Source organism: Akebia trifoliata, chromosome 14, assembly GCF_017979445.1.
Source record: "Akebia trifoliata isolate Shusen 1 chromosome 14, ASM1797944v1, whole genome shotgun sequence".
In the NCBI taxonomy this organism is placed as follows: Eukaryota; Viridiplantae; Streptophyta; class Magnoliopsida; order Ranunculales; family Lardizabalaceae; genus Akebia; species Akebia trifoliata.
This window is the reverse complement of record NC_141388.1, coordinates 23,108,870-23,180,958: the sequence shown is the minus strand read 5'-3', so window position 1 is coordinate 23,180,958 and position 72,089 is coordinate 23,108,870. Positions and strand designations below refer to the sequence as shown.

The window sequence follows — 72,089 nt, the reverse complement described above, 5'->3', positions numbered from 1 at the left end:
GTTTTTTAGTTAGAACTCTATTAGATAGAGTTATTATTTAATTAGAACTCTATTATGATTTTGACTTTTGGTCTTATTTGATTGACTTTTAATATTTTGACTTCAGTCTTGCTTAATTGACTTTAATTTTGACTTCAATCTTACTTGATTGACTTTAATACCTTGACCTTACTCTTGCTTGATTGACTTTAAATTTTTGGAGAAGCCTCCTCCATTATTTCTTTAATTCTTTGGACCCCCATAATGGAGGGGTCCTTAAAGAAATATCTCACGAACCCTCAACAATTTTTCATGAGAGCCCGATTGATCGATTTTTTTGGTTCAAAATTTTAAATTAATTTCATTAATGTTTCACTTTAATTATTTAATGTTTTATTTATTAATTTTAAAATTTTTAATTATGAAAATTGTGAAATTACTGTTTTGCCCCCGGAGAGGACTTTTCACGTTTTAAGTCGATTTTTAATGTTCTAGGATGTTTTAGAATCGATTTTTCGTAAGGAATTTAATGGAAATATTAGCTTTTATCATTTATGAAATTTTTTGTGTGAAATGGTCATGAACTTTATGAGGGGCATTTTCGTAATTTTGTTGAATTCTGTGAACATTGGCTAAATGATTTATTTGATTTCGATTTGTTGTTTTATGTGTTTGAGAGAGTTTTCCTAAGCGTAACGTAGGCTCTAGGGTCGTTTTGATATTAGGGGTATTTTGGTAATTTGATAGTTTTTTAGAGATTTTTATCGTAAAGCTTCTTTTTGTCTGAAAGATGATGATTTCTATGTTTCTGGGATCGTATTTTCCTAGCGTAGCGTGCTTTCTAAGATTTTGTCAGTTCGAGATACCTCATCCGGATTTCTGAAACATTTCTGGTAACAAAATAAAGCAATGGAATACGCATCCCTCATTGGGAATCATTGCAATCGGGTTGACGAGTTGATTAATCAGGCGAGTGCAAAAATGGGGTGTCTACGGGGTATTTTGGTAATTTAGTTATTTTTTAATGATTTTTATCGTTAAGCTTCTTTTTGTCTGCAAGATGATGATTTCTATGTTTCTGGGGTCATATTTTCCTTGCGTAGCTTGGTTTCTACAGTTTTGTCAGTTTGAGATACCTCATCCAGATTTCTGAAACATATCTGGTAATAAAATAAAGCATTGGAATAATCATCCATCATTGGGAATCGTTGTAATCGGGTTGACGAGTTGATTAATCAGGCGAGTGCAAAAATGGGGTGTCTACAGATGCCCCTCTTTGGCAGAGGGTTGAAGCAAACTAGATAGCAAATCTATTTCTGTAGATAGTGCGATATCCGAATGCCAAAGCTAGTGATAGTTCATTTTGCAGCCTGATTTAGCAATTCGTCTAGGCGTTCGAATCCTTGAGGGTAAAACTCTCCTCGAACTAAAAGGTTGTCAGGTCCTCGAGCTTGAACTCTCACTGACGATGTCAGATCCTCGAATTTTAGAAAATTCTCCCTGACTAATGCAAAAGTGCACGTGTGTGCAATGGTGTGATGCTTACTGAGTAAAAATGTGTCAGGTCCTAGAGATCTTCTCTAACTAACAATAATGATTCGAAATTGAAATGTGCTTATGCAACGAAAGCAACTATGGCAAGGTTGAGCAATAAGGTAATTGGAGTTATAACATTATAGGAACTCCGTTAAATCCTATTTGAAATTTTTTTTTTTTTTAGAGTTCAAAAAAGTATGAGTCCCGTTTATCGGACTCGAACTTATTGTAGCCACGCTTATCGGGCTAAAGAACTTAAACAATCTTGTTAATTCAATATGATTCAAACAAAGCTGGAGTCTCGTTTCTCGTACTCTGGCTAAGGTTTACAGGAACTTAAGCAATCCTATTAAAATTTGAGTCTCGTTTCTTGGACTCGAACTAAGGTTCATAGGCATTTCAAAAAACCTATTCATTCTACGATTCAAAAAGCTGGAGTCTCACTTCTCGGAGTCGAACCTAGGTTTGTAGACACTTCAAAAATCTTATTCATTCTATGATTTAAAAAGTTGGAGTCTCGTTTCTCGGACTCAAACTTAGGTTTGTAGGCACTTCAAAAAGCCTATTCATTCTATGATTCAAAAAGTTGGAGTCTCGTTTCTCGGACTCGAACTTAGGTTTGTAGGCACTTCAAAAAGCCTATTAATTCTATGATTCAAAAAGTTGGAGTCTCGTTTCTCGGACTCGAACTTACGAAGCCACGTTTCTCGGGCTTAGATTTATAGGAACTTAAACAATCCTATTAATCGAGCTCAAATTTTGAAAGATCGGGTCTTTATTGGTTTATCATGCATTTGGATTCATAATTGTCATTGGACTTCATCGGACTTTTAAATAAGATTTTCCTTTTTATCATGTGATTAAGAACAAAACTTTGGAATTAAATGACTTTAAAAAAATACCCCTAGTTTCAAGGTTGGCTTTAACTGGAACTTGACTACGAGAATGATGAAATGGGTTACGCTTGAAAAATATGGACTCTGATATATGACAGATAGAAGAATTGACATTCCCTTAAATTTAAGACTATTAAGATTATCATATGTGCAATAAGGGATTTATCATTTTCTTTCGATTTTCTTTTGAAAAATGCTTGAACTGGACTTAAAAAATCTTGATAAATATTAGAATAGAAGATCTTTCTCTTCAAAGTGGTTGATGATTCTACATCTTCCATTAGCGAACACTTGAATAAGTAAACATACTCTTGAACATCTTACAATGTTCAAGATGACTTCTGATTTTTTCGATTTCAACATTGTCTTCGTCGGATGTGAGTTCTTGGTTGAAAAATGAATGTTGTGGCTTGAATGGTTCTGCATTTCCTAGTTTCTGCACAAGCTTCCTTCTGAATTTTTCTTCTTGGTAGGACATTTCCTCCCATTTGATGATACCCTAATTTTTGCTTAGGTTGCCTTTTCAGGTTTTCAACTTAGCGGGTTTTTCTTTTCTTTTTCTAAAGAGGCCTTGATTTTTGCCTAGGTCGTCTTTTCAGGTTTTTATCCTAGCAGGCTTTCTTTTTTATGGTTGTGCCCTAACTTTTGCCTAAGTCGCTTTTTCAGGTTTTCGACTTAGCAGACTTCTCTTTTTTCTCGATGATCTTGAATATTCAACTCGACAGCTTCTTAGTTCCCTACACCTTAACCAAGGTAATTAGCATTCAGGAGGACTTAATAGGTGGGCTTTGGACATGGTTTAGAAAGAAAGGGTAAAAGGCTCGACTTCCCAAAATGCCCCTAATCTAATATTATCTTTTTTTGTCATTTTTTTTATAAATTATTTTGACTCCTTTTTTTTTCTAATGCCTCTAGTTTGGCATTATTTTCTTTTCTGTCAATTTTTTCTAATGCCCCTAGTTTGGCATTCTCTTCTTTTGAACCTTGCAATAGGGGATTTTCCTTTTGGATGTCACTTTTCTTAAGAAAATACATTTTTTTTGCGTGACCGGGCCTGAAGTAACTTCTCAGGTTACCTACGTACCCCAAATATTTCCTTTTCTTTTAGGATCAGGTCAAAACGTAGTTCATACTAATATTCCTTCCCAAGGTTGGTCGGTATGATTTACAAAGAAGAGGCTATTGATTTTTTTTAAAAGACTGCGAGGGGCTAAAGAAAGTTTTTTTTTTTTGTAAGACAGGGAAATGGTTCGACCAAAGGAGACCTCCTTTGGTGAATGCTGCTCGACTTGGTCAAAGTTTCAGGAATTCGATATCTGGATTGCTCTGTCGAGTAAGGTCTTCTTTTGAGAATGAATATTCTTCAGTTTTCTTTTGTGAAATCGAGTATGATTGAGTTTTCTGACTATTCAACTCTTCTAAAACTTTGAGAAAATCTTTTATTTTCTTATGAATGAAAACTCTCCTCTTTTGAGTGAGAAACATGATATATCCACTTGTAAGTCTTAGAGTTTTTATCGATGTTTTCAGCTATATCAATTTTGACCAATAATCTTTGACTTTGAAATCACTCTTGACTTTATATCTTGATCTATATTTTTATGCGATCCATCCATATATTCTTATGAGACCATGCAAGAACATTGTTGAATTTCTCAAGTAAGTTTACTATTCTCTCATGTTCTCCTGAGGATAATGTATCACTAATTTGCACTTCTTGAGTGTAATCTTTAATTTCAATATTTATCAAATTTGATTAGTGAGCTTTAAGTCATTTCTCATGTTAGATTTTATGTTCACATCATTATTGCACACAGGATAATCAAAAGCTTCTTTATTTATTAGAATAAAAAATAACATAGACTGACATACCTGACTAAAGCCTAAAATTGACAATGACTAACTGAACTCAAAAATTGACACAACTGAAGCTAAAAAAAAATTAAGAAGACTTAAAAAAAAAAGACGACATCATTCTGAATGGAGGGACACAATTCTAGGGTCTATGCCACTTCGGTTATCTTCGATGGATGACTTGAACTTGCCTGCTTTTACTATCTCTTCATATTCTGATTCAAGCTTGTCATATGCAAGACAACCCGTTGCTTCAATAATTTCTCTGTTTTTTAGTTTTGTCACTGCCTTAAGGTAGTAGAGCTCATTCTAGCATGGAGCGAATGCACTGTTAATACCAATTGGGTGAATGAAGGAAATTAGGTCAACTGATTCGGATTTGGATATGGATATTAGGTTCAGAGTAGGAGGGGGTTGATTTTGAAAAGTAGGCAAAGGGTTAGTCTTAACATTGGGAGTAGTAGGAGTGGGTATGGTGACTTTTCCTTGCTCAATAAGGTCTTGGATAGTATGTCGGAGAGTAATACACCTGTTAAGAACATGACCAGGCATCTGATGAAATTCACAGAATTGCCCATTATCTATGTCTGGGGGAAGAGGATTACGCAAAGGCTTAGGTTGTAAAGGTGTCAGCAATCCCCTTTTCATCAATTTTTTATAAGCAACACTAAGGGACATTCCAATATTGGCAAACTGTCTCGTAGGCTTAGCTTGTAAAGGTTTAGTAGCTTGAGGAGATAATGCGAAGGAGGTGTTGGCCAGTTGTAAGGAATTGACATTAGGTTTGAAATATTTAGGTTTTGACTCAGACGAATTACCAAAAAGTCCCGAAGAGTAGCCATCCTCAACTTGATTTTCAGCCTCAATGAGGGATTGAAAAGTGGGAAGGTACTGAGGCATCAAGTACTTGGCATAATTTGGAGTGAGATTCCTGAGGATAATCTTGACTTGTTCCTTCTCTTGAGGTCAGTCCCACAATTGAGTGGCTTTACCTTTCCATCGAGTAATGAACTCAGTGAATGTTTCCCTGGATTTCTGTTTAATAGTTTCTAGGTCTCTTCTTGTGAGTTCAATATATGTGTTGAATGAATATCGACTAATAAACTCTTTCATCAATTTATGCCATGTTCTTACCCGAGATGAGTCCAATGACATTAACCAGCGTAGGGCAGGACCTTTAAGGGTTCTTTGAAAAAGTTGAGCCATCTGTTCTTCACTCAGACCCTGAGATTATATTATGCCGACATATACTTTTAAGTAAGTCATAGGGCATCCAATACCGTCAAACTTCTCTATATCTGGCATTGTGAACTTCTCTGGCAGACGGACCGTGGGAAACAAGGTCATTGCCCCTAATCCAAGAGTAAGATCGTCGGGGTCTTTAATATTCTTCAAGGTAGTTTCAACCTGAGTTATTCGATGAGCTAAGATAGAGTCGACAGGTAATTGATCATCTTCTTGGTTTTCAACAAGGTCAAACACATCCTGAGGTTCTATAACTTTATCTTTTCCATTTTCAATTTTCAGGGATTCAATTTGTGTTTGGACTGAAGCAATAATCTGTGCTTGAAAAGATTCTAAAATCTGACGGAGCGCAGCTTCATTCATGGTACTCGTTTCTTCTTATGGTAAAGACTGACTACTTGGCAATGGTACTCTAGAAAGACGACTTTTTTCACAGACCCAAAGTAATACAGATGGAGGTTTAGAACATTTGGGACCAATTATCTCCTGATTGGAAGTAAACCAAGGTTAACCATTGACTCTAAAGATTTGACTCTTAACCACATGATTAAAGTTTTGATATAGAATAGCCCAAGTCCAGTGGGAAATAACGAATCCAAATACACTATAAGTCTATGGTGACTAAGAAAGTGGGAAAGGTTAGACGCAGGTCTACCCCTGATTGGGATTGAACATTTGATCAGACAAATTAATTTGATCCTGAGATCGAATCTGTCTATATAAGGTGGTCTAGATCTTTAAAAGTGAAACTAATTAGTCCAACTGACTTGGTATTGATCAGTTTGATCCATTTGTCAATTGGACTAACTGGTTTAATTGGTTCAAATTGATCGGTACATTTCACCGATTAGGTCGGACCGATATAGTGGATTTAGTTTGAACAGTCTGGATCAGTTCACCCACTTACCTGTTGGTTAGATTAAATTGAGCAACCCGGGAACACCCATAGTCAGTTCAGCTCGTGACCTACAGGAAGGCTTCTGGACTCTAGGTTTACTGCGTGCAATGCAATTTATTTGGCCACCCTTGCCCAAGTGCACCTATATACCTCTCGAGCGTACTCAATCAGACGGTACGTGGTGACTTGGTTTGATATATTGTATAGGTGATAATCTAAAACTCCAACTCACTTCTCTGAAGTAAAAAACAGCCAGTTTGATCCCCAATTGAGAGGTGGCGTACGATGCTGAGTAAGGGCCCACTTAAATACCTCTCATCTAGAATAGACGTAGTCTATCCCCCTCGTACAGTAGAGTACAGCGGGGCAGGATCTCGCTTAGGCGTCGATTTTAACCAAGAAGTGCAATTGATGTACTTGGATTATCTTTGATATACCTACGGGTATGAGTACAGAGTTGTAGCTTTCATAAATGGTTTGGCATCCCACGAGGGGACCGACCACGTACTAGTACTACGTTGGCAAACGGGACATGTGACTTTGCGGCTTACAATAAGTCAAAAGCTTAGGTCTCTCTAGCCTAGGTGCATTGATATACCTTTCAGAGTCACCTGATCAAATGGTACTGATGTCCTAGTTTAATATACCCTAAGGTACGTGACTGGAGTTGTGTTTTCATGAATGACGTCGCATCTCCGAGGAGACCGAGTCACTCACTAGTGCCACGTTGGCTATATTGGGACATGCAAGCGTACAAAACAGTAAACATGCATGTGATGTGTACAAAACAGGGTAGGGTGTGCCTGGGGCCTTTTCCAAACAAATGGGCCCATGGGTCCAATTAAACCATCAAAATATGGATATTAGAAAATGTGATCATACAACATAAATATCTAAAGCATCACGATCAAGATTAAGGCATGCACATCAAAATATATATCAATCAAAATCATAGCATATCCAATAGGCAATCAATCAAGGTAGTACCCAAAAGAGAATGATGACAAACAAATCAGGATAGCACAAAAACAATATCAATCATTAATCAATTATTGATATTGGCACAAAAAATCGATTTTTTCTTTTTTTGTTTAGGATTTACGTAACAGGCCTATCTAAAAATTCCTTTACTTTATGGAGTTTGTCACTGAACAAACCTAGGGTGAAAGCGAAGCTTTTACGACTAGTGTAATAGGACTTCCAAATTTTGCTAACGGTCAACTCGCCAATGTGCACCTCATTGATAATCCGTATTCATAGATTTTTTAGATTTGATGAAAAAGAGTTTGGACTCAAGAATAAAGTTTAATTTTAAAAGATAATACTTAGATCCAAGGTTTAAAATAGGCGGCTATGAAATCACATTAAAAAATGAAAAGAATTTGGTGAGAAATAACTATATTGAAGGAAGAAAGAATTTGTTTCTTAAATCATGTTCAACATGAGCTCGAAGACCCTTAGTAAAAATTAACTCCTACAAAGTGAGTGAGTCAATCATATTCACTTAGGGTCCATGAATTTTATTACAAAATTTTTTTTATACCAAATTCAGAGCGCTGCCCACCTAAAAAAAAAGAATTCCATGTAAATCAATTAAAAAAAAACTGCACCCAGCTGATGTTATATCAGTAACAATTGGTATGGCAATAGGATTTTTTTTCTTCTCTCATTCTTTCTATTTATATGCCATATCAACAAGTTCCAACATAACGAGCGCTAGATACTTTTAAAACTCAAAAGGAGAGGACTATTTTGACTTCCTAAATATGGCAAGTTGTAGACACCCCATTTTTGCATCCACCTGATTAATCAACTCGTCAACCCGATCGCAATGATTCCCAATGATGGGTGTGTATTCCATTGCTTTATTTTGTTACCCGATATGTTTCAGAAATCCGGATGAGGTATCTCGAATTGATAAAACCTTAGAAATCACGCTACGCTAGGAAAATACAACCTCAGAAACATAGAAATCATCATCTTGCAGACAAAAAAAAGCTTCACGATAAAAATCACTAAAAATTGATCAAATTACCAAAATACCCCTAATCTCAAAACAACGTTAAAGCCTACGCTACGCTTAGGAAAACCCATTCGAACATATAAAATGACAAATCGGAACCAAATAAATTATTTCACCAATTTTAACAGAATTTGACAAAATTACGAAAATGCCCCTCATAAAGTTCACAATCATTTCACATAAAAATTTTCATAAATGACACAAACCAACATTCTCATTGAATTCCTGACGAAAAACCGATTCTAAAACATCCTAGAACATTAAAAACCGACTTGAAACGTGAAAAGTCCTCTCCGGGGGCAAAACGGTAATTTCACAATTTTCATAATTAAAATATTCGAAATTAATAAATAAAATATTAAATAATTAAAGTGAAACATTGATGAAATTAATTTAAAATTTTGAACCTAAAAAATCGATCAATCGGACTTTCGGGTAAAATTGTTGAGGGTTCGTGGGATATTTCTTTAAGGACCCCTCCATTTGGGGGTCCAAAGAATTAAAGAAATAATGGAAGGGGATTCTCCAAAAATTAAAAGTAAATCAAGCAAGACTGAAGTCAAGGTATTAAAGTCAATTAAGTGAGACTGAAGTCAAAATTAAAGTCAATTAAGCAAGACTGAACTCAAGATATTAAAAGTCAATCAATTAAGACTAAAGTCAAAACATTAAAAGTCAATCAAATAAGACCAAAAGTCATAATAGAATTCTAATTAAATAATAACTCTATCTAATAGAGTTCTAACTTAAAAATAATTCTACCTAAAACAATTCTAATTAAAACACAATTCTACCTAAAAAAATTTTAACTAAAACACAACTCTAATTAAAAGATCTCTAATTAAACACTAACTCTATCCAAATCAATCCTAAAAAACATCTATAAATAGAGGTGCTCACACCCTATTTTCGTATCAAATCATAAACCCTAAGAGAAGTAGGTCTAGAAGCTTCCCTAGCCCCCCATAAACCCTAGTTTTGGAGCCCCGACTCCTTACCTAACATCCCTTCTTTAAATTTTAGTCTAGAAAACACCTAAAATCCCTCTAAAAACACCCCCAAATCCAAAACAAACTTGAAGAGTTCAGATCCAAAAATAAGGAGATACCTTGATCTAGGAGATCCGAAGTCAAATCCGGAGACAGAACGAAGCAAGGGAGTACAGTACAAGGAGCTCTTTTTGTCAGATCTGAGGGAACAAAATCCTTGCTATCGGAAAGGTATGTAATTTTTTTATTTTTATATAGGTTTTTAGCAATGTGATATATTTGGGAAATTAGTAGAGACCGGCTTTGGCCGGGCGGGGTTGGTGCCTAACACCTTCCAACCCCGTAACATGATCCCCGAATTCAGATTTTTTGTGGTAGATTAGTTCTTTTCATCCATGTTAGAGTCAGTTTGGTTCCTAGACCACAATAACTAGGTGGCGACTCCCAAACCTCAAGAGTCAAAAGCGGATCCGCGCACCCCGCGGATCGAGGGCGCTTTCAGTGGCGACTCCACTGGGGACTATTGAGGATCAAACTTGAAAAACCCCAAGTATGGGAGCATTGCCAAGATGACCTAGTTTTTTTTTATTTAGTTAGATTTATTTTATTTATTTTTTCTCTTTATTTATTTTTTATCTTGATTGTAGATGATTTTGGGTATTGCATTTTTTTTTCCAATTAAGGATCACTTTTTGATGACTCCTAAATAATGAAAGACTCAAATTAACCTATGAAAATGATGGAATGATGGAGGTTTGACAGAAATATTAAAACGTTTTTAGAGAATATTCTAGTGAGAATTAAGTCTGGGAGCCTGTTAATAAAATATAGATCTCGTCGAGTAGATTAATTTAGAATCTGAGTTCACTTAATTTCATTATCGGAAGCCTTAGACATCATCGATGCAAGTTCAATCTGTAAATCTGAAATTATTTCTGAATGAAAGTTGGGACAGCAACGTTAAAACTTTTTTACAGAATATTCTAGTGAGAATTAAGTCTGGGAACCTTTAATAAAATGTAGATCTCGTCGAGTAGATTAATTTAGAATCTGAGTTCACTCAATTTCGTTATCGGAAGCCTTAGATATCATCGATGCAAGTTCAATCTGTAAATCTGGAATTATTTCTGAATGAAAGTTGGGACAGCAACGTTAAAACCTTTTTACAGAACATTCTGGTGAGAATTAAGTCTAGGCACCTATTAATAAAATGTAGATCTCATCGATTAGATTAATTTAGAACTTGAGTTCACTCGATTTCGTTATCGGGAGTCTTAGATATCATCGATGCAAGTTCAGATTTTATTTTCCTAATTTACAGAAAATCTGAATTTATCTAATGTTGGCACAATTAATGTTCTTGAGAGTGAGCTCATCTCAACCATTGTCATTCTATCATCAATGTAACACCTATTGGAATCTCGATTTATTTTGGATCACCCAAAAGTGATCATTGATTGGACCTTAAAAATTATAAAAATTATGCTTATTGCAATGTTTGTTTGATCATTATCATATGCCATATTTATTGATTAATTTACCATGATCTTGCTTGAAATACATGATTGATGTTGATCGTAATGTTAATGTGCTTATGTGATGGGAATAATGTGATCTTAATTGAATATTCATATGATTTGAATGATTTTAGTTTTGCTTAAATATATGATTGGTTTGATTGGATCCATGGGCCCATTTGTTTGAAAAAGGTCCCGGGCACATCCCACCCTGTTTTGCACACACCACATGCACGTTTACTGTTTTACTCACTTACACGTCCCATTTAGCCAACGTGGCACTAGTGCGTGGCCCGGTCTCTTCGGAGATGCGACGTCATTCATGAAATCCACAACTCTAGTCACGTACCTTAGGGTATATCAAACTGGGGGCATCAATACCATCTGATCAGGTGATTCTGAGAAGTATGTTGATGCACCCAGGCTGGAGCGACCTGAGCCTTTGACCTATTGTAAGCCACACAGTCACATGTCCCGATTGCCAACGTAGTACTAGTACGTGGTCGGTCCCCTCGTGGGATGCCAAACCATTTATGAAAGCTACAACTCTTGACTCGTACCCGTAGGTATAAAAGATAGTCTAAGTATATCAATTGTACTTCTTGGTCAAAACCAGTGCCTAAGCAAGATCTTGCCCCGCTGTACCCTACTGTACGAGGGGGATAGACTACGTCTATTCTAGACGAGAGGTATTTAAGTGGGCCCTTGCTCAGTATTGTGCGCCGCCTCTCAACTGGAGATCGAACTGGCTGTTTTTGGCTTCAGAGAAGTGAATTGAGGTTTTAGATTATCACCTATACGGTATATCAAACCAAGTCACCACGTATCGAAAGGTATATAGGTGTGCTTGGGCAAGGGTGGCTAGATAAAAATGCATTGCACGTAGTAAACCTAGAGTCTAGAAGCCTTCCTATAGGTCACGACCCGAATTGACTATGGGTGTTCCTGGGTTGCTTTATTCAATCCAACCAACAGGTAGGTGGGCAGACCGATCCAGAATAATCAAACAGAACCCGCAATATCGGTCCGACCCAATCGGTGAAATATACCGATTAATTTGAACCACTTAAACCAGTTGGCCCAATTGACAAATGGTTCAAACTGATCAATACCAAATCAGTTGGACTAATTGGTTTCACTTTTAAAAATCCAAACCACTTTGTATAGAAAGATTCGATCTTAGGATCAAATTAATTTGTCTGATCAAAGGTTCAATCCCAATCAGGGGTAGACCCGCGTCTAATATTTCTCACTTTCTTGGTCACTATAGACTTATAGTGCATTTGGATTCGATATTTCCCACCGGAGGACTTATTTATATCAAAATTTTAATCATGTGGTTAAGAGACAAACCTTCAGAATTGATGGTTAATCATAGGTGCCCCTAAACATTCTAAACCCTCATCTGTGTCATTTTGGATCCTTTAAAAGAGTCGTTTAGTCAAAGTACTAATGTCAAATCCAAGTAGTCCATCCACTCAGAAAGACATTCTCTCTTTGTAAATAATTGTCCTTAGTTTTCTTTGGGTTTCAATCCAGTTTTCGTCAGTCTTTAAATCCAGTTAGTTGTTTTAGTTACGTTAGTCTTTCTTCAATTTTCAAGTTTTAGTCGAGTTTGTCAATCTATGTTTTTCAATTCCAATAAAATATAGAAGCTTTTGATTATCATGCGTGTAATAACGATTTGAGCATAACATGAGAAATGACTCAAAACTCACTAATCAAGCTCAATAAATATTTGAATTAAAGAGTACACTCAAAAAGTGCAAATGGGTGATACATTATCCTCAAGAGAACATGAGAGAATAGTAAACTTACCTGAGAAATTCAACAATATTCTTGCATGGTCTCATGAAGATATATGGATGAATTACACAAAAACATAGATCAAGTCAAGAGTGATTTAAAAGTCAAAGATTATCCGTCAAAGATGATATAGCTGAAAGCATCAACAAAGATGCTAAGACTTACAAGTGGATCTACCATGTTTTTCACTCAAGTGAAGAAAGTTCTCATTCACAAAAGAATATGAGATTTCTTTTGAAGTTTGGAAATAGTTGAACGTGTCAATGTCAAATACAAAGAACTCAGTCTCACTCAACCATAGAAGAAGACTGAAGAATATTCATTCTCCAAAAGAAAATCTTAGTTGACAGAGTAATCCAGATATCGAATTCCTGAAACTTTGACCAAGTTAAGCAGCATTCACAAAAGGAGGCCTCCTTTGGTCGAATCATTTTCCTATCTTACCAAAAAAAAAATATAACCTTCTTTAGCCCCTTGCAGCTTTTAAAAAAAAAATCAATAACCTTTTCTTTCTATACCACGCCGACCAACCTTGGGAAGGAATCTTAGTATGAACTACGTTTTGACCTGATCCCAAAAGGAGAAAAAAAATATTTGGGGTACGTAGGCAACCTGAGAAGTTACTTCAGGCCCGATCATTAAAAGAAAAATGTATTCTCTTAAGGAAAGTGTCATCCAAAAGAAAAATCTACTATTGAAATGTTCAAAAGAAAAGAATGCCAAACTAAGGGCATTAGAAAAAAGAATCAAAAGAATTGATAAAAAGAAAAGAATGCCAAACTAGGGGCATTTAGAAAAAAAAAATCAAAATAATTGATAGAAAAGAGAGAATATCAAACTAGGGGCATTTTGGGAAGTTGAGCCTTATATCTTTTCTTTCTAAACCATATCCTAAGCCCACCTATTAAGTCCTCCTGAAGGCTAATTGACTCGGTTAAGGTGCAGGGAACTGAGAAGTTGTCGAGTTGGTTATACAAGATCATCAAGAAAAAAAAGAGAAGCCCGCTAAGTCGAAAACCTGAAAAGGCGGCTTAGGCAAAATTTAAGGCATAACCATAAAAAAGAAAGCCTACTAGGTTGAAAACCTGAAAAGGCGACCTAGGCAAAAATCAAGGCATCATCAGAAAAAGAAAAGCAAAGTCCGCTAGATTGAAAACCTAAAGAGGCGATCTAGGCAAAAATTAGGGCATCATCAAATGGGAGGAAAGGTCCCGTCAAGAAGAAAAATTCAGAAGGAAGCTTGTGCAGAAACTGCAGAACCATTCAAGCCACGATATTTGTCTTTTAGTCAAGAGCTCACATCCGACAAAGACAATATTGAAGTCGAAAAAATCAGAAGTCATCTTGAACATTGTAGGATCTTCAAAAGTATGTTTACTTGTTCAAGTGTTCGCTAAAGGAAGATGTAGAATCATCAACCACTTTGAAGAGGAAGATCTTTTATTCTAATATTTATCAAGATTTTTTAAGTCCAGCTCAAGCATTTTTTAAAAGAAATTCGAAAGAAAATGATCAATTCTTTATTGCACATATGATAATCTTAAGAGTCTTAAATTTAGGAGAATGTCAGTTCTTCTATCTATCATACATCAGAGTCCATATTTTTCAAGCGTAATCCATTCCATCAGTCTCGTAGTCAAGTCCCAATTAAAGCCAACCTTGAAACTAGGGGCATTTTTTAAGGTCATTTAATTCCAAAGTTTTTGTTCTTAATCACATGATGAAAAGAAAATCATACAAAAGTTTAAAAGTCCGGCGAAGCCCAATAATAATTACGAATCCAGATGCATGATAAGTCAATAAAGGCCCAATCTTTCAAACTTGGAGCTCGATTTTGAATCATAGAATGAATTAATAGGATTTTTTAAGTTCCTATAAATCTAAGCTCGAGAAACGAGGCTTAGTAAGTTCGAGTATGAGAAGCGAGATTCCAACTTTTTGAATCATAGAATTAATAGGCTTTTTGAAGTGCCTACAAACCTAAGTTCGAGTCCGAGAAACGAGACTCCAACTTTTTGAATCATAGAATGAATAGGCTTTTTGAAGTGCCAACAAACCTAAATTCGAGTCCGAGAAACGAGACTCCAACTTTTTGAATCATAGAATGAATAGGCTTTTTGAAGTGCCTACAAACCTAAGTTCGAGTCCGAGAAACGAGACTCCAACTTTTTGAATCATAGAATGAATAGGCTTTTTGAAGTGCCTACAAACCTAAGTTCGAGTCCGAGAAACGAGACTCCAACTTTTTGAATAATAAATAGGCTTTTTGAAGTGCCTATAAACCTAAGTTCGAGTCCGAGAAACGAGACTCCGACGTTTTGAATCATAGGCTTTTTGAAGTGCCTATTAACCTTAGTTTGAGTCCGAGAAACGAGACTCCAATTTTAATAGGATTGTTTAAGTTCCTGTAAACCTTAGCCAGAGTCTGAGAAACGAGACTCCAGCTTTGTTTGAAATCATATTGAATTAATAGGATTGTTTAAGTTCCTTAGCCTGAGAAGCTTGGCTACAATAGGATCCAGTCCGATAAATGAGACTCAAACTTTTTCAAACTCTAAAAAGAATTTCAAATCGGATTTAACGAAGTTCCTACAATGTTATAACTCCAATTACCTTTGTTAAACCTTACTATGATTGTTTTCGTTACATAAGTGCATCTCAATTTTGAATCATTATTGTCAGTGAGAGAATATCTCTAGGACCTGGCACATTTTTACTCAGTTTCACACAGCATCACACCATTGCACACACGTGCACTTTTGCATTAGTCAGGGAGAATTTTCTAAAATTCGAGGATCTGACATCGTCAGTGAGAGTTCAAGCTCGAGGACCTGACAACCTTTTAGTTCGAGGAGAGTTTTACCCTCAAGGATCCGAACGTCCCGACGAATTGCTAAATCAGGCTGCAAAATGAACTATCACTAGCTTTGGCATTCGGATATCGCACTATCTACCAAAATAGATTTGCTATCTAGTTTGCTTCAACCCTCTGCCAAAGAGGGGCATCTGTAGACACCCCATTTTTGCATCCACCTGATTAATCAACTCGTCAACCCGATCGCAATGATTCCCAATGATGGGTGTGTATTCCATTGCTTTATTTTGTTACCCGATATGTTTCAGAAATCCGGATTAGGTATCTCGAATTGATAAAACCTTAGAAATCACGCTACGCTAGGAAAATACAACCTCAGAAACATAGAAATCATCATCTTGCAGACAAAAAGAAGCTTCACGATAAAAATCACTAAAAATTGATCAAATTACCAAAATACCCCTAATCTCAAAACAACGTTAGAGCCTACGCTACGCTTAGGAAAACCCATTCGAACATATAAAATGACAAATCGGAACCAAATAAATTATTTCACCAATTTTAACAGAATTTGACAAAATTACGAAAATGCCCCTTATAAAGTTCACAATCATTTCACATAAAAATTTTCATAAATAACACAAACCAACATTATCATTGAATTCCTTACGAAAAAATGATTCTAAAACATCCTAGAACATTAAAAACCGACTTGAAACGTGAAAAGTCCTCTCTGGGGGCAAAACGGTAATTTCACAATTTTCATAATTAAAAAATTCGAAATTAATAAATAAAATATTAAATAATTAAAGTGAAACATTGATGAAATTAATTTAAAATTTTGAACCTAAAAAATCGATCAATCGGACTTTCGGGTAAAATTGTTGAGGGTTCGTGGGATATTTCTTTAAGGACCCCTCCATTTGGGGGTCCAAAGAATTAAAGAAATAATGGAAGGGGATTCTCCAAAAATTAAAAGTAAATCAAGCAAGACTGAAGTCAAGGTATTAAAGTCAATTAAGTGAGACTGAAGTCAAAATTAAAGTCAATTAAGCAAGACTGAACTCAAGATATTAAAAGTCAATCAATTAAGACTAAAGTCAAAACATTAAAAGTCAATCAAATAAGACCAAAAGTCATAATAGAATTCTAATTAAATAATAACTCTATCTAATAGAGTTCTAACTTAAAAATAATTCTACATAAAACAATTCTAATTAAAACACAATTCTACCTAAAAAATTTTAACTAAAACACAACTCTAATTAAAAGATCTCTAATTAAACACTAACTCTATCCAAATCAATCCTAAAAAACATCTATAAATAGAGGTGCTCACACCCTATTTTCGTATCAAATCATAAACCCTAAGAGAAGTAGGTCTAGAAGCTCCCCTAGCCCCCCATAAACCCTAGTTTTGGAGCCCCAACTCCTTACCTAACATCCCTTCTTTAAATTTTAGTCTAGAAAACACCTAAAATCCCTCCAAAAACACCCCCAAATCCAAACAAACTTGAAGAGTTCAGATCTAAAAATAAGGAGATACCTTGATCTAGGAGATCCGAAGTCAAATCCGGAGACAGAACGAAGCAAGGGAGTACAGTATAAGGAGCTCTTTTTGTCATATCTGAGGGAACAAAATCCTTGCTATCGGAAAGGTATGTAATTTTTTTATTTTTATCTAGGTTTTTAGCAATGTGATATATTTGGAAAATTAGTAGAGACCGGCTTTGGCCGGGCGGGGTTGGTGCCTAACACCTTCCAACCCCGTAACATGATCCCCAAATTCAGATTTTTTGTGGTAGATTAGTTCTTTTTATCCATGTTAGAGTCAGTTTGGTTCCTAGACCACAATAACTAGGTGGCGACTCCCAAACCTCAAGAGTCAAAAGCGGATCCGCGCACCCCGCGGATCGAGGGCGCTTTCACAAGTCCATGTTAACTCGTAACAAACTGGTTATCCCTACCTATCTACTGCTGGAACGAACCCAATGATCTCTTATGTACGTAACATATATCCCATTGCCACTCCATCTTCTACATTTGAGAAAATTGACAAACATTCTTAAATCACCAGCAAATTCAACCCATTGGGAGTTAAATTTCTTAAATTAGTCTATATTACAATTTATAAATGTCCATGTTCACTGTGTTGAATGAGAATTCTGGTTGATTAGCAATGATTATCCAGTCTAAGAAAAAAAAATTAGAGCAAAAGATAAGGTAAGGAGTCTAACCAGACCCCACGAGAATGGAAAAATGAAATCTTAAACCCCCACTAAAATAGGAGAAGATGATGGCAAAGATAATCAAATTGGGTTTCCTCTTCTTTTGACAGAGATTCGACTCTCGACTTTGCATCAATTTCTATTTTTTTCACAGAGAGGGAGAGAGATAAATCTTTAAAAAATTAAAGCTTGCCATTCAAATCGCCCTTCATTGCAATGCTCTAAAGCTTGTGCCAAATACAATACTACTTTCAACTTCATTGCCCATTCACCTGCGTGAGATTTTTCTTTGAAATATTTCATGTTGAAGAAAAAACCAGATTCTTGTTTTAGCCCGTGGACGTCCCTTTAAACTTCTCCTCTTCCAGAAATTGGAGTAAAAGAAACATTAATTCTTTGTTTAAAGAAGACGTTTTTACCTAAAAACAAAACTCAATTCCGAAACCACAATCCAAAAACAATGAAAAAAACCAATTTGAAATTCTCTTCGATGCTCAAACCAAGAAGATCAACCAGAAAACAGAGAATTAGAAGCAAGTACTCTGAGTTTTACACAAATTCCCGGAAAAAAAATATGGTTTTTCTTTTTCGTTGCTAAACCTGAATTCGAAACCCAAAGATGAAACAAACAATAAATCACAGAAACAGAGAGCGACCTTGGCTCGAAGTTTCTTGCTTTTTAGGGAGGAATTCGATAATCTCCTAGGGTTTCTACTTCCATCTTCGAAGAGTTGGAGGATAAAGAGGGAGAGAGAGAGAGAGAGAGAGAGAGAGAGAGAGAGAGAGAAGTGAGGAGATGTTCTCTCTGCTGTCCTCTTGGTTGTTAAAACCCATTTGGGAAGAAGATAATAAAAGAGAAAGAAAAAAAAAATATTCTAACAGCACACCACCTTAAGAGTTTGGCAATTAAAGACCAGTTTCTGTTATGGGCACACCATCCTTAAAATCGATTTGAAACACTGGGTATATGCTATTTGCTAACAGCACCCCAAAATTTCTTTTTTTTTATTTGTTTTTCTTTATTTTTTTTGTTGTTTTTTTTCCTTGCTGTCAACGGACAGCACAACAGCAACCCAAAAATCACTTTTCTTCTTCTTTATATATTTTTTTTGCTGTTTTTATTTTTTTTATTTTTTGCTTGCTGTTTTTTTTTCTTGCTATCAACGGACAGCACAACAGCAACTCAAAAATCACTTTTCTTCTTCTTTATATTTTTTTTGCTGTTTTTTTTTTTACTTGATGTCAATGGACAGCACAACTTGTCCAAAAAAACTGATAAAAAATAATTTTTTTAACAAAAATTCAAACGACAGATTAAGCACACTCCTAAAAGACGGATAATAAAAAATAAAAATAAAACAAAAGTAAAACAAAATAAATAAAAATAAATAAATAAATAATTTTCATGGTCAGATAATCATTGTTCCATCCTCAACTAGACCATTCATTCAAAATCCCATATTATTTGGGGTCATTCCAAATACCATGCAAAAGTAGAATATTCATAACCCAAACACACGATCAATCATTGAACAAAAAGGATGATAGAAAAATTAAAAAACAAACAAATAAATAAATAAACAGATAAACTAACAACTAAAAAAAAAATCTAGATCATTTTAGCAATGCTCCCATACTTGGGGTTTTTTAAGTTTGATCCTCAATGGTCCCCAGTAGAGTCGCCACTGAAAGCGCCCTCGATCCGCGGGGTGCATGGATCCACTTTTGACCTTTGAGGTTTGGGAGTCGCCACCTATTTATTACGGTCTAGGAACCGAACATTGACTCGAAACGGATAAAATAACTAATCTACAAAAGATACTAAGTCCGGGGATCACGTTACAGGGTTGAAAGGTATTAGGCACCAACCCGGCCAAAGTCGGTCTTTACTTATCCCAAATAAAACTACATTGCTAACAAAAAGACCTAGATAAAAGAATTTTACCTTCGAACGTAACGACTCTATTCCCTCATATCTGATAAAATCGCTCCTTGTACAGTACTTCTCGCTTCGTTCTGTCTCCGGATCTGATTTCTGATCTCCGAGGCAAGGTATCTCTTTCTTAGATCTGGATTCTTCGGATTTGTTTACGAATTTTTGGATGTTTTTGAAGGGCTTCTAGGTGTTTTTCAAGCTAAAATCGAAGTATGGGTGTTAGGTAAGGAGTTTGGACTTCAAAATTAGGGTTTATGGGAGGTTAGGGAAGCTTTTTGACTTACTTTTCTTAGGGTTTATTCTTGGATACGAAAATAGGGTTTCTAGGCTCCTATTTATAAATTTTTTTAAGTGCATTTTAGATAGAGTTAAGGTTTAATTATAATTCTTTTAGAGAGAATTATTGTTTAATTATAATTCTTTTAGAAAGAGTTATTATTTAGTTAGGATTTCTTTAAATAGAATTATTATTTAATTATAACTCTATTAGGGTTTTGACATTAAGATTTTGACTTTAGTCTTACTTGGTTGAATTTTAATATCTTGACTTTAGTCTTACTTGATTGACTTTAAGATCTTGACTTTAGTTTTACTTGATTGACTTTAATTTTTTGGAGAACCCCCTTTATTATATTTTTAATTCTTTGGGCCCCCAGATGGATGGGTCCTTGAATAAATATCTTGACAACCATCAACAATTTTGCCTGAGAGCCTGATTAATCAATTTTTTTTATTCAAATTTTTAAATTAATTTTATTAATGTTTCACTTTACATTATTTAATGTTTTATCTATTAATTTTAGAATTTTTAATTATTAAAATTGTAAAATTATCGTTTTGCCCTCGGAGAGGACTTTTTGCGTTTTAAGTAATTTTTCAATGTTCCAAGATGTTTTATAATCGATTTTTCATAAGAAATTCAATGGGAATATTGGTTTGTATTATTTATGAAATTTTTTGTACGAAATAGTCGTGAACTTTATGAGGGGCATTTTCGTAATTTTGTCAAATTTTGTGAAAATTGGCAAAATGGTTTATTTGGTTTCGATTTGTTATTTTATGTGTTTGAATGGATTTTCCTAAGCGTAACGTAGGCTCTAGGGATGTTTTAAGATTAGGGGTATTTTGGTAATTTAGTTATTTTTAGTGATTTTTATCGTGAAGCTTCTTTTTGTCTGCAAGATGATGATTTCTATGTTTCTGGGGTCATATTTTCCTAGCGTAGCATGATTTCTACAGTTTTGTCAGTTTGAGATACCTCATCCGGATTTCTAAAACATATCTGGTAATAAAATAAAGCATTGGAATAATCATCCATCATTGGGAACCGTTGTAATCGGGTTAACGAGTTGATTAATCAGGCGAGTGCAAAAATGGGGTGTCTACAAGTAGCAACTGCTGCAACAACAATAGTAGAAGCAAAAAAATAGAAACAGAAGTAGAGGTAGAAGTTGGGTCATCTTGTTCCTCACGCATCAGTATCAGCTGACCTATTTATCTAGTGTGGGTAGAGCCACGAGGGGCTAGATTCTTCTTCTTCTACTTTCTACCATGGTCAGAGAGAAGAGCAGCCCTTACGGCAAGGGTGAAAGAGAGAGGGAACTCTGAGAAGTCAATGTTTATGGTGTCAGAAGACCCTAAGGTAGATGGAGGAGAAGGCAAGGTAGAAAAAGAGACAAAGGGAGAAGGAAGGATTCCCGAGATCTATTCGACCTGATCAAACAAGGCCCGACGTACATGTGGTCGAGGCAAAATAGAAGGGGAAGGATATATTTGATCTCATTCGACCACCCTAACAACAGTCCTGGTTTAGAGGTCCACTGCCACTAGCCTCCAATCGTTATATGTTTTGCGCTACTCTTTCCTAGCCTCAACTGCAAAAAAGGCAGAAGAATCTGTAAAGAAAGAAAGAAAGCAAGAGCAAAGTTAAATTTAGTTGTAGACAAAATTGAAGAATGAGACACAACTAGGTATCTAAAAACCAGTCTTACCCTAGAAGGTATGAGGGACTCTAAATCCCTCACAAGGAGCGCTAGGGGCAAACTCCCAGTTCTCAAAGATAATCAAGGGGTCCTTGTACAACTCTTTGTCAGCATTGGGGAGAGACGGGGCTAATGCAACTGCTACACTCTTGGAAGATAACAGTAATACCCAGGGCATTGGGAGATAACTTTCAGATTGTACTTGGAGAAAAAGTCATTGGGGTTATACCTATCTTCTCTACTATCTCTACTAGACGATAAAAGTTACCAAATATTTGGCCTGGGGCCCGATTTATCTTACTTAACACCTCCCTTATGAAGGGAGAGAGAGAGGAAAACTAAGGCTAATCTTAATTTGGTTGGCGTAGAGCATAATTTCTCCCTGACGACACTCGTCAAGGTCTTGGGGGTCTTTGCAAACCCGAATAGATACAGATGCAAGGATATAAAATCCTCTCCAAAGTTAGGTCATATTGGCAGCTATTGAGAAATCAAGTTTGTAGAAAAGAGAAGAAAATAACAAGAAGATTACCTCAACTTGAGAGAGATAAGGATGGCAATGAAACAGAAAGAGGAAGAGGAAGAAAACGTCGTAAACATAGAAATATAATATCACAGAGAATAATGGCATTGTAAGAGGGAAAATTAGCACAAAGTTTCCAATTTATAAGAAAACGTAAAGGAGTACGTACGAATGGGAGGACAACCTAATCCAACCTAATCATCACAGTTTGGGGTGTAGTGCTGATGTTAGTGGGGCACGTGGATGGATACAAATGAAGGACAATTCGTCTTAGTCGACAAAAAAGATGTGAAATGACGTTGCATTAAATGCGTCGATTCATTAAGAGCAGAAGCACTTATAGAGGATCTTGACAGCCAATCAGGAAAGGGTTGCGTGTCTCGAGAAGATGACGAGACTTCGCTTCTCCTCAAGAAGGGGTAATTATAAAGGAAAATAACCGCGCAATTATCTAGATCGTACAAGTATTTAGGTCGTTTGAATAGTACCATGCGCAAATTAGTATATATGGTGCTACCCAGCAGAAGGGCAGGACAAGGTAGAGAGCACCTGGTTTAACTAGAAGGGAAGCATAACACTGAATAAAGACCTGGTTTGCTAAATAGGACAGACCATGTCAAAAAGTATTCGTAATCCTAATAAGCGTACGTCAAGCCTAGAGATCTCCCCAGTTTAACATATCCAATCCAGAAGATCTACATTCCGTTTAGGATCCGAAGAATCAGGGGATTTTTCGGGATCACCTCCCGAAAGAAAGGGAAACCCTGATTCAAAGGTAGGATCTATAAGTAGCACGATTTTTCACAGAGTTGGGGATCTTTTTGGGAAATTGGAAGTCTAATCAGAATATTAGATTATTCCTCTGCTTCAATAACTTAAGCGTCGAAGAGTTTTTGACAAATAACACACCGATACTAGCGATGAAGGGGAAGGGGCGACTTCGGATCCATGAGGTAGAGTCCATCAGCATCGTCCACCTAAATCTGACCCCACAATACCTATCGCCAATCATGCATAGCCTTTGATTAGAGGTTTAGGACATTTGTTTTGGAAAAAAATCCCAACGAATTGTGTGCTAACTCCTTAAAGCATTATAAGTCCAAGTTGACCCACGAAGGTCAAGTTGTAAGGTCTTGTTTCGATGATCCATGTAATAGAATAGGTATCCCACCTTTGGTAAGGGGGGATTTTCTTCTTTTCTCATTCCTTTTTAAGCTTTACAAGATACCTAATGACCTAGACTCCCCAAAGTTAGTTTCCAACTTGTAAAGAGCTAAAGCCCAATAAAACTAGTTGAAAATTGATGTTAGGAAGAAATTTTTTTATAGAAAAATAAGTTTTGGTCTGTAGGTCAAGGCAAATTTTAGTGGTCCGCAACTAACTTTCAGCCAGGACAAAAGATTTGAAAATAATTTGAATATATTCAGGCTAGTGTGTTTCAAATTACATGTCATTTCTTGATCCCCGAGGTCAAGGGAGACTTAAATGAAATCACGTTGTTTGTAGTGTTAGAACATTGTCTCCTAACATTGAGGGATAGGACTTCTGATACCTATTTTAAGTGATTGATATGTTGGAGGCATATCTAATTCATTGAAGAGTTTGTTCTTGCTTGTTTTGGATCATGTTGTCGGTACTAATATCAATTCTTGTTTGGTTTAGGTTCTTTGTATAAAAAGGTTGAAATTCAAGTTGCAAGCACATGGATTGAGATGTGGGGGTACCTTGCATGAGCGAGAACCGTTCCAGCTGAGATGCTGCCCAAGAAGTTGTTGGAGGAGAATTTTTTTTTTTTTTTGACTAGTTTACATTATGGGTTAGGGATAAATTATATTTTTTCTATATATGAAGACATGGTTGAAAAGTTCACTTTGCCCCTAAATTCCACTACTTTATCATTATACTTCGAAATTTTAAACCATCAATGATATGGCCAAATTTAGTCATAAATTTTGCCTTTTTTTGAAACATTGCTAACAAACACATAGTGCAATGTGATAAAATGATGGTTGCATTTCATTCAAGAAGTTAATTCCAAGTCTGTTTGGCAATGTTGAATTTCCAATATCAAACACCAAGTCCAGTTCAAAGTTAAATTTTTGCTGGTTTAGTTTCAAGTTTCAACATTTAACTAGTCTTACATTCATCAATAGCTTGCTTCTTTAGCATGAGTGAAATTGGCAAGTACCCTATATTGGTGGCAATAACGAGTCTTAAAGTTGCAAGCAAATAGGAAAAGAAAATAATTTCCCTTCTTCCTCTAACCTCATATGTTGTGATGTGAGAAAATAGAAATAACTTCCCACAAAAATTAATGTGGGAAAAAAATTTCGTTAGTGCTCTCGTTTAACCCACATTTTCTCTTAATGTAAGAAAAAGTGGCCCATCATTAGCAATGTCCAAATATCATTTGCATAATTAGGAGTAATAGAATAACAAGAAGATAAATAAATTTAGGCTGCAGTTAGCCGATGTACACTAAGGCTTTCAGGGAGAGGTAACCTCTCAAATTAAACAAATTTTCTTTTGTAATTCATTTTCGTTAGTTTATATCTAAAAGTCATTTCTAATCCTACTCTGTTTGCCCGCGTGTATGGTATATGAGCCATTTCTAAATCTGAAGGGAAAGTGATTCTTATAAGCTCTCTCAAACCAATTCAATATCTATAAGCATAATAATTGATTCAGATTTCAAAATATATATATATGTTCTGATATAAGTTGTTGGATTAACTTGTGACTCCTTTGTGAGTCAAATAAGTTTCCTCTCATTCCAAAGTATCAAATGAATTGGCTAATTTTAAATGGTGACTCACTTTGAATTGGACTCCATCCCGTTTTTACTTTACTTTCCATTTAAATCTTTCCTCTTAACAAATTCCAAGTATCAAATAATAAATGGATTCAACAAGAACAATTAACAGAGTACGTCAAGAGTAACCCCAAACCCCTTTTTCCTTTTTACAACTGAGTCATACTGAAACCTGTAAAGGTTAAAATAAAACACAAGTTCAAAATAACAAGTACTTTTTTTTTTTTTTTTAAAGGTCAACCGGGTTAAGGCAGACCCAGACTAACCACAACCTTAAGAAAGAAAAGCCCCTACGATCCTTATCAATGATAAAACCGAGGTTACAAGGGAGAACTCCACTATCCATTTCAGAACATTCCATAGAGTCTTGGGAGGATGCAAGATAATCCATCGCTTGGTTAGCTTCCCTGAAAACATGGTTGAAGGTATACCTGTGGAAACTAGGAAGGAGCCTTCTAATGGAAAGGACTAAATGTATAACACTCCATGGAGTACTCCATCGGTCGTTAAGAATATTGACAGCCATTAATGAGTCTGCTTGAACCCGAATGTTGAGGCAACCTTTTGCAATACATAACTTGAGCCCTTCAAGGATAGCTTGTATTTTGTGATAAATGATTGAGACTGGGTTCCGGCGTGCAATAGTAGCAATTACCATTCCTTCATGATCTCGAATGATAGCTCCAAGACCACCTCGAGTGTCCGAGAATGAGCCATCAGTGTTGAGTGTCCACCTGCCCATGTCTGGCTTTGGTTGGCCAGGAGCAATAAACTCTCCCAAAAGCTCCATACAAGGTTTAATGGAGAAATATCCACGCCAAACAAATCAGGACTAACAGTGATTCTTCTCTGTCCCAAAAGCTTCAAACATGTCATCTTTAATTAAAAGTTCACTTTGCCCCTCGCAAATTAAAAGCTCAAAAGCAGTCCACTCATTACGATAATCACTATAGTCTAAAGAAAATACTTAACATTATTCCCCGGAGGCGAAAGGATTAGGACCTAAAAATGAGAGAGAGAATCAGTTGAGAGGGAGATATTCGTCGAAGAACTCATCCTTTGAGACTGAAATCGGAGAAAAGAGTATGAGTTCGTGAAGAGAGAGGGTGAAGAAGAGTTGGGATTTGTTCGATTTGAAGAGAGAGAGAGAGAGAGAGAGATAGAGAGAGAGAGTTTCGTGGATGTTTTGATTCTTGGATGATTCTTCAATGGAGGCTTGCTGTTTTGGTAATGGAGGAGTGCTGGTTCGGTGGAAAAAGAAGAAGATAGAGAAGAGTACGAGAGAGAAAGAGAGTCCCTTTTGTTTATTTTGGAAGTAAAATTCTATTCGGGGAGTGAGGTCATTTTCGATAGACTTATTTGTAAATAAGATAAATTTTAGGCTAATTTACCAAAACATGGACCACATTTCGACTATTTACCAAAATGGTAAACTGTAGTAATTAATTCTGAAAAAGATAATTTACCGTTTTTGAAAATAATTTTTTTTACCAAATCGGTTAAAATAGTAAAAAAACAATTATTCCGAAAATACCCTTTTTTATTTCTGACTGAAATTACGAATAAGTCTTCTCCTCTTTTATATTTTTGTTTTGGTGTCATTTGTATTGGGTTTTCCATCGAATAACATTTTCGTAGAGGTTGAAGGAGTCGAATTGAAGTATGCAACCTCTCTCTCTTTCTCTTTCTCTCTGTTGTGGAGATCATGAAAACTTTGCAAGTTTCCTCTCTCTCTCTCTCTGTCTCTCTCCATTGTGGAGATCGTGAGAATAGTTTTGATGAAAGTCTCTCTCTATCTCTCTCCGTTGTGGAGATCGTGAGAAATTTGGATCAAAATTATTTGTGAATGTGTTTTGGGGTATTCGAACCCTATATTGTGAATTCGATTAGGTACAATTAGGATTTTGATTTTTGAAATGTTTAGGATCAATGTAAATTTCATCATTATAAGATTGAATGACTAATTTTCTGGATTGATTTGGATTTGTTAGGGTTTCATGTTTGGATAACTTCAACCATGGAAGGATTTCTTAGTTCTTTAAAGTTGTATTAAATTTTTAATGTTAAAAGAAATACAATGATATTTTTTTTCATTATTTAGTTTTATTAAAATTCAATTGTTGAAATTTAGTAGAATTTTTTATGATATATTTTACGATTTTTTTCTCATGAGTTAGAACAACAATTATTAGAGTCTTAGAGCGTGATTATCGTGTTGTATTTAATGTGTTTGGTGTATTGTGTCTTAAAGGTTCGATAGAATATGTACCATTTTTTCCATGTATTTTATAGATTTCCCATTTGATCACAAATAATCTCACAAATGGATAAAATGAAGATTTCGTTGATATCCTTTCACGATGGAGAGATTGTAGACCCATTGGCAGGTTTAAATACCGTGGTAAATACAAGAATAAGTATGTTAGACGTTATATTTCATTTAAAATATTAACTGACATGATGTATAAAGTCACCGCATATAGTCAAGATAAGATTATTTTGAAGTTAAACTATTTGTATAGAATTAGCCTTTCATTCGTTGAGATAGACATAGAAAACGATGCAGATGTTAAAGAAATGTTCTTTGGAGTACCGGAAAATTCTCAAACCATATACGTTTTCATCACGAAATCTCGACACTTTGTTGAAATAGGAAATGATACCAATCACATGCATGCACAGAATATGTTTGAAAATAGGTATGGGACATCATGAACTTGTATCTATCATAGTAAAATATATATTTGTTGTGTGTCATTTGTGATTGATACGAATGATTTACGATTTTACATATGTAGAAGGGAAAAATTGTTAGAGCCGAGTATGGTCCCTTTGAAGTTGTTGAAAATAGAAAGATGTGCAGCTAGGTTTGTTCTTTCTTTAATTTTATTTTAAAGTAAGAACTGATTATAGTCTAAGTTATATCGATACGATTCATCTTTAATTATTCTTTCAATCTGATTTAGAAAAGAATGGTCAAGACGATCTCATTTCAACAAATCCAACCAAGGGATGCAATGATATTGAACAAGTTCTAGATTAATTATTAGGTTTGTATATGAAACTAGGCATACGTTAGGGTGATTCAAACCTAAAAAAATTATATATATTTTTTTCTTGATTTTTTGATTTGCGTTGTCATGTCTACAGTAAAGTTGGGAGTTCAATTTATTCACCTACACATCGAAATGTTCTAGATTCAGTTCCCCTCAATCCAGACCTACACGTCGATATTTCAAGATGTTCAACCCCTATGTATGTCTACTCGTATTACTTTCTTCAATTAATTATTTTAGAAAGGTTTATAAATTTGACATTTCTATGTTCAAGTACAATTTTCCTTCTACAATGAATCGTCTATTTGATGGTAGGGATGTTAATATGGATGAGGATGTTTGTTCTTGTAGAAAAAAAAAAAAATTCTTTGAATCATGTAATTCATCTGTAAAGAAAGTCTCGGAAAATAGTTTATATAGTAGTTCCGACCAAATATTTCGATCAATTTTTTAGTTCTCTTCGGGATATTTAATCCCAGAATGTTGCCGACCCGAATATTAGTGACAACATAGATGATGATAGATAAATTGATTTACAGAGTTACATAGAAATTGCTTCTATAAAAAGGACATTATATGCTATAACTTATACAACTCATGTAACGTTCAAGTAATTAATTAGTAACCTCTATTACACACATCTTATCAGAAGAGCAAACATTCAATGAGCTGTAAATCGAGTAATGAAGCTCATATGAATTTGGCAAGGATGGCACGATATCAACCCATTCCTTATCAACCATCTCAACATGTGCATTTTGCTTTGTGATGGCATGGAACTGAAGTTTATCGATTTGTATTGTTATCTTCTTCAAGAATCCAATAAAGAATATCCTGCCAAAATTTTTCTCAAGATCGTCTTTACTGTTGAAGTAAATGAGTAAATTATATTTGAAGTAAATGAGTAAATTATATATGTGCTTCCTAGTTCTTACACAAACAGATTAAAGAATGGTTGGTTGGCTAGTTTGAAGAAGATGAATTAATTCACTTGTAAAAATAAAAATAAAAAATAAAAAAAGATGAGTGAGTTTTAACAATTTATATTTTACAACATTTTTTGTTATCAAATCATGTATTTTATTCAATGTCAAAAGGATCATTTTGACATTAGATCAAAATGTATTTTATTCAATGTTAGAATGAGACTTTTGACATTAGATCAGAAATATTTTATTCAATATCAAAGGGTTCTTCTAACATTAGATCAAAATGTGTTTTATTCAATGTCAAAAAGAAGCTTTTGACATTAGATCAGAAATATTTTATTCAATGTCAGAAGGAGCTTTTTTTGATATTAGATTAGAAGTATTTTATTCAATGTCAAAAGACTTCTTCTGACATTTGATCAGAATGTATTTTAGCACAACCATCCAATGTCAAAAAGCTTCTTCCAACATTAGATTAGAATGTATTTTAGCACAACCATCCTCTCTGTCATCTTCATAGCTATCCTATTAGCCATCCTAACAGTCATCCTAGAAAGCCATCCTCACAGCCACCATCCTAGAAAACCATCCATACAAGCATTTTTTAGGCCATCATATTATCATCATCTAGAAAGCCATCCTAGCCACCATCCACATAGTCACCTTATTAGCCATCCTGTCGGTCATCCTATCAACCATCCTCACAATCGTACTCTCTGCCATTCTTACAGCTATCTTATTAACCATTATATCGACCATCCTCACAGCCATCATGTAGGTCATCTTATCAGTCATCCTCTAGGTCATCCTATCAGCCATACTCACAGCCATCCTATAGGCCATCCTCTCGACTATCCTATCAACCATACTATCTACCATCATCACAACCATCCTCTCGACTATCCTTACAGCCATCCTGTAGGCTATCCTATTAGTCATACTATCTATCATCATCACAGTCATCCTGTAGGCCATCCTATCAGCCATCTTATTAGCCATACTATTTGTCATCATCACAAGCATCCTGTAGGCCATCCTCACAGTCATACTCTCGACCATCCTTACAGCCATCTCTGTAAAAAAATCCTTAAACAACAAGAACAAAAGAATTTAATTGAGCTATTAATCAATAAAATTAAATTAAATATGTTAAAAACATAATTAACCCTAAACTAAAATAGAATTTAGTTGAATTATTAATCAACTACAATGTAGCCCAAAATCCCATGATTTTGTGGGTTTAAATATGTAAAAAATTAAAAAAAATATACCTAAACCAACGTGAAGGAATTTAGTTAAGTCATCAAGAAGTAAAAAAATGTAAGTTAAAGTATAAAAATAAAAATAAAATATAATAAAGAATTTAATTGAGCTATTAATCAATAAAAAAAGTTTTAAATATGTAAAAAAAAAATTAACCCTAAACAAAATGAAATTTAGTTGAACTATTAATCAATCACAATGTTTATAAAAATAACCCTAAAATAAAAAAATAATGAATTTGAACTACTAGCTAAACAAATGTAGATTTATATATATGTAAAAATTTACATTTTACTGTTTTTACCATTTTGATAAAAAAAATATTAGTTCTAGAAACGGTAAATTATCGTTTTCAGAATTAATTGCTACAGTTTACCGTTTCGATAAATAATTATGAAAACTATACCATTTTAATAAATTTCTCTAAATTTTATGTAAAGCATGTGATTTATACTTTACAACTATAGAGAAAGCTTATAGCCATCCGATCTACCAGAATCCAACAGTTGGAATCCTCTATAACGATTTCTATTTTCAATTATAAATTAAATTATAACAATTATTACATTTTCTTTTGAAATAATAAATAATTATTTAAATTGTAATAATTAACACCCTTTTATGTTTTTTATTTAAAAAAAATAACTAAAAATGAAAATTTTAAAAATTAAATAGTAACAAATATTTTTAAATAATAATATTGTTAAAAATAAGAATATGGATGTGCTTTTTCTTTAAAATTTATATTAAATATTGATAATTATTATATTAACAAAAAAATTTAAATATTAATATTACTAAAAAAAAGAAAAATGAAGATATAGACGTGATTTCCTTTAAAAATTAATTAAAAATTAAATTTTAAGAATTATTATATTAATAAATATTTTTAAATATTAATGTTGCTAAAAATAAGGAAATTAAAGATATTGACCTGATTTTTCTTTAAAAAATTAATTATAAATTAAATTGTAACAATTATTATACTTTCTTTTAAAATAATAAATAATTTTGATTGAATTTTTTTTTTAAAACTTCATCACTTTGAAATCGCCTCAACCCCCCCGGATGTCCGCTAAATAACAGATTAGGAGTCCGGTTACGTTTCTCAGGAATTTTGAAAGAATTGGGAGTCGCCACCTAATTTAGGTCTAGGAACAAATTAACTTCAAATGGATAGGGGTCGATCCACAGATCAGAGAGATGGGTAAGGGGTCAGGTTATGGGTTTCGGAAGGTATTAGGCACCGAACCCGCCTGATCGAGATGATTGATCTCTACTACGATCCAAAACTAACCTATGGTCAACAGGATAAGACTATGGTCCAATCATCGTTGTCAATTTATGTCAGATTTGCCAAACGAATCTTACGGTTAAGATAATTACATAGATTCTCGAATTTCGCATAAATGAATCCCACGATTTAATAAGGTTTACGTGACGCCAAAAATTAATGGATCAATTCGATCACATTTTGAATAATATGAAATCGATTTTCAATGCCACGTATACAACATTAGTGAATTAGCTCATTAATGACATTTTATCAAAGAAATTCGATTTTTTGAATCGTCACATGCATTAAAATCAGTAAGTTGACTCATATATTTTTTTTTTAATCAAAGAAATTCAATTTTTGAAATGCCACGTGTATTAAATCGGTGAGTTAACCCACATGCCTAATTTAAAAAAAAATCAATTCAAACTTCCAATATCCCTAAAATCAGTGAGTCGACTCGTAATTTGTTAATTAAAAGGTTTTTTTTTTTAAATCGCCACGTGTATTAAATCGGTGAGTTAACTCACATGCCCAATTTATGAAAAAAAATCAATTCAAACTTCCGATGTCCCAAAATCAGTGAGTCAACTCACAATTTGTTAATCAAAAGAATCTTGATTTTTTTAAATCGCCACGTGTACTAAATCGTTGAGTTAACCCACATGCCTAATATAAAAAAAATCAAATTTTCAATGCCCCCAAAATCAGTGAGTCGACTTGCAATTTTTATTGTGAAAATTGATTTTTTTATTTTTATCTTTACTTAATTTTTATCGAGTAGATCAACATTAATGAGTTAACCCAATAACATCAAAAATCGACGAATCGACTCAATAGGTATCAACAATCAATAAACCGGTCCACTAACTTGAAAATAACGAGTTGGCCAATTGATCTATTAACAAAAATGGTCGAATCGATCCATTAATTCTTCAGAATCGTAAAGATTACCATTAGTGCCGTGTATACCCAAAAATCAAAGGATTTATTTAAGTGCATTTAAAGAATATGTGATCAAGAATCAATAAAAATAAAATGAACGACATGGAAGCATTCTAAAAAAAAAAACTCCTTCCATAATAAACTCTACCATAATTAAGACGCTAAAAATGGGAGACATCAATGCGAGGGAAAATCCTAAAAAAATAATAATAATAAAATAAATAAATAAAAATTAAATTAAATTAAATTAACAAACTAAATCGAAAATAAAGTTACCTGTAGAATCGATAATGATGAATTTATTCCTTCAAGTAGAATCCAAAGGCTCGTGAATACTCGTTGTTTGAGAGATGAAGACAGAGAGATGAGTGCATTACGAAGAAAATGATGGCTGTGAGAGAGGTGGCTGCGTTGCGAAGTGAAAAATACAATGACCGTGATGTGAACACAGTGGGGATACTATTGCAGTAATGGAGAAGGTTGTGGGAGATGATGCTATGGAACGTTAATGGAGAAGGAGAGAGTTGCAGGTTTGATGGCTAAATTTTTTTTAACAAGGCAGCCACCCAAAAAAAAAACGTTTTCTAGTTTTTTATTTTTTGTGTGTGCCTCCTAATCAAAACATGGGGAAGAAGGATAGTTTCAAAGAGAAGAAGATAGAGAGTGAAGGATTGGGATGTTAATGGCTGAAGTGTTGGCAATTAGAGGAGATTTTAATGGCTGAAACGTTGGGGCAGCCAAGAAGAAACGTCCTCCAATGGTGATTCTCCTTGCTATTTTATGGTGGTTCAAAAATAAATAAATAAATAAATAAGTGTGAAAGAAGGAGAGATAGGAGATGAGGAAGATGGGGCTGGACAGAAGAAGAAGAAGACGTTTTGAAATGACTGTATTGTAGGTTCAATGGAGAAGAGAGAAGAAATTGCTGGTTTTTTTTTTCTGATTTTCTTCCTCCTTTTTTCCTTTTTTTTTCTTTTTCAATCGGTTGCCCATTATTTATTCAAGCGAGGGAGAGATGGAAGAAGAAGTGGGGAAGAAAGAGGGAGAGAGGGGTGGAGACGTGGGAGAAGAGGACGTGGGGTAGAGGAGGTTCGTTGGAGACGTCGCTGCTATGTGGATGAATAGAGCAGTTGGAGAAGAAGAAGAGGAACACGTGGGGAAGAAGAAGAAACGTGGGTCTTTTTTTTTTTAATAGAATGAGGGAGGAATCCCACACTACTCGTACTACGGTAGCCTATTGCCGCTGAATTCTAATTGGTTGATTTGATTAAAATGTGAATTTCGAAGTTGTCGACAATTTGATTTGAATTTAATGTTTTAATTTGAATTTGCATTTGGTTTGATTTCAATTGGATTTTAAATTTTGATTATTCGATTAAAATTTAATTTGAATTTTGATTTTAATATTGGTTGTTGGTCGATTTGATTTTGTTTCGATTAGTTGATCGATTCAATTTAATTTTACTTTTTTACTTTTCTTTTTTTTTTAATTGGTTAAATGATTTTTTTTAACTTGATTTGATTTTGACTTTGAATTTTAATTGCGATTGGATTTTGTCGATATTTTAATTTGATATTTAAATTTGATGTTTAAATTTTGATTTTGATTTTGATTTTATATTTTAATTGACATTTAATTTGATTTTAAATTGTTGTTACATTTTGAATTTTAATTTGATTTTGATTAAATTTTAGTTTAATTTTCAATTTGAATCTTATTTTGATTTTTGGTTTAAATTTGATTTGAATTTTAAATTGGTTTCTTAGTTGGATTTTTGTTTGATTTTCGATTTGAATTTTATTTTCTTAGGGATTAAGGTCTCTATGTTAGAGTTGGATATTGAAGGGTATTTTGGTCTTTTTAAAAAATTTTACAGATTTTTCTCCAACTTCTCTGTTTTCATCGATTTGAGTCTCGTTAGACTCGAAATCACATTCTGAGTGCAATGGAGGTACTTTCGAGACTTTTGGAAATCCGAGGCTTATGAGGGGTATTTTCATCATTTTGATGATTTTTTTACAAATTTTTACAAATTTCTCTATTTTCATCGATTTGGGTCTCGTTAGACTCGAAATCACATTCTGAGTGTAATGGAGGTACTTTCGAGACTTTTCATAGATCCAAAATTTATGAAGAGTATTTTCGTCATTTTTGTGATTTTTTACGAATTTTTTTGAATTTTATCGTAAGATTTCTTTTAGTCACTGTTGAGTATTTCTATGTTCTAAAGTTATATTTTTCTAGCATAACGAGGTCTCTAAATTATCGAATTGTGTAACGAACCTATGCGTACGTGCTTGCTAACTCAGGTTTAAGATGTAGCAATCTTAAGCGTGCATAAACTTCTATGTCGAGTCGTGACGAGTAGGGAGATGAAAAGAAACTAGAAACATAAGGAATCAAGTAGTACTCACAAGCCTTCGAATTCTTTTATATTCATCATTAGGAATCCACCAAAACCGGGTGACGAATTGTTGAATTAGACAGATGCAATAATGGGGTGTCTACACACTTACAATGTCAAAATTTTGGAATAAAAAAATTAAAAAAAATTCGACGGTTTAAGTGCCAAAATAGATTCCTTTCGATAAATTTACAAAAATTATTATTTTTTTACAATTAAATTAAATTTTTTATTATTTATAAGTACCCCTTATTTTTAAACTTAACCTCAATTTTTGGGTGGGAGGGAGGTCTATTTTAATAAACTATAATTTAAATCAAAGCACATGCTTGTGATTTCCAGTTGTATGCCGCGAGATGGACCGTTGGATCATGAGATATCCGATGGCTAGATTTCTCTGTCACGAGATCTATTTTCAATTGTCCCTTGAACTCCCCATATATATATATGGTGGCATTCAGAGGCCCTAAAGAGAGTCAAACATTGTGCCAGACATTTTTTCAATGTATGGGTTAGAGGCTTTGGAATGGACTGATTTTTTGTGAGGATGATCTCTCATCATCCTCACCAAAAATCAGCCCATTCTGAAATTCCTAGCCTCATCAAAAGTTGTATACAAAAATCGAATGATCCACGATTCTTCAACTTGTAAAGTGGGGTTAGAAGTTTTGGAATGAGCTGATTTTTGGTGAGGTTGATCCCTTCACTATAGAGATCATCCTAACAAAAATCAGTTCATTCCAAAACTTCTAACCCCTATTTTGAAAAATGTTTAGCTCTCTTTAAGGCTTCCAAATGCTATATATATATATATATATAGGGAGCGGTTCAGCAGCCCTAAAGTATGCCAAACATTTTTCAAAACATGGGTTAGAAGCTTTGGAATGAGCTACTTTTTTGTGAGGATGATCTCTACACTGAAAAGATCATCCTCTCCAAAAATCGGCTCATTTTGAAATTTCTAATCTTAGTTTACAAATTGAAGAATCATGGACCATCCAATTTTTGTAAATCTCTTCACTATAGAGATCATCCTCACAAAAAATCAGCTCCCATATATATATATATATATGGGAGACGTTCAACAGCCCTAAAGTTTGCCAAACATTTTTCAAAACATGGGTTAGAAGCTTTGGAATGAGCTGATTTTTTGTGAGGATGATCTCTACTGAAGAGATCATCCTCTCCAAAAATCAGCTCATTTTGAATTTCTAACCCTAGTTTACAAATTGAAGAATCGTGGACCATCACAAGTTTTTAGGCTGATTTTGGTGAGGAATCTCCTCATCATAGAGATCATCCTCACAAAAAATCAGGCTCCCACTGCTACACACACACACATATATATATATATATATATATATATATGGGGTCCCTATCCGTGGCCAACAGTTTGGCAAACACTTTTTCAAAACATGGGTTAGAGGTCTTGGAATGGGCTGATTTTTGGTGAGGATGATCTCTACGGTGAGAGATCATCCTCACCAAAAATCAGCTCATTGAAACTTCTAGCCCCAGTTTACAAGTTGAAAAATCGTGAACCGTCCATTTTTGTAAACCATTTTTGATGAGGTTAGAAGTTTTGGAATGGGCTGATTTTTGGTGATGATGATCTCCTCACCATAGAGATCATCCTCACCCAAAATCAGCCCATTCCAAGACCTCTAACCCATGTTTTGAAAAATGTGTTTGCCAAAATGTTTGCCAAACTGTTGGCCATTGAACGCTACTCTATATATATATATGGGAACTGATTTTTTGTGAGGATGATCTCTACATTGAAGAGATTTACAAAAATTGAACGGTCCACGATTCATCAATTTGTAAACTAAGGTTAAAATTTTCAAAATAAGTCGATTTTTGGAGAGGATGATCTCTTCACGTAAGATCATCCTCACAAAAAATCAGCTCATTCCAAAGCTTCTAACCCATGTTTTGAAAAATGTTTGGCAAACTTTAGGGCTGCTGAACCGCTCCATATATATATATATAGATAAAACGATGTAATAATAATAAATTTTCAAAATATGATTTAGAGGTTTTGGATAGAGCTGATTTTTTGTGGGATGATCTCTATTATGATAAGAAGATCATCTTAAAAAAAATCAGTCCAATCTAAAATTTCTAACCCTATCAAAAGTAATTTAGAATGTGGATTTTTGATTTTTTACCAATAATTTGTAAACCACTTTTGATGAACTTACAAGTTTCAGATTAGCTGATTTTTAATGAGGATAATCTTCTCATCACAGAGATCATTCTCACAAAAAATCAGCTCACTCCAATACCTATAAACCATATTTTGAAAAACCATTGTTTTTTACATATGTCCCATGATCCGCCCCCCTCTATATATATATATATATATATATATATAGGAACCTTAATTGAATCCACCTTGCAACAATTAATGTAATAGAATGCACAGCTTCGATGGTGCATGAGTGATCAAGAGTAGATTTGTCTCTCTAAGATTGTTAATTGTTGCTTGAAAAAAACTATGCAACTCCTTTCTTAATAGGATGGTGACCCATCAACAATCTTGCATCACACTAATGATTCTCTCTAATCAGAGTGAACAAAATGCCCTACTTTTGCTACCCCTAATGGCCAAGTTGACACACATTCTCAAGCATTCCATAACAAACACTTGCACATGACATGATTCCTCTATTGATGACAGTGTTTCTTCAAGATCAACTCTTGAATTCACATTATTTAGGTGTTAGCTTATTCTGTACCTCTATAGCCAAATTTCCACTCATATATAATAAAATTATAAATACATTAAGAATGTTGAGGAGGCATAACTGAATTTTAAAAAAATCTTTACCATTTAATTATTTGGTTTGCTGAACCTAACAACAGAAATTCAGTTAACAGGAATTGTTGGATTCACAAAATATAAAATGTACCACATTTCATTTTAGTTAACGGTTTGTTCTACTAAGAACAAATCTTGTAACCAAGGTCTGACTGACCTTACAGATATTTGGCTCACCTCACCCATTGGTACTTGGTAGGCCTTCACAACAAAAACCAAACTTAATTGTAGATATCTAGACCTAAACAACCAAATTCGTTGTTCAACTAACCCAATGTATAGGTCATCATCAGCTATATTCTCTATTGGATTCATGACTAGAAAATAATCAATTTCCAAAATTTGATTCACCATTGAAATTTCCTGGGAGTATAACTAAGTGGTTTATTGAGAACAATTATTATACTCATAACGAAAGAATGAGGCAATTGGGATTTTTTTCCTATAGGATTTGCCTTGGTAAGAATTTAATTGTAACTGGCTTTTATGATTTCACTCTTAACCTGTGAACTTCCTTGGATCATGTACAACTTTTCACACTTCTTCAACCTACATTTCAAAGAAAAAAAGAAAAAAAATCAAAGACCAATTTGAAATCCAACTTGAATTCAATACGTAGGACCTATATCTGATCCAAGGTCTGAATCAGTGGCTGATATGAAATCAAATATGATGTAGATATAAATATCTTACCATTTTAGAACATGGCATAGAGCCTTGTTACAGAGACTCAAAGTAGTACAAAGAGAACCATCGATTGTCCTCAAGTGCATATAACAACCATATCTCGAGAAAGAAAACATCTGTAGTTTTCTGCACCATCAAGTGCTACTTTGAGTGTTGTCACTTGCATTTTTGTATGACAATAAGGATCCAACTGAATCCAATGCCTACATCTGAATCCACACATATCTAATGATCAAGTCCCGATCCAAGTACCTAATTGTACTTTCAGATAGAGCTCAAATGGGTCGGGTTTGGGCCGGATCAGAGTATATACAAACCAAAATTTCTTATTAGGATCCGGATCCAACTCGTATCCTATTAGCTAAAACCATATCCAAACCATTTTGCTTTTACTAAAACCAGATCCGGATCCAACCCAACCAAAAAAAACTTTATTCGGGTTGGTCGGGTCAAATAATTTTGGACCATTCGACAATTTTTTGCTATATTTCTTTTCTAATTGTTATACTATTCTATTTTATTATTACAATTCTTTTTCTTATTTATTATTATAAGAATTCATATTATATTAGAATAGTAGAAAAAATATATTTTGAAAAAAACATAAAAATATAATTTTCAAAGCAATATATCATTCTGATCTAGGAGGATATATAGGGTTGGATCCAGATCTGAATCTGGCTCAGATCAGAGGACATCAACCCATATTCGACTCATTTTTTTTACTCCGGTTTACTCTAAGGGTGGTCCAAACATGCTAAATTTGGATCACTTGGATTTCGGATAAAATCCAACCCAATGCCCCCTATTAGCAGACATCCAGGAGGGTGCGGTGCAAGACCAAGCCCCTCCTACATGTCTTGAATGCTAATCAATACAAATCATCTCACTTGATCATGAATATATTATAAATTACCTGAGGTAGGCTCATCAACTCAAGAACAGCTTTCTTTGGGGTCAGTTCATTGTCAATGATGCGAGCAACTGCTGTTAAGACTGGGACCTTCACATTGTATTTCTGGGCCAATGCAATCACTGCTCCAGCGGTTGATACACCTTCAGCCACCTAATTCAAGTGAATACTAAGTAATTGCATTTTGATTAACAAACCCTTTAAAAATTTAAGGAAGAGAAACTCCCAGTCCCAAGAACCTGATTCATGGAACTCAGTATATCATCGAGCTTCTCTCCCCTACCAAGACGCACCCCAACTGTTCTATTTCTTGAAAGATTCACGAAACATGTAAGCATAATGTCCCCACTTCCTGATAATCCGGTAATTGTTGTTGACTTGGCACCCATCTTCATATTCATAAAAGGGAAAGCATGTTATAAGATAACTGTTGGAAATAGATTCATGCAGAATCAATTTCTTAACAATTTGGGAACACAAAAAATTTACGGCATGGGACATGAGCATAGCTGCATAGGGGTCTTGCAGGATTGGGAGGGGAAGGGGAATAGATAATGTTCAACAGTTAATAAACTGAATTACCTTAGTTGCTAACCATCGTATCTCTGAACAACCTTGGGCAACAAGAGCAGCCATAGAATTATTTCCAAGATTCATCCCCTCTACAATCCCTGCTGCTATTGCAAGGACGTTCTTGAGAGCACCTGCAATTTCCACCCCTGTAACATCACTGGAATACTACAGGTTATGATCTCAGCTTTTTTTTGTTAACGCCTACTTGGCACACTACAAATCTTGCGAAATCATTTCTGTTTGGTTGATATTTGCAATGCAAAATTTTTTGTAGTGATTTCTTGTTATAAAAAGAAAAAGTGGAACAATTTTAACTTGCTCGGTCACATCAAAGAATTTATTCAAGTTACAAAAATACCCTGAATACTTTCTGTACTAACATACACATGAATTTTATAAAATCTCCCCTTATTATAGGTATAGTAACCTACAAATTGAAATTACAAAAATACCCACCATCAAAGAAACTATTCAACTTACAAAAATAACCCCATGATGAGAGATGTTTTGTAATAACGTTGATGAGGGGTATTTTTGTAATTTTATATGCAAGTAAATGTATCTTTGATGAGATGTGCATATTGTTGCAAGTATTGGAGGGCTACTTTAGTTATTAACTTTTTTTCTATAATGAAGGTTGTTATTTTGTAATTTCAATGAGCAATTTAATGAATCTTTTGTCATAGGTATTTTTGTTATTTTGTAAATTTAAGTGCATAATACTGAGGGTTTGTTTGCAATGTAATTAATTTCTTTGAAAATGGGTATTTTAATAATTTAGATATGCATGGGTTGGAATTGAATAATTTTGCAAATGATTTGCGGTATTTTTTGTGCAGCAAATCATTTGTTGAGATTTCTTAAGAATTTATGTTAAGTAGGAATTTTTTTCGCAATGCAAATCACTTCCATTGTGTAACCAAGCACCCAAAGAATAGATTTCAGAAAATTAGTAGCATTTTGCAAATGATTTGTAGCATACCAAACAGGGCCTAAATTTAATTAACTAGCTTTCAACTTTCTAACTATACCCCCCAGAGGACCAAGATACTACAAATAAACCTAAAAACAATGTTCTTGTAAAATGAAATAGTAAAAACATTGAAATTCAATGCGTAACTCTGTTTCAACTAATTAGTGGAGACGGGAGCTTCTCTACCTTGAGGTGCTGATCCTCAGATGCTGAGAGGCTAATAGTTGCTGAACAGCACTCGCCATTTTTTTGTCTTTTGATGCTACTACCATTGCTGCCGGAACACCAAAATGAATTACAAGAAAAATTCCCATAAGTACCCCAGAATCATGTGCATAGTCACCAAGTCGGAATACAGGTTTAAAACGACAAATGAAAACTTTGGAAAAAGTGATAAATATAAAAATAAAAATATATATTAAAATTTATGAAAAATGTAATATAGATAGTATATTAGACATTTATTCTAAGTTTCCAATATATTTTGAGGAAAAAAAAAACAATATTCAATGGGGACAGATCATGGGACATATGTAAAAACAATGTAATAATAATAAATTTTCAAAATATGGGTTAGAGGTTTTGGATTGAGCTGATTTTTTGTGAGGATGATCTCTACGATGAGAAGATCATCAAAAAAAAAAAAAAAATCAGTCCAATCTGAAACTTCTAACCCCATCAAAAGTGATTTAGAATGTGGACCGTTGATTTTTTACCAATAATTTGTAAACCACTTTTGATGGACTTACAAGTTTCAGATTGAGCTGATTTTTTGTGAGGATGATCTTCTCATCATAGAGACCATTCTTACAAAAATCAGCTCAATCCAAAACCTCTAACCCATATTTTGAAAAACCATTGTTTTTACATATGTCCATGATCCGCCCCCATATGCAGTATGACTATGCATGATAATATGTTTCCAGAAAATTAAACATGTATGATGCTAATAAAAGTTTAACCATCAACGGATCTTTTGAGCAGAATGAGACATTATTGAAAAAAAAATTAAAAAATCATAACATCAAGACATTATCATTAAATCCCATATTAAACAATATTTATGAATCAAATTACAAACAACTATAAGACTAGAAATTAATCATACGTCTACAAAAAAATGGCGTTTTATAATTTTATTATTTAAAAAACAAGTTTAAAATGTAAAAACGTTATTTTTTTAAAAGGCAATTTTTTTATTGATTTAATCGTGGAATTACAAAACGCATTTAAACGAGACTTTTTCAAAAAAATGAAGTTTTTTGTTACTATGAATTCATTCATGTGTAAGTAATATGTGATATACAACATAAATACAAAATGGCTGCAGTAACTCAGCTGAAAAGTTTATAAGTAACCTGTTGGTAATTGCTTCATCAACTCTGATGCAAAAGAAGGCCCTGATAATGCGATAAAAGGTTGACGAGGGTTCCCTAGTGATTGAGGTATAATCTGAGACATCATCCTCAATGTATTTAGTTCTAAACCCTTACTAAGAGATATGAATGGCAAGTTTGGGTCAATGTGTTCTGAAAGGCCTTCAAGAAATGATGAACTGAACTGCATCAAGATAAACTACGTTAACATAATTAAATTCTTGACAGAGGAACTGAACTATCCAATAAGTAGTAAAAAATTAACTAAAATCTCTAAGTAATAGAATAATTCATGTAATACCGGGAAACCAATAATGGAAAATTGAATACCTGCACAGGGACTGCATGTAGGCAAAAATCGGCACCCAGCAATGCAGTTTTTGCATCAGTTGTAGCAACAACATTTTCTGGTAATATGTGATCTGGGAAGTATTTGCTTAAAAAGGGGAAAAGAAAGAAAATTAAGTAAAATGGATTCCAAAAACCTTTGATCAAACATTACAAACACAAATGAGAGTAGTTATTTAGTAATTTGCAAGTGTGGTCTCCCTGAATAGCAAATTCCCATGTATTATGGATATTTATTTATTTAAAGTTATCATACAACCATATGATGCAGGGCGGTGCAAATTTAACCTAAAGATGATAACTCTAAGATCAAGATTAATTGTAAAAAAACAATAAAATCCATAAAAGAACCCAATTCTACAAAAGATTATTGAAGAAAATTTAATAAAAAATTAAAAAATGATTTCTAGGTTTAGTTACAATCCTACTAGGCAACTCCCAAATATTAAAGTGAGGGATCCCAAGAAAGATAGGACTTTCAAACTAACATAGGGTTTGAATCCAATATCAACTTCGATTTTCAAGTTTTAAGCCCAAAAGGTTTTATTGGCCATTGAGAAATGTTTCAATAAGGCCAATTGGGTATGCAAAATCCAAAATTTTGCAACTGGACATGTTTTGAGCATGCACAATAAACCCAATAATATTATTTTCACCACCAGTTATCTTTATTCCCAATCCCCAAAAGTGTTGAGCTAACGCTTGGAATGATAAAGACGGGAAAAGAAAATTTCACTTGGTTAAGTGGAAGGTGATTTGCTCATCAAAAAAGAATGGGGTTTGGGCATTAAAGGTTTTAAGTTGTCTAATATGGCCCTACTAGGGAAGTGATTGTGGAGGTTTGGGGAAAAAAGATCAAGGCTAAGCATGTGAGAAGATTCATGGGTGGGAAAGCAAGGAGGTGAAGTCAGCGTGCACCAGTGCAGTTTGTGGAGAGACATCTTGAGTGCAGCTCTTCAATTTAGGGAATTTGTGGCCTTTAGTTTTGGGTGTAGAGATAGGATTCATTTTTGGGAGGACAGGTGGTGCAGTAATTCTCCGTTATCCTTACAGTTCCCTTTGCTCTATGATTTATCTTTGAAAAAGGGTCTCCCCATTGCTGCCTTCCTAAATTGGTCAGGAAATTGATCTTCATGGGACTTGGGCTTCAAAAGGGATTTTAATGATTGGGAGTTTTAAGAGCTGACAAATTTGACCTTCAAACTTGATCAAATTCCTTTGGAGCTCATAGGGGTTGATAATAGGCAAAGGACTTGTACAAAAGATAGAATCTTTTTAGTGAGCTCCTTTCACGCAAATTTTTCCCATCAAGGTTTGTCTTCTTTCCCTATGGGGCCTAATTGGGGCCATAAAATGCTGTCGAAAGTATCTTTCTTCATTTGGTTGGTGGCCTTCACTAAAATCATTTCTTTTGATAACCTTATGGTTAGAGGCTTTGTTGGCCCAAACTTCTATTGTATGTGCAAGGCGAATGGGGAGTCAGTTGCCTATAAATTAATTCATTGTCCTACCGTGGTCAAGTTATGGTTTCATTTCTTGGGTTTTTTGGGTGTTCTTGAGTGCTTCCGTTTTCCATCTCCTCACTCTTTCAAGCTTGGACTCATAATGTATTCTTGGGTTAAAAAAGAAGACTTTGGTCCATCACCTCTTTTGCCATTTGTCGTGCCAGCTGGCGAGAAGAAATAGAAGAGTTTTCCAGGAAGCGGAAATCATTATTCAAGATTTGGTCTTGGAGGTCTTGGGGTGGTTGTTTTACTAGAGCAAATTAGATTCAGATTTCAAAGGGGTGTTTGTATTTAGGTGGATGTCTGTATGTACGGAATAATGGTGTACTTTTCTTTGTGTTTCTACGGATGGTTATCTGAATCATCGCCTTTTTTCAATTAATAAAAATTTTACCTATAAAAAAAAGAAGATTAAAACTACCTAATTGTGAATGGTTTATAGGTAATAGGGGAAGGGAGTATGTTTGGACAAGAGATTAATGATATAAGGTGTTTATGGTATAGGGAGAATGGGATGGATTTCCAAATGGGATTAGAGGGTTCTTGATGGGTTAAAATCAGGGAAAAAGATTAAAGAAGATAGAAGATTACCTTGAATCACACCAAGGATTTTTAGAATCACACCAAGATGACTTCACACCAAATCCAATCAATGGAGAGTTTATTAAAGAGAAAATTCTATAAATTTAATCATTTTCTAATAAAAAATTAAATAAGAAGTGTTCATATAAAGATTTCTAAAACCCTCTAACTAATCTCAACTATTAGTGAAATCAAATGCTAAAAGATTAAAACATTACATTAACTTAAAACTCTAATTAGATGGACTCCTACTATAACTATAACTAATCTTAACCATTAAGTAAATCTACAGTAAAGAAACACAGACTTATAGTAGTTAAATAAAATACCTAAACTATCCAAAATACTCCTCAATAACAAAAAATAAAAATAAAAAATAAAAAATAAAACAAATCCTAACCACAAGGCTGGCTGTCCAATCCCTTATTGGGTAAAATATATGCAATAAAAATGATCCAATAAGTGGCCCAAATGATTCCAATAATGTCCTCGTCCTTGTCACCATTACTTTAAAAATTGGGTAAAATAACTAGTAGTTTTAGTCTAAAAGCAGAATACATTAATTTGAATAACACATCCCAGATAACAACAAATATAGAACCTATTGTAACATCTTAATGGAATGACAGTTCCCTTTTCGTTACCTAGTACCATATGATCTTATATTATTTTTTTGTCTAGGTGTACATGCGTATAACGTACTCATAACAAACAACCATTGCTCACTGTTTCTAGTTAAATTGACTGTCTTGTATCCCATAATCTGAATTTGGTTACAACATTGTTTTACTAGGTGAACATCAACTTCTTTCAACTGTAGGTAAATTACTCCTTTTTATCGATGCAACTTTTTCGCAATATTTGATAAACATTTGAGTGGTGTAGTTACCAAAAAATCCACTCTTGAAGCAAATCACAGTCACCCTCATAGTAAAATGTGTATATACATATTCATTTGTGAATATATCTATATGAAAGTAGGTAACAATACATATATTGCAAAAAAAATTTGGGTACCATGAAATTATATTAAACAATAATACAATATATAACCCATATTGAGATAAGATGCAGTGGTATAAACAAATTACCAATTATAGTGGTTCTCATTAATTGATCGGCAAATATGAGGATCACGTACGAGCATGTTAACCTCCATTTCAACCTTATTATTAGCAACATGAGCAGCCATTGCTGTACCAAAAGATCCACCTCCAAGCACCACAACCTAAATAAATACACATTTACATCAATCACAATGCACTAACGACAAATGTACAACCAATAATGTATGATTTTTCTTTAACCAAGTTGTCAAACATTAAAGCAATTTCCTCACACAAAACAGCGAAATTCTACCAATTTAGATTTAGAAGGACTGTGTTATAACTTACAACCAATTTCTTCAAAAAGATTCTCCATTAAAACAACACAAACATAAACGAAAATACTTTAATTTAGAAATTACAATTGTTTTGTAGTACATAAATCCAAATTTAGAGGGTTTGGATTCTTGGAGCAGATCGAATAAAACGGGTCAAATATGGTTTAGTGTCCCTTGACCCAATCCTACTGACTCGAATCTAAGAATGATTTCTCGAAATCTAGGGATGCTTCTAATGTGAAATGCAATTCAACTTGACTGATCTAGCTGATGGGTTTGGATATGGTCTAAGTATGATCCCAATCAGAGTCAGATCCGAGCTTTTTAATTGGATCTAAATATGGATATACTTAAATCCCAACCCGGATCAGACCCATTTTTTGCCCTATTGTTTAGGTCCTAAGAATAGAGAAAGAGAGAGAGAGATAACTGCTATTGGCATCCCAACTTTTACTTATAACATCCCAATTTCTTAAATTATTTATCATACCCCAATTAAAGATTACTTCAAACATAACAAAGGTTTGGCTCAAATTATAATCTCAACATTACAACAGATTATATATATAACACATTCAAACAATTTCTGTAGTTGTTTAGGATTATGAATAGGCTCATAAAATCCTAAACCAAAAAAATAGAAAGAAAAAAAAGAAAACTATTGACACCCAATTTTTACACAAAATTTTGGTTCCGGTACCCTGTTCATTTTAATTCCCGAAACATGTTTTTCCTGTAAATTCGTCACTTTTATAATCAAGGAATTTTCGGATGAAAAAACAGCCATTTTGCGCACGAAATCTTTATTTTTAATTGGGGTGTAATAAGTGAAAGTTAGGGTGCCAATAGAAGTTCTCAAAATAAAGTTCCAACTGAAAAAGCTTAAAATGGAGAAAGAAATATGCAACCAACCAACCAACCTTGTTGGTGCGCTCAAGAACGTCGGTCTTGGCCTTGGAGCGCCATGAGCGCGACCACCGAACCAATTTCTCCCAAGCAACTCTTACTGCCTTTCGCCTGTCTTTGCGACTATCAGAAGCTTCGCTTACAGAATTAGGATCTTCATTTGGTGGTTGTGGAGGATGGTCTAGGGTTACAGCAGAACAAGGGCAGGTTTTGGCGGGAGAGAGTAGAGGAAGGAAGATGGGTTTTAAGTGTATCTTTTGGAGTCTCAGATGGTGAGATCTGCGGCACTGTGAAAAAGAGTTGTGCAGCTTTGGTTCTAATAGGGCCGCCATTAAACTAGAGAAAGAGACGATTGTACAGTAAAATGTGGATAACCGTTTGTTCCCCGCGCGACGCGAGAGATATCCATTCGTATTCCAGTAAAAAGAAGGGGAAATTACTTAAAAGGACCCGGACAAAGTAGGGATTTATTTTTTCTAAAGAAAATTCACTATGGGTGTGTTTGGAAATGAGAGTTGGAGTTACAACTCGCACTTCAAAATTCTAATTGGTTATTTGGTTCATCAACTCCATAGAATTGCAACTCTCTAAAAGTCCACAGCTCCCACTTTTAAATGAGTTACAACTCCCACCATTATGGGTGATATTTACACTTTCAAGTACAAATCTTTAATCTCAAAAATCGAATTGATTCACTTGAGTTATCTAGTATATTTGTCATTCAACTCACTTTACATTATTTATATTATATTTTTATTTAAATAATTATAATTTAAAAAAAAATAAAGTGATTAGAACAAGACATAAAATGGGTCAGATTTTATCTAAAATTCGAGTGATCTGAATCCAAATTTAGTGGATTTGGACCCTTGGAATAGATCTAAATAAAATATGGGTTGATGTCCCTTAACCCGAGTTGAATCTGGGTCAGATACAGATCCATTCTTATATCTGCCTAGATCCAAATAATCTATTGCTTTGAAAATTATTTTTTTACGTTTCAAAATATCTTTTATCTACTATTTTAATATAACAGGAATTCTTAAAAAAATAAATAAATTATAATTTCAGTATGGTTTAGATATGGTTTTAGCTAATAAGATCTAAGTCAGATTCAAATATAGATCTAGATGTGGATATACTCATATCCGACCTGAACTCGACCCATTTTAAACCCTAAATCAAAATATATTTCATCACAAAATCATATTTATTTAAGATAACAAATATTTAAATTATCAAAAACTAATTATTTTATCAAAATATAAAAAATCTAGCCGACTCAATTGAATTTTATTAAGTATGACAATATTTTCCAAGTAATAGTGGAGTTATATCAAATCTTTTTTTTTTTTTTTGATAAGTAGAGTTATATCAAATCTTAATCAAATATAAATAATTTATTCACTGAATTCCTATAGGAAACCAAACACTAGAGTTCATTTAAGGGATTAGAATAAACTCCAACAACTCCAACTCCAATTATCTCCCGCTTATAAACACACCCTAAGGTTTGGGCGGTAACTTGATAGTTCATTAAGTAAATTTTTTATTTCTTAATGGTTTATCATCCTTATCTCATGTCATAATATTCTTGAAATACCTAAACTATCCCTTTCCTCATCTTCTTCAGTTTTCGAACTACAATTGCAATCATTTTTGGCAAAAAAATTTTATCGTGGATGACGAATGGAAATGATATACTTCTAATTTGGAATAATTAGATATATTTTATTTATCCATTTCGATAATTTACAACAAAAATGAAGAATGAAGTTGAAATTCCAAAATATTTACATATTGTCCCACTTTTTATTTATTGTCGAGTGCAACATTTTTATTGTTGAGCTAACCACTTTTTATTTATTGTCGAGTTCAACATTTTTTATTTGAATATGAAAATTTTAAAAAAGAATGTCGAACTCGTCTATAAAAATGTTGAACTCAATAATAAAAAGTGGTGGGTTTGATGTTGGTAAAATCCACATGTTTTTGTTTTTCAAGTTTTTTCGACTAAAACATATGGAAATATTGATTAAAAACTTGACAGAACAACTTATGTAGATGATTTCAAACCAAAAGAACCATCCTTGATTGATTTTCATCCAAAACCAAAGCAAAATATATATATATATATATATATATATATTTGAAAAAAACCTAATGTTTTACATACGTCTTCAAAAGACTTGAAAATGACTTCTTCACTCTCACATATTTTCCGTCACAATGGAGTCTATGAAACTTTTCTGGGATGCCAAAAATCCAATTTATTTTTTTTACAAAAATGGTGAAATCAAACGGTTAGGGTAGTTTTGACATTTCAATCGTGAGAAATGTGGGAAGCAGGGCTCATAAATGATTAGAATTTTTTTTACTGAATAAACTATTAAGAGAAGACCTAATACTTAGGGACTAATTAGAAAGAAATCTCTCCACCTAGGTTCTTTGACTAATTACCCCTAAAAAAGAAGGGAAAATTACTTAATGAATGGTGATTCTTCCAAGCATTAGCACCCCTTAATTTTTTAGTCCAACTAGCCTTACTAAGTTAATAAGGATTCCAACTTTACTAAGGGTCCTTGGGCTCACCTAGTGGCATCTAGAATCACGATCTGATGCTTCAAGGTAGTAGAGAACGAAATTCTATAAACTTTGAAATGAAAATTTTCCAATATATATATCCTGAGTTTTTAATTTGTATCTCGAGAAAAATCAAATAGTAGAATTTTGGGAAAATTCTGAAAGAGGGACTTAGGTTAAAACCTTCAAAAAAATTTATGTTTATTTTTAAAGAAAATTGACTTAGCCAATGAATTCAAAATGACCGAAAAACATACTTTAGCCTGTAAGCATGCTCGTATTCGAGTTCGGATGAAAAATTTATAGAATCCTTGATTTCCATGTCGGACGGAACCTTAAAAGGTGAATTTTTATTAGAGCGAGAATTTGTGAAATCTGATCGCACCGTTAGGTTTGCAACAAAAATTTATCAAGAATGGAGTACTTATTCGTCGATTTCCGGGCCTGGGAAGTCGAGATATTTCTAACAATAAAAACAAGATAGGAAAATACCTATTTTTCCCTCAAGTCCTTATAAATAAAAGAACTTTAAGTTCTTTTTATTTTAATCTTCTCTCCAACAAGCTTGAAACCCAGCCTCTTAAAACAACTAAGGATTTTCACCCCTTTTCATAAAGATCCATTGTGAATGAGTCCTAATTGATTGTCGACGAAAAACAAGAAGTTGTCGGTATCAATGAGCTTTAGGTTTCAACCATTTTTTATTCTCATTTCTCTTTCTTCTTTTCCGTCTCCCACAAAAAACTAGCAAGTGGGTTTCGATACCTTCCACTCGGGGTTTCATCTACTAAGAAGCAAGTTTATCTCCATTCTAGAAAGGTAAGAAAACGTTATCATCAAGAGCTTCGCAAATCGCCAATTGTTTTGTAACCAAATCCATCAAACTTCAATTTTCGTGCTAATTTACCTTGATTTCCATGCTTGCCCTTCACTTCCGACAACCATGATCTTTGGTAGAGGACTCTCAATTCCTATTAGTAATCATAGATTTTGAAAATTGCATTTAGATTTCCAACAAAACTTATAATGTATTCTCATTCGTAGAATTCTTTGTTGTTATTTTAAATTCATGCGAGACCTACATATTTGATGTGTTTTAATCATATTTAAAAAATTGATACGTGGGTGGGGCAATAAATCCAAGAAACGAGGAAGGAATCTAAAAAATTGGATGAAAATCCAATTTTTTTGTAAAATACCAGTTTTGTCGGCACAATTAGCGGTGCTACCGCCAGAAACATGGTTCTGCCACAACCAGTTGTTGCTAGAGCTGATTTTGACAATTTGATTTCTGTGTATTTCTAAAACCCCTTTTTAACTAAATTCGCTATAGTTTTTAGTTAAAGAGTCAAAAATGAATTTTAAAGCATGAAAATGATTTAGTATTAAAGGAATTTACATGGTTTGATAAATTTTGGAAAAAGAAAATGGTATTCGAAGAACCAAGAAGTGAAAATACTAAAAATGGGAAAAATGATGAAATGGTAAAATGTCATAATCACACCTGAGGGGTGATGTCGGCATTTTACATTATGATATTATATATGAGTTGATGAAAAGATATCTAGGGGTTATTTACTTTTTGGTGCATGTTTATTTATTTTCTATTAGTGCAAGGCGCTAGTTTAGTTTTCGTACTATTATTTAATTTAGGCCGAGGGACTACGATTGTATAATAGAAAATTGGATATCCATTTTCAACTCTATAATGTTAAGTTATTGTTTCTTTGAAAGAAAACTAATATATATATATATATATATATATATATATATATATATATATATATATATATATATTAATACTTGAAGGGATAATCTGTCATATCATTCGGAATGATGTACTATCCTAGGATGTACGGTAGGGACAACTAAGCTCATACGTGGTATGGGACATGTATGAAAGTGTAGTCACAACTAGAATTCAGGTTTATTCATTTTTATCTTTACTAATGAACTTGTAATGTAAAGGTAGTCGTACACGAATGGAGATATATAATGGGAATCACATGCACACCTGATAGGTATAGACAAAGATGATTGGTCAGTGATCACTAACAATCTATAGTAATCAAACGTTTTGACACATCGAATAGCTAACTTGAGCAAGATAAATGATCAACCCAAGGTGGTAAGTTGCAATAATCGACTACAAAATCATAAATTAAAAACCAGTAAAAGATTGGAACATTATGTCCCGACTGGGAACGAACCAGTTGTAGAATCCTAAGTCTCTAATTCCACTACTACACCATTGAGTATTATGTGTCTGTTGTTCTATTTTGGATTATAAATTGAAAAACATGTTTATTGTTTCAATGTTATCAATTAGAATTGTATAAAAAGAGAATGTTATATTATAAGTATTGTCACTTGTTGTAATGTGAATTTTAACTGTTTAATTGCACATTCCTAGTTATATGTACCAGTTAATCGTAGTTTATCTTGTAAAACTATGCATGCATTGAAATGATTGAGAATACTTACTCGTTTATGCTTGGAGAGGTTATTGGTGGGAATTATTTGTTTACTTACTGAGTAACCATTTTTACTCACCATTTTTTTATGTTTTTTTTTAATTTCAGAACCTGCAATTTTCGAGGTGGGCGTAGAGTCGGAAAGTGAAGAGCATCTAGTTGGTCATATAGACGATTAGAGTCCGTTACCTGGGGAGTATTGGAACTATATCTAGTCGCATTAGTATGTACAAGTTTTATATAGATTTTGGGTTGAGAGTTAGGACTCTGTTAGTGAAAGGACATTTTTTGTAATCTTGTATATTTTTGCTCTTTCCATACTTTGATTTATCTTTATGTTGTTCGGTGTTTACAGCCTTCTGCTGCTACATTTTTGGCATATATGTATATATAGGATTTTTTATATATGATTTATCAAGTTGTCGTGTGCCTTGGAATGCTAACATATATAGAGGAAACCATGTCGAAGTCTCGATGCGCCACCTAGTACCTTGAGATCTATGTTAGTGTTCCCGGGGCACCACAGAGTTGTATCAGAGCTCATTAGTAATTTCATATTGGGATTACGAGCTCCTCTATGTCTAGAAGTCCGTAGAGCTTTGTAAACGTATGATAAGATCATAGGTTCATTTCGTTAGTAATGGAAATGGTTTCCATTACTAAATTTTGAGTTAAGAGAATAATTGATGTGTTTATAAGAACGAGATTTGTCTTATCCTGATAGGTTCCTTTATTGCTAATAAATAGAGAAGAGATGAGTAGACGAGGCATAGATCGAAAGAGAGACTGAATCGCAGTCGAAATGGGACAGGCTTCAGATCAGACCCCCGATATGATAACACTGTTGATGAAGTTTATGGGATAGATGGCCGAGTCTCAGACCAAGTGCATTTAAGAAATGACCGAGTCACAGACCAGGCTAGCCGAAGAAGTAGCTGAGTTGAAGGAGCGCCAGACTTTTTCACAAGGGGTAGACCCTAGTCCACCCCAAGTTCCATCATAGGGACCAAGGCCATAAGTTGTGCCCTTAAGGGATAAGAGAGCTCCCCAACCCCAAGGACAGGTAGATTCGGGGATGTGGTTACAAAATTTTTAATAGCTACATCCACCAAGATTTGGAGGTTCTTCTGATCCGACTGAGGTCAAGGACTGGGTTTTAAAAACTCGTGATATTTTGAGCACCATGTAGTGCCTGAGAGATCAGTAAGTGACGGTAGCCACATTTCAGTTTGACAAGGAGGCTAATCATTTGTGGCATTTCGAGAAAAACGTAATGAATGATAGACCATTTGAGTTGATGGACTTTAAAAAGATGTTTCTTGATAGATTCATATCTAAGACGACTCGAGAGATCAAATACCATGAGTTTTTGGGATTGTGTAGGATAACCTATTGGTTACCAACTATGAGTTGAAGTTCACCCAATTGTCGCGATACACGCTCGAGCTCATTCTAACAGATCTACATAAGGCCTATAGATTTTTCAGGGGATTACAACCCTATTTAAGGGTCAGGATGTCGGTGATTGAGACCAACCGTTACAGAGACACAATGATTTGAACTTAGAGAGTTGAGTAGGAGGAGATAGAGCTATAGACTTCTAAGGGGCAAACCAGCAGACCCTAGACTTCTAAGGGGCAAACCAGCAGACCCTAGACTTCTTTTCCTCCAAGATCAGATTCGGCCAAAAATTTGATGTATTCCATGTTGAGTGCCTTTAGGTTAGCATATCCGTAGTACATAGTTCCTCCATCATTGAGCTATAGAGTAGTTGCGGCTCTAGTGAGCCATCATGGCTAAGGGGACCAACATGGAAGATTCAGAGACCGCAGGCTCCAATATACCGACCGTCCGTTCCATCGAGACCCATACAAGTGGGAGTGTCAACATGTTTCACGTATGGACAAGTGGGACATTTCAATAGAGAGTGCTCTCTATTACGATCACAGGCAAGGGTTGTTCCTAGACCCTAGGGTAGGACATATCATCTGACCCAAGAGGAGATACTTGCTTCAAATGAAGTGTTGGAAGGTTTGCACTTGGAGGAGGTACCTGTTTCAGATAAGAGATATCACGATGTTGGGGCTAGAGATTGTTGAGGAAATTACTGAGACAGTTGGCCGAGTCTTAGGCCAAGTCAGGGAGGAAATGATCAACTCACAAACCAGGCTAGCCAAAGAAGTGACTGAGTTGAGGGAGAACTAGGCTTCTTCATAGGGGGTAAACTTTATTTCATCCTAGGTTCTACAACAGGGACCACAACCACTAGTTGTGCCCTTGAGGGATGAGAGAGTTCCCCAACCCCAATGACAAGCAGATCCCGCGATGTGGTTATAGAATTTTCAATGGCTACATCCACCAAGATTTTGAGGTTTTTCCGATTTGACTGAGATCGAGGAGTGGGTTTTAAAGACCCATGATATTTTGAGCGCCATGCAGTGCCCAAGATATCAATGGGTGACGGTGGCCACATTTCAATCAAACCAGGATGCCAGTCATTGGTAGGGTTATGAGAATAACATAATGGGTGATGGACCATTTGAGTGGGTGGACTTCGAGAGGATGTTTCTTGATAGATTCATATCTAAGATGGATCGAGAAGCCAAGCACCAGTAGTTTTTGGGATTGGTATAGGGTAACCTATCGATTATCAATTATGAGTTGAAGTTTACCCGATTGTCGCGATACGTGCCCGAGATCATTCTGACAGATCTATAGAAGGCCTATAGATTTTTCAAGGGATTACAACCCTCTCTAAAGGCCAGGATGACAGTGATTGAGACCACCAATTATAAAGATATGATGAGTTGAGCTTAGAGAGTTGAATGAGAGGAGATGGAGCTATAGACTTTTAGGGGGCAAACCAACAGACCCTAGACTTCTTTTCCTCCAAGATCAGATCCAACCAAGTGAGCGATGTATTCGAGGCTGAATGCCTCTAAGACAGCATATCTGTAGTACAGAATTCCTCCATCGACGAGCTATAGAGTAGTTGGGCTCTAGTATGGTCATTAGGGCCAAGGGGATCAACATGGCAGATTTAAAGATCGCAAGCTCCAGTCTACTGACTATTTGTTTTACCAAGACCAATACAGGCAAGATCGTCGACATGCTTCACGTGCGGACATATGAGACATTTCAGTAGAGAGTGTCTTTTATTACGATCACAAGTAGGGATTATTCCTAGACACCAGGGTAGGGCATATCATTTGACCCAAGAAGAGGTACCTATTTCAGATGAAGGGTTGGAATGTACAATTTTAATCTATAATGTTAAAATTCAAGTTTTGTTTGATATTGGTTCCTCTAGATCATACGTTTCTACTAAGATTGCATAGTTGCTAGACTTAAGATTTTTTGACACAACCCAAGCATTGAAATTATCTACACCATTGGAAGACCGTCAGGTAGCCCAGAAATTATATTGAGACTATGTAATTAGGATAGAGGATTGGGAAATGATTACCGATCTAATGTTACTTGACTATTGTGACTTTGACATTATTTTAGGGATGGATTGATTAGTACAAAATCAAGTCCATGTTGATTACTTCATGAGATCAATTATTCTTAGGAGATTGGGGTATCTGAGGGTCAAAGTTCAAGGATCCAGCTACAGAAGAGATGACTCTCCATACAAGTAGTTGGAAAATTTGAGGGTGTCAGAGATAGAGACGTCAATGGATATGGTAGAGATAGTCAAGGAATTTGGGGATGTTTTCGCAAAAAAATTACTGGGTTTGCTGCCGTGTCGGGAGATAAAATTCTCGATTGATTTGGTCCCAGGCATAGGGTCTATTTCTATTATACCATATCGAATGGCCCTAGTAGAAATCCGAGAGTTGAAAGCACAAATTGACTAGCTTAAAAGCTTGGGGTTTATTTGACCAAGTTCCTCACCATGGGGAGCACCAATTTTGTTCATCAAGAAGAATGATGGGTCACTCTGATTATGCATTGACTACTATAAGCTAAATCAAATGACCATAAAAAATAAATACCCCCTTCAATGCATTAATGACTTGTTTGATCAATTGTAGGGTGCCCAATATTTTTTTAAGATCGATTTGTGATTTGGGTACCACCAATTGAAAATCTAGGAAACGGATATTTCAAAAACTGCATTACCAGGATAGGACACGTCGAGTATCTAGTTATATTTTTCAGTCTAACGAATGCACTGATAACATTTATTAATCTTCTTATGCACCAAATATTTTGGGACCACTTTGATAGATTTATTATCGTATTCATAGATAACATCTTGATTTATTCTACATCTTAAGAGGATCACAAGAGACACCTCATGATCATACTACAGATTTTACAAGAGCACCAATTATACGTCAAGTTCAGTAAGTATGAGTTATAGTTTTTGAAGGTGAAGTTCTTAGGGCACGTAGTGTCTAGTGAAGGGATAACAATAAATCCTTCCAAAGTTAAATCGTATTATCTTGGAAATAGCAAAGGATAGTGATAGGCATGAAAAGTTTCTTGGGATGGTAAGCCATTATAGAAGATTTATTAAGGGATTCTCCACTTTTGAAACATCGTTGACAAGACTAACTTAGGAAAATGTTTGATTTGAATGGGATGACAATTGCGAGATTGTCTTTCAGGAATTGAAGAAAAAATTGACCATCGCTTTGGAGTGAAATATCCCATTTACAAAGTGTCATTCTATGGAAAAGAATGGCCCATGTAGTCACATTAAATTTATGAATATAAATATAGGTTTGAACTTTTAGAGAGACCCCATGATAGAGTTCCCTTGAGGCCACAACCTTGATGCATGTATGCATGACTAGAAACTTAGTTTTTCACCCCATCAAGAGGGTGACATATTTCTTCATCATTGCCACACGTAGGTGAGTGTGTGCATTGTGTACAACATGATGCATGAGTTTAAGGTAAAGAGGACTTCAACCCTAATCCTTTCGATCGAACCTTATGAAAGCGCCCTCTATCCGCGGGGTGCGCGGATCCGCTTTTGACCCTTGAGGTTTGGGAGTCGCCACCTAGTTATTTCGGTCTAGGAACCGATCAATGACTCTAAACGGATAAAAGCTAATCTAAAACCAAAAAAACTGAATTTGGGGATCAAGTTACGGGATTGGAAGGTGTTAGGCACCAACCCCGCCCGGCCAAAGCCGGTCTCTACTAAATTCCCAAGTAAATTACATTGCTAAAACCTAAATAAAAAAAATAAATAAAAATAAAAGGTTTACCTTTCCGATGGCAAGGACTTGGTTCCCTCAGATCTAACAAAAAGAGCTCCTTGTACCGTGCTCCCTTGCTTCGTTCTGTTTCCGGATTTGACTTCGGATCTCCGAGGCAAGGTATCTCCTTGTTTTTGAATCTGAACTCTTCAAGTTTGTTGCGGATTTGGGGGTGTTTTTAGAAGGCTTTTGGGTGTTTTCTAGACTAAAATTGAAGGAGGGATGTTAGGTAAGGAGTTGGGGCTCCAAAACTAGGGTTTATGGGGGGCTAGGGGAGCTTCTAGACCTACTTCTCTTAGGGTTTATAATTTGATACGAAAATAGGGTGTGAGCACCTCTATTTATAGATGTTTTTAGGGGTTGATTTGGATAGAGTTAGTGTTTAATTAGAGATCTTTTAATTAGAGTTGTGTTTTAATTTGACTTGTTTTAGGTAGAATTGTGTTTTAATTAGAATTGTTTTAGGTAGAATTATTTTTAAGTTAGAACTCTATTAGATAGAGTTATTATTTAATTAAATCTCTATTATGACTTTTGGTCTTATTTGATTGACTTTTAATGTTTTGACTTTAGTCTTAATTGATTGACTTTTAATAACTTGACTTTAGTCTTGCTTAATTGACTTTAATTTTGACTTCAGTCTCACTTGATTGACTTTAATACATTGACCTTAGTCTTGCTTGATTTACTTTTAATTTTTGGAGAAGGCCCCTCCATTATTTCTTTAATTCTTTGGACCCCCAAATGGAGGGGTCCTTAAAGAAATATCCCACGAACCCTCAACGATTTTGCGAGTCCGATTAATCGATTTTTTTATTCAAAATTTTAAATTAATTTCATTAATGTTTAAATTTAATTATTTAATGTTTTATTTATTAATTTCGGAATTTTTTATCATGAAAATTGTGAAATTACCGTTTTGCCCCCGGAGAGGACTTTTCACGTTTTAAGTCGATTTTTAATGTTCTAGGATGTTTTAGAATCGGTTTTTCGTAAGGAATTCAATGAGAATGTTGGTTTGTGTCATTTATGAAAATTTTTATGTGAAATGATAGTGAACTTTATGAGGGGCATTTTCGTAATTTTGTCAAATTCTGTTAAAATTGGTGAAATGATTTATTTGGTTCCGATTTGTCATTTTATGTGTTCAAATGGGTTTTCCTAAGCGTAACGTAGGCTCTAGGGTTGTTTTGAGGTTAGGGGTATTTTGGTAATTTGGTAATTTTTAGTGATTTTCATCGTGAAGCTTCTTTTTGGTCTGCAAGATGATGATTTCTATGTTTCTGGGGTCGTATTTTCCTAGCGTAGCGTGATTTCTAAGGTTTTGTCAATTCGAGATACCTCATCCGGATTTCTGAAACACATCTGGTAACAAAATAAAGCAATGGAATACACATCCATCATTGGGAATCATTGCGATCGGGTTGACGAGTTGATTAATCAGGCGGATGCAAAAATGGGGTGTCTACACCTTAGTCCAATCTACTGGGGATGGGAGAGGGTGTGTATTACATCCTAAGGGATTGCTAAAAAGAAAATAAAGTAGAGAGTTAGAAAAAGAAGATGCAAGCCTTAAAACAAATAAACTACATCTTAACCCCACTTTATCCCTTGGTGGTCTAGAACCTTGAGAGGTAAACTTGAGAGTTGAGTGAGATAGTTGAGGGTTGAGTGATTTGAAATTAGAAGATTAGAAAATGAGTCTGAATTATGGTAAAATTTTAGATTGAGAGACGGGGGATTGAGAGCATGAATTGTTAATAGAAAGTGAGGGTATTTATAGAGTTTTTAGAAGACTTTTGGGGATAAAGTGATCCAACCCTAAAAATAAAAAGAATAGACATGAGGTTTAGATTATTTCTTTTTGGATTTTTCATTTGTATGAGGGTAAAGATGAGATTTGTGAAGACATCTAAAAAATATTCTTTGATCTTTGATTTTTTGATAAATAGAGTGAAAGAATAAAAAATACTTTTAGGATGGTGAATAGGAGAGTGACATGTGTAAAGGTGGAGTGGTAGGTGAAAAGTAGACCTTGATTCATTTGTAAATAATTCATAAACCAAGGGTAAAAGTACATTTTTGAAATGGATTAATTGGAGAATCAAAATATTTTTGGGAAAGTAAGTAGGGGAGTGACATGTGTAAAGGTGAAGTGGTATGTGAAAAGTAGACCTTGGTTCATTTATAAATAACTAATAAAGTAAGGGTGGATGTATGTTTTTGAAATGGGCTAATGAGATAGCTCCATGTATGTACTTGAAGATTCTTATCTTTTGATGGTGTGATTGGAAATTCTCACAACTTTATGGATAATTATCAAAGACCAAAGTATCTTTTTGGTTTGACTACACTTTTTGAGAAGGGTATTTTTGGATTTTCACAAAGGGGAGTTGACTCTCCAATTAGATGATGAATTGGGTATTGAGGGCTTATGGGAGATCAACATGTGTCACCTTTTGAGGGGATGTGAGAGAATGGGCTTGGTGTTGAGCTTAGAGTGGACTTGGCTTTGGACTTAAAGAATGGACTTTGTCTTGGGCTTAGGTTGGGCTAGAAAAAGGATTTGGGCTATAGGTTTAGGACTTAGAGAATGGGCTTGAATTTAGGTTAAAAGGTGGACTTCATCTTGGACTAAGATTTGGTTAGGAAGTAGACTATGGTTAAGATATGGGTGATGGATCGATTAATGGGAAAGGGATATGGATTCGGGTTGGTTCATGATAAGGGGTAGGAAAGTAGAGTGGATTAGGGACATGGTTGATCATACAAAATTGTACAACATGATACATGTATCCATGTATGCATGGAAGTGATGCAAAGTGGCAATGCAGGCTCGTTGAAAGGCTTGAGTTCTTAGTTGGAATCAATTTTAGAAAATTTGGATTTTCCTAACGGGTTCGTGCAAATTGGGATGTCTACAGTTGTCCCTCTTTACAAGAGTTTCTTGCAAAGAATAAATTAGACCATTTATTTGCACGAATTTAAAATAATTTATTGCATGATGATTAAAAATGTCGGATGGATTGAAGATTTTTTTGTGTGTAGAATGTGACTATCTAAGCACAAGGTTTGACAGGGTTAACCTTTTTGAAACCCTTGACTTCGTGGCACAGAGCTCATTTGAAATCTTAGATAGAATTTTTGATGATTTTTGAAAGTGATTGACGTTTTAAACCATGCAATGCAATTTTAAGATATTCTTCTTTTTCCCTTGTTAATTTCAAATTTTGAACTTCCTTCTTCCCTTTTATGGTAGTTACATGATCATTTGAAAAGGACATAGCGTAGCGTAACCGTTCTTAAGAAAGGCTTGCCTAACAACATGACATGTTGAATACTTGGTGAGTCGTCATGCTTTTAGATGAGGAGAGAATCGTCATTGACTAGAGTACTCAGATCAGAGCCCTAAAGGATAGGTTTGATATCTACTATGCTTCCTAGGAAAACGTTTGAGTGGCTCTTTGCATGTTGTTCCTTTTTGTACCATGCTTTAAGAAAACTAATATAACATTATTTGAAATGAATGAAATAGGTTTTTTACGTAGTGGCCTAAGATATATCTATTACTTTAAAAAATACTTGAATTTAAGAAAAGTCCTAGATTCTTCGTCATAGGCCAAAAATAGTAATTTTGATGATGCATTTTTTTTTTTTTTTAAATTTTGAAAGATTGCCTTCGTTGAATAATCTATGATAAACCAATGTTTGCCACCCCTGAACTTTGACGATTATTGTATTTTTGTCAAATGTCAAGGATGCAAGTGTCAGCTAATCTTTAACATCTTTAGAGTCATCTCTGAGACTAAGAATTTTGACTGAGTTATCTTTATCATATATGTTTGAGTATTGAGGACTTTGAGATTTTTAGTGTTCACAGTTTATACTCTTGTAAGCCAAGAGTTCTTTTGTTTTTGTTTTGTTTTCTTTTTGTTTTATTTTTTTTTGTTCTCATTTTTGCCCCTAGTGCCAGTTAGGATTTTTACCAGACCCGATTTCCATATTTTTGTGCATGGACGTCCTTTTTGAGTTTTTATCATGCCGGTGGTTTTGATCTTGCCATAGACTGATTCTTTTACTCACCGCCCCCTTGTAGATTTTCATCATGCCTTTTCAGTCTATGCTCATCTTATAGATTTTCACTTTGAATTCCTTCTCGATTTCTCTATGCTTCTCGTGGCTTGGTGACTCAAGTTGAGCTACGAGATCAAACATTCTACTTTTCTAGTGGTGCTCTTTCTTGATTAATAGATCTGGACTACCCTCTCGAGTTCCTCCGACGATTTTTATGGTGCGGTGACTCAAGTTGAGCTTCGAGATCAATGACTCTATCCTTCAAGTCGCTATTTTTTTTTCAAGCATTCGACCTGACCTCTCCTGTCGAGTCTTCCAATGACTTCGCACTTTGAAATCTGAATTGAGTAGCAAGATCAACTACATTTGACGATATCTCTCATAACATGTTTCCACCGTGATTGAGTTGTCTTGAACCATTCCCTGATCTAAGAAGATTTTAAATATGACGTCATGTAAGCTTAGGCTAGGGTTGTGAGAAGATGAGAAAGGCTGAATCTGGATTTATTGAGGTAAAGAATGGATACAGGGTTTGTCTATTTTTTTTTCAAAAATATGATCTATGTCTCCTCCCAGCGTCTCACAAACTTGTTTAAGTATGTGATTTGGGTCGAGCTTGAGATCAAACATTCGAGATTTTTGAATTTTTGATTTTTTTTGTACTTTTAGCCTTTCATAGTTTATCCTTATGCAGGCCAAAAGTATACTTTGGCATTTTCTTTTGATTTTAGATCTTTTTTTTTTCTTGATAACGGTGACCTGCCTTAGTCTTGGGTTAAGAAATAAAAGTGATGGCTCAAAAAGGGTTAACTAAAGGTAGATAATTGTTCAGGTAGTAGAAAGGTGGCATCTCTTCATTTCAAAGGACGACTTTAGGCGTAATATTTTTTTACGGTGTCAGCATTGATCGGTTGCGGAAAGACTTCCCCATCCATCTATGTGAGAATTAGCGCTCCCCCAGACAGTACCTTTTGGACGATGAATGGCCCCTCATAATTTGGGGGAACCTTCCCTCTCACATATTTTTGTATTGGCAGAATCTTCTTCAGAACTAGGTTTCCTGGTACGAACTCTCGAAGTCAAACCTTCTTGTTATAAGCACGTGCTATTCTCTGTTGATAAGTTTATCCATGACAGATTACTGAAAGTCGTTTCTCCTCTATTAAGTTCAACTAATCGAATCGAGCTTGGACACATTCTACCTCATCCAATTCAACTTTTTTTAATATCCGAAGGAAGGGAATATCGACCATAATGGGCAAGACTGCTTCCATTCCGTAGATCCAGTGAATAAGGCGTTGCCCCAGTCGAAGTTCGAATTGATGTTCGATAAGCGTGCAGAGCAAATGTTAACATCTCGTACCAATCCTTATAAGTGACAACCATTTTCTCGATGATCTTTTTAATATTTTGGTTAGTGGTTTCTACTGCTCCATTCATCTTTGATCTATAAATAACTGAGTTGTGATGGGTGATCTGAAAATCCTTGCACATCTTGGACATGTCTTTGTTCTTGAGATTCTTGGCGTTATCAGTTACTATTTCGTTTGGAAAGTCATAGCGACATATGATGTTTTTCACAAACTTCAAGATGTTGCCCCTCGTAACATTCGCGTAAGATGCTGCTTCTACCCATTTTGTAAAGTAGTCAATGGCAACCAAGATGAAGCGATGCCCATTGGAAGCTTGAAGATTGATCTGTCCGATGACATCCATGTTCCAGAGTTAGATGGGCTAGGGAAAAGTCATGTTGTGCAATTCTGAAGGTGGTGCATTGATCTTGTTGGCATAGATTTGACACAAGTGACACTTTTGAACATGTTGATACCCGTCGCTCTCCATAGTCATCTAGTAGTAAATCATTCTCATAATCTTCTTTGCGAGCATATGTCCATTCATGTAAAGTCCACAGACTCTCCCATGCACGGTTTCGATTAAATGTTGAGCTTCTATTTCTGTTACACACCTGAGGAGGATCTCGTGGTGTCATTTCTTGTATAAGATTCCATTACTCAAGAAGAACTATCCCGCCAATCTTCGAATAGTTTTTCGGTCAGTTGTTGTGGCATCAGGTGGGAAAGTTCGATCCTCCAAGAATGCCTTGATGTCTGCATACCACAATTTTTTCTCAGGTTCTTTGATTTTCACAAGCAAGCAATATGCTCGCTCGTCTTGAATACCAATCTCAAGAGGGTCGACTATGGTATCTTCGGAGATGTTGATCATTGAGGCTAGAGTAGCTAATGCGTCTACAAACTAGTTTTTAGCCCTCAACATATAAGTGAATAAGATCCGAACGAAGTTTGAGCTAAGATTCTCGAGATACTCATGATACGAAATCGGCCTCTACTCTCAAGTTTTCCATTCTTCCATTGTCTGGTAGACTACCAGTCTTGAGTCTTTGAATACATCTATTTCATCTATTTCGAGGTTGATTGCTGTTTTCAACCCTATAATGCATGTTTCGTACTCAACTTCATAGTTTGAACATTGAAACCTTAGTCTGATTACAATGGGAATATGAGTTCCATCTGGCTTGATTAAGACTACCCCAATTCCGTTTTCTTTTTGATTTACTGCTCCATCAAAGTAATTTTTCAACTTATGTCTTTATTATCATCCTCAACTTCTGCAAACAAAATAGCTTAATCAGGAAAAAATTTCTTTAGTAGCTCATAGTCGGGTAGAGGGTGTTCTGTTAAGTAGTCAGCAATAACTTGTCTTTTAATAGCCTTTTGAGTGACATAGGTAATGTCGAACTCAGATAATAGTAATTACCATTTTGCAGTGTGTCCTGTGAGTACCGACTTCTTAAAAAGATATTTTAAAGTATCCATTCAAGCAATGAGCACAGTCGAATAACTAAGCAAGTAATGGTGTAGTAGTTGTTATGCCCAGACAAGGGCACAACATGTCTTTTTAAGGGTTGAGTAGTTCTCCTTGTAACTTGTGAACTTCTTGCTAAGGTAATAGATGGCTCGCTCTTTTCGACCAGTTTCATCATGTTGTTCTAGTACACAGCCCATAGAGTTTTCTTGCACGAAGAGATACATCAGTAGGGGTCGACCGGGTGTAGGTGGAACCAAAATTGGTAGATTAAGTAGGTATCTCTTAATCTTGTCGAAAGTTTTTTGATAGTTTTCATTGTATTCTTTCGATTCATTCTTCTTCAATAGTTTGAATATTGGCTCACAGATCGACGTTAGTTGTGCGATGAACCGACTAATGTACTGAATTATCCCTAAGAATCTCTTGATCTCTTTCTCTGATTTAGGTAGCTCCATATTTATAATGTATTTTGTTTTAGTCGGATCGATCTCGAAACCTCTTTTACTGATAATGAATCCCAACAACTTCCTAATGTTGTCCCAAATACGTATTTTGCTGGATTAAGCCTTAGACTGTACTCCCTTAACTGATCGAACAATTTCTTTAGATTTACCAGATGATTCTCATTGAGATTTGATTTAGCTATCATGTCGTCTACGTAAACTTCTATATAGTTGTGAATCATGTCATGGAACAAGCAGTCATGGCTCGTTGATTAGTTTTCCCGGCATTCTTGAGACCGAATGACATGACTTTATAATGAAAGGTGCCCCATGGTGTGAAGAATGCAATCTTCTCTTGGTTCTCTTCTACCATTTTATCTGATTATAATACGAGAAGCTATCTATGAAGGAAAACATATCATGTCCAGCTAAATTATCGACTAAGGTGTCGATGTGTGGTAATGGAAAGTTGTCCTTAGGGCTGGCCTTGTTCAGATCTCGGTAGTCTACACACATGCATACTTTTCCATCCTTCTTTGGTACAAGAATGACGTTAGCGAGCCACTCAGAGTAGGTGGATACTACGAGAAATCCTACTTGGAACTGCTTCATTACTTCATTTTTGACTTTAAGTGTCCACTCTAATTTCAACATTCACAATTTCTACTTAATTGGCTTGCTTCCCGGTTTGATAGGTAACTTGTGGATGACTAGATCTGTGTCTAAACCAGACATGTTTTGATAGGACCATGTGAATACATCTTGGTACTGTTGTAAGAACTTTATCATCTCCTCTTTCTGCTCAATCGTCAATAAGACTCTGATTTTGACGATCCGTAGGTCATCTTTGGTGCCTACGTTCACTGATTTTGTATCCTTTATATTTGGTTGAACACTTTTCTCGTGGCGCTCTATGATTTCTTTTGGAGGATACTTAACCTCTTCCTCTAACTCTTCTTCGATCCCCATGAGATCAAAGTCAAGCTCGAGATCAAAGTCATATTCATCTCCTTCATACTCTATTCTGTCACAAGACTCATTCAACTGAGGAAATTCTTTGAAAACCTTTGGTATTTTGAAGATTTTTGATTTTTTTGAAATTTTGAAAATATTTGATCTTTTTGAATTTTGTAGAGTTTTTTATTTTTCTGAATTTTGAAAGATTTTTTATTTTTTTGGATTTTGTAGACTATCTATATTTCTAAAACAAGATAAAGAAAAATCATGCAAATTCATTAGCAAAAAAGGTGAGTCCCCAAAACAGTCTTGCTCCGAGAACGAAGGCTCATTATGGTCCTCGGGCATATGAGATTTTATTAATGGCATTTTTTTTGGAGGCTGTAGGGATTCTAGGCCCCATGGCGACCTTGTAAGTGACTGGGTACTCTTCCCAATTTTTGAGGACTTTCTCCTCCTTTGGAGGGTAGATAGGTCGGAAGAGTGGTTCCCTTGATGGTTTAGATATGACCATCACTTTCGGGTGACTATCGTCAAGTTTGGGTACAGGAATTTGTAGGGTGGGTGGAATTATGACAGATCTCCAATTGATTTGAAAGACGAACAATGATTCTTCTTTTTTGCATATTGCAACTTCTGTCTTAGTGGGCTCACCTTCTTCTTTTTGACTTCCTTCAGAATCCCCTTTGAACAAGATGTCCATGCCATCTGTAAATGAATACGGGGACTCAATGAATGAGTCTTCTAGTGATTGAACGGGCTCGATACTTACAACATTTGGTTCTCCTGTGTGGTTTGTTGACAACGGCTCTGACAGATCGTCTGGCCTCTTTACGGATATTGGGAAGCTGATGTTGATGTGTGGTACTTTGCCCAAGTTCCATACATTAGACTTTCAGTTTTTAGTTCATTTTCGATCTTCAACATACCCAAATAAATATGCAGTCTATACTTTTCCCTCAAAGTCGCAAACACTATTTCTATGGCATGTTCAAGCAACTGTCATTCTTTTACCATCATGCATGCTACAGTGTTTCTGTTCAACGTATCGACAACTATATTTACTTTTTTCTGGTTGATACTCAAGGTAAAGTCATAGTCCTTTAGGTATTCCATCCAACGCCGATGTCTCATATTCAATCCCCGCTGCGAGAATATATATTTGAGGCTCTTATGATTAGAAAATACTTCAAATTTCTCTAAACGAAATGTGTGACAAACCTAAATGTGCGTATTTGCTAAATCGAGTGTAGAGTATAACGATCCTAAGCATGCATAATTTTTATATCGAGTATGCCAAGTAAAAAATAGATGAAATCAAAAAGATTTAGATATGGATTTGAGAAAATTTGGAGAGGACCTCTCACAAGCTTCCAACTTTTTTGCATGTTCTACGCTCATAATTTGGAATCCACAGTAATCGATTGATGAATTGTAGGATTGGGTAGATGCAAAAGGAGGTGTTTACATATGCATTCCCAATTCTTGAGATATTCCATCTCAAAAAACACATTTTTATCAACCTCGGCCTAATTATCAAGGATGGACATCCTCTCAATGACTTAAACCCTGGCTTCTTTTGAGTTGATTGTGAGTTGGAAAAACAATTGGCCACCTTTTGCACTCTTGATGGTTGTGGGCTTCAGCACCTCTTCTTCATATCCATCCCCATATTTGTTAGTGTTTTCTGGCCACACTTTAGGGATTGGAATCACTGGAACACCAGCTTGCTAGGATGTAGAAGCAACTTCAGTTGGGGTTGGCATAGTGGTAGCTTGAACTTAAGTAGTGGAAGTGGATGTCGAGGCAGTAGGTGCTTGAGCAGCAACAATGGTAGATTGAGTTGATCTTTGCCCTTCCATTTTAAATCTAGAACTAAAAACATAATTCATAAGTACATAACACAGTTGGAAAAAAATGGGAATCATTAACAAAGACTGTTGAATGGTTATTTTCTTTAGGGTACTTCTACTTCATATGAATTTCAAAACATAGAGGTAGTAGTAGAAGGGGCTTTTATTTGAATACAGGAGAAATAAAAAAAACTAAGCAAATTTAATTAAGTCGGGATCCAAGTGAATACATTCGCTATATCTAAGTGAATGCGTTCGCTATCCACACTTATCAATTTTGGATTTTAAACAAATGCATTCATTATGGTATAAGCGAACATATCACTATCAGGGGTACTACATCTCATTCGCTTTCAGCTCTTAGCCAAGGTTTAAACGAACACATTCACTTTGGGATGAACGAACGCGTTCTCTTTCATGGGTATTACTTTATTTTTTTCATTTCTAAACCCTTTTAGCCTACTATTTTTTGTTCTTTCTGATCTACTCAACTCATATCTAAGTCCACTGGAGTTTCTAAACTCTTCTAGGGCTTCCATTTGCAGCTCTAGATCTCACGGTTGGTTTGTGGGTCTCTCCACTGCCAACTAGGTGTCTCTCTATTATTTTCCCCTCTTTTTTACTCCTTACCATATCGTTAACCCCAATCATCTTAGGATTCTGTCAACCCAACATAAACAAGCCCCAACAACCAACCCTAACTTTATTTTCCAAAGTAAACACAAAAATGAAACATGAATGCAAAATTTGGGAACTCACTGCATTTGATTTGAAGTTCGAAAATGCTTTGGGAAGAAAAGTTGAAAAGTTTTGCAAGCTCTAGGTTTCTTAAAAATATGAAAATGAAAAGTTGAAGGTTTTCAAATGGTGAAAAAAAGTCAACGGTCTTTTCCTTTTAAAGATTTCAAAAACCCTCGAGATACGTATTTGCAAATTAAGTGAATGCTCATTTGCTTACAAAGAGAAGGCTCGTTCACTTCCAAAACGAGTGCCCGTTCCCTTTCTCCCCTTCTTTCATTTTGATCCCTACAATCCCCCTTCCACAAATTCTTTTCTCATGCCCAATTTGTTGTGATTGACTGTCATATCAGTTGTTACGCTCACTCTTGAGCTCCTCTCTGGCAGGTAATCATCAAGGATACTTTATGTTGTATGGTGTCATGGTCCCATTCAATTTGGTGTCCAGAATAGACACAAATATGGTCAAATAGCTAAACACAAGCAAAGTAATAATAAAAAGTAAAGTTTGATCACTAAGAAGAAGAAAAAAAAAAGATAAAAAAATAATAAAAAATCATTACTTGACAGATAGCGAATGCCCATTCGCCATTGTGACATAAATATTTTCAAAGGTTTTTTTTTGTATTTTCCTTGTAATTTTTTTAATAGAACTCCCTTAATTCTATAAATAGGGGAGCTCTAAGAAGTCTTCTTCTCTTTGTTTTTTTCTTTTTTTTTTCCTCTTCTAAAAGTAAGAGTGCTCTAAGGAGCAAATCTCTATCAAAATTGTAACCAAGCATTAGATCTGTTCTTCCTAGATTTTGCGTTTGTTTCTTTGTAAGTAGTTAATTTATTTTATTTTGTAGTTTTTTATTTTTACTGAAATTTGATGGATTTCAAGCCTCAGAATACATTTTTCATTTTCTTTTTTTTTTCTTTCTTTCACACAAAACTCCATAGTTGTAAAACCACCCTACCACTTGAGAGGGTAGATCTTGATCCATTATCCTTGTGGTAGGAATAAGGAAAGAACTCAAGCAATACCTCTCTTTAACCACCATTATTTTCTCTTTGTTTTCTTTCTTTCATTGTTCTCTTGAAATTTGCGAAGTATGGTGAATGTTGTTCTTGAACTATTTTGGATGGAAGAGTAATACCATAGTTGAGAGTATGAACTCAAGCTCTAAAAAATACCATTCACCACTATTTTCGTACTCAAAAGGAACTAGAAAGAAGGAAAGAAAGAGGACCTTCAGAGGAAGAACATTGCCATGTGTAACACATTCACATGTCCCAAGGATCCTTTGGAAAATTAGTGTAATATTCATCCACAATGAATCAAGAATTTTTTCAAGTATTCAATGATTAGATCATAAATAAAAAAAAACTCAGAAAGAATTTATAGATATAGAATCAAAATCAATTAATTAACTCACCTTAGATCAATCCAAAAATATAAAATTAATTCACCATTGTTGATTGAAAATAAAATTATAATATTTGAGTTTCACCTTTAGCCATAGCTAAGATTTTAACCAACAACCTCCATAGACGAGTCCATAAAAATTATTGAATAAATTTTTTTTTAAAATAAACTAAAAAAAAATTAAAGAGAAAATTATGGGGGAGAAAGATTATAGAAGAATAAACAACAATAAGAGGTCTAGAGAAAATAAATAATGGTGGGATAATAGATAAAATAGAAATAAATTAAAATAAAATGTGAGAGATACAGAAAGAGAGAGAATTTAACATGTGAAGGAAAAAGAGAATGAAATAGAAATAAAAAATATATGAGAGAGATGTATGCGATCTTTTAAAATAAGACAAAATAGAATGAGATATTTTGTGTGATACGTAAGAGAATGTGTAGAGATTTTCATTTTTTTGAAAATTTTCTTTCTTTTTTATTTAGCCCTTCATTGAATTTATCCAATAATTGCTCTTCCATCCTTTTGTAACTTTTCTTCATCAAAAGTTCTCCTCTAGCCTTTTTCCCTATTTGAACCTTCAACACCTACAAAAATGAAAACTCAATTTATTAGGCTCAATTAACGAAATTGACATTAATTAATCATCATAAATTGGGGGTAAATATCATCAATTTGTATAATTATCGCACAACCGTTCCCTTTGAGGGTTAAGATTGGATTCAATTGGGCTATGTGTTTGAAGAAATCGCCACCATTCAATTAAAGGATGTGAATAATCACATATAGATTGGAATTAATCTCGTTTTGGTTTACGATTAAGAGGCTTGGGGTAAGTGGTTCATTGAAAAATGGGAAGAGGTTAGGTAACCCAATCCCTTGACCTAAAGACAATGTTGCTCTTCATTATTTATGCTTCAATATTTTGATTGCTAGGATACTTTTAAAAAGAGAAACCCAATTACATAACCAAAAAAATTAAAGGAAACTCCCTCAAGTCCTTGGCTAAGGAGGTCCCAAAAATAAAACTAAAATCAAATAAAGAAACAAGAACTAAGAGAAAGTAAGATAAACTTAACAAAAAATAACTTAAAAAAACTTATGCAAAAAATATAAATTAAAAAAGGGAAAAGAAAAGCCGTAGGAAACAATGGGTGTCGTCCCATACATTACAGGGATTGCTCACTGGGCGGTTGGACTTTTGAAAGTAGTTGAGGTTTCAAAATAAGGTTTATAGGTGTACAAGTGTAATTAGGAATGGGTGTGAGACTATTTGGATAATTTGGGGAAGTCAGAGCTTTTGATTGAGGTTTCTAATTAGGATTTCAAATGGATAGTCTCAGGATGTTTACTTTGATCTTTTCAAATGTGCGCTGCACAATGAGGTGCTCTAGACTAATCTATCAGAGTGAGGTGGAGGAGCCGAAGCTCTTCAATGAATTTGAATTGAATATAATGAAAGTAATTTTATTTAAATTATAACTATAAGTTTGACGGAGGACAAGTAGTACTTTGGCAATGTTAGAAAAATTCGGGTAGCTCTTTGGATAGAGTTTCGACTAAGCAAAATATCGAAAAAGTAATCTAGACATGAACTAGGAACACTAGAAAGTTGGATTGGAAAATCAAAAAATTAAGAGGGCTTTGGTAGCATTGAATCATCAACAGAAGCGTAGAAAAAGGAGTAAGTGAGAGCAATAAACTTAAGGGAGAGGCTAAAGGCTTAAGGTCGGTTTAACAAGGGTTGTGGAAACCCCTATTTATAAGGTTGGAAGGCTAACCTTATAAGTTAGTTAGACTGACCTGGGAATTCGATTTGACATTACCTTACAGTTCACCTAATATACTCAAGCTTGTAGGGGAGTAGGTAAGCAACCTTTCAATCATAACCTACCTATAAGGTTGGTTATGGTATATTTTTTTTCCAATCAGGAAGATGGTGATTACCAGGGTGATTGGCCTTGGGTTTGGGCTTTGAGTAGTTGATACTCAAGTTTTTGGGTCTAGTTTGGTGTTTCGGACTTTTGAGAAAGGTTTGTAGAGATCAAGAATTTTTGGGATTCTACAAAAATATAAGGGTTTTGTTGGAAAGATCTTAGGGTATCTAGGAAAGTTGGAAATGGTTTCAGGGTTGCTTTGAAGGGGTTAAGGTACTCTGGAAATGGTCTTCGGAAGATGTTAGGGTTTTTGGGAAGTGTTACATGTTTATTGACAAAAGGTTTGATTTTTTGGAAAAACATGTAGGAAAGGCTCCAAGATGGTTTAAAAATGTTTATGAAATGTTTGGAAAAACTTTAAGGAATGTTTTAAGGATCAAGGTTGGTGATTCTCTACCCTAGGATTTTCTAGAGTTTGCCAAAATATTACATACTCAGTACCTAGAAAGATGTGCGTATTTTTTAGTGTTTACAATTGTCCCTCTTTTGGAGAATTGTTTGCAAAGAAGCACAAAAAACATCTAACAACCAAAAATTGTTCAATTACATGACTTTTATCGATCATGTTTGATGGACTAATGTATCG

At 34.7% G+C, this 72,089-nt stretch overlaps 2 protein-coding genes across 5 annotated transcripts; both read right to left on the bottom strand.

Annotated features, from left to right (window-relative positions):
* Positions 1–25,144: 25,144 nt before the first annotated feature.
* On the bottom strand, positions 25,145–25,829 carry LOC147386567 (uncharacterized). The gene is made up of 2 exons (XM_086424577.1): positions 25,306–25,829; positions 25,145–25,211 (listed from the first exon to the last, which is right to left on the bottom strand). The coding sequence occupies exons 1-2, from the start codon at positions 25,827–25,829 to the stop codon at positions 25,145–25,147; spliced, it is 591 nt and encodes a 196-aa protein (XP_086280703.1).
* Positions 25,163–47,408, bottom strand: GLY1 (NAD-dependent glycerol-3-phosphate dehydrogenase family protein). Of its 4 annotated transcripts, none has more exons than XM_086422765.1 (9): positions 46,999–47,408; positions 45,786–45,922; positions 42,590–42,695; positions 42,242–42,458; positions 41,070–41,157; positions 39,920–40,067; positions 39,631–39,726; positions 39,341–39,490; positions 25,163–28,929 (listed from the first exon to the last, which is right to left on the bottom strand). In XM_086422765.1, the coding sequence occupies exons 1-9, from the start codon at positions 47,314–47,316 to the stop codon at positions 28,882–28,884; spliced, it is 1,308 nt and encodes a 435-aa protein (XP_086278891.1). In that variant the 5' UTR covers positions 47,317–47,408; the 3' UTR covers positions 25,163–28,881. The 4 variants fall into 4 exon arrangements, with proteins under 4 accessions (XP_086278891.1, XP_086278887.1, XP_086278888.1 ...); XM_086422761.1 differs by having other exon boundaries at positions 25,164–28,929; positions 39,577–39,726; positions 46,999–47,395; XM_086422762.1 differs by having other exon boundaries at positions 25,166–28,929; positions 39,577–39,726; positions 42,242–42,443; positions 46,999–47,390.
* Positions 47,409–72,089: the final 24,681 nt, after the last annotated feature.

Bases quoted from the DNA above. Each gene is read 5' to 3' on its own strand.
- LOC147386567 (XM_086424577.1), bottom strand. From the start codon at position 25,829: ATGGAGCTTTTGGGAGAGTTTATTGCTCCTGGCCAACCAAAGCCAGAC. The intron at 25,212-25,305 runs GTTAGTCTGGGT...TAACCTTTACAG, and splicing joins TTTTCTTTCTTAAGGTTGTG to GTTTCAGTATGACTCAGTTG.
- GLY1 (XM_086422761.1), bottom strand. From the start codon at position 47,316: ATGGCGGCCCTATTAGAACCAAAGCTGCACAACTCTTTTTCACAGTGC. The intron at 41,158-42,241 runs GTTACTTATAAA...GTGTTCCGGCAG, and splicing joins GATGAAGCAATTACCAACAG to CAATGGTAGTAGCATCAAAA. The intron at 39,491-39,576 runs GTTCTTGGGACT...CACTTGAATTAG, and splicing joins TACTGAGTTCCATGAATCAG to GTGGCTGAAGGTGTATCAAC.